This window comes from Talpa occidentalis, unplaced genomic scaffold, assembly GCF_014898055.3.
Source record: "Talpa occidentalis isolate TD23 unplaced genomic scaffold, MPIMG_talOcc4v2.1 talOcc4.9, whole genome shotgun sequence".
Taxonomy (NCBI): Eukaryota; Metazoa; Chordata; class Mammalia; order Eulipotyphla; family Talpidae; genus Talpa; species Talpa occidentalis.
In genome coordinates this window covers 74,657,038-74,729,126 of record NW_023605305.1, presented here as the reverse complement: position 1 = coordinate 74,729,126, position 72,089 = coordinate 74,657,038, and the positions used below count along the sequence as shown (strand labels likewise).

The following is a 72,089-nucleotide window of genomic DNA, read 5'->3' as shown; positions in this document are numbered from 1 at the left end:
TTTCATCGTGATTTTTTATTAAATCATCATTATTTTAAAACATCAACCAAAAAGATTTCCACCAAGAGCTTACGGTGTTTTCCCAAAAATAAAAAGTTAAAGAGAAAGAGAATACTCAATACCATCTGACCAAAATGTTTAATTTGACTAAATTCTATTTCATGCATGAACTTGACAGTCACCCATGGCAAAATAAAAACAAGCAGCCTTGTTCAGAGCAGTGAAGATGACTATGAACCCCAAGGGTGTTTTTTACTGTAGGATAAATGTGTATGTTTTTAAAAGATCTCTACCCCCTTTGGCCACATTGATTCACAGTCAGATCATTAAATACACATTTTCAAAACCATTTCTCATTTCTCCAAAATCACTGCTGCTATCACTATCTACCTCTGGCTGTTTTCCTGAATGACATCAATTATGGCGTCTGTGAAGTCTGCCTGAATGGTTATTTCATTCTCCCCTGTTACTGAGGCACCATAGGAGAAATCATGAGAAAAAAATGTTTGTTTCTTTATGATCAGTTTCAGAAATTGCAAAGTCTCATATTCTTTTTACGTAATTCTTAACTCTGGGAATACTGTTATGTAACTTTTTGTAGTACAGTCTCTCTTTTTGTTTGTTTTATTTGACTCCTTCCACCTCTCTTAACCTTTCCTCTTTGCCACCATTCTTCCTCTTTCCCTGCTGCTCCTTAACCCTGTTTATTTTTTTTTTTAAATAAAGGCATGTTTTATTTATTTATTTGTTTGTTTGTTTATACATGCACTGGGTACAGTCAGAAGCCGGGAGGGTGAGAGAATTCACCAGAGCCAGAGCAGGGAGCAGAGCAGGCAGAGGGACCGAGGTACACTGCTGAGGGGAGCAGCGGGCGGCAGGAGAGGTCTGCGCGCCATGTGGGACCCTCCTCCGGTGGCCGGGGAGCAGCCGGGGATCAAACCGGTGCCGCAGAGGCCGCAGGCAGCTTCGTAACCCAGCGCTCAACCGCTGCTCCACCGGGGAGGCCCCCTTAACCCTGTTTAATTCCTGTTTCCTGTTTGGGTGAATTTTCTGTTACACCAGGCAGCACCACACTGATACAGAAACAGGAGTTGTGGAGCAAACTGTTCTTGCAGGATGATGCCAAGAAGGCAGAACCTGGCCTTTTTATTGAGTGAGTGATTTTACAGAGTTGATTGCTCTGGGCAGGAGGCCCAAGAGAAGAAAGTCAGGAGGAAGGAAACTGTGTTTAGGTTACCTGGACTTTAGGGGAGAGGGGGTAGTCTGCAAATCCGAATTAAATTTATAGCCCAATTTTATGGCCCAAAATTTGAAGCCCTAAATCAGGCTTCTGCCCTTTGCTTCTGGTACCCATCTTATTAACAAGGCATTCCCCTTATGTCTCTCTGGATGCAAAGTTACATATCAGTCAACGACTCCCCATGCATTCCTGGTCATGCCTTGTGATGTATACCAATTGTGCCAGGGGACCAAGCATCCTGCTCTTGTTTAACTTAAGAGGCACCTCTGCTGGGTCAGTAGTTAATTGATTGGCTGGGCCAAATGGACTTTGTACTGATAAGACTGAACTGCATAGCCAAAATGGCAGCTTAAGCAGCTCTTTAATTCTAGCAGACCCATATCTACAGTCAATATGAAAACTCAATGGGAAAATTGTTCCCTAGCCATTGTCTGCACCAGGCATGCCCAGTGCTCAGTTGGTAATGAATAGGCTGGGTCTGATCCTCAGGGCTCTTTTGCAACTGTGTCAATAGGATTGGGACTCAGAAATGCCAGCAGCCATCTGAGCAACCCAGGGGTGGCATACCCCTTCATCCCCAACCTTGGAAGGGTTCAGCGGGATTCCAGGGTGCTTTACAGATGCCACACCCCCTAGATCCCACCTTCTGAGGACAGGGTCACTGGTTTGGACATTCAGGACTTTGTCTCCTACTTTTGGAAAATTTAGAACTCTTCTTGGAGGTGTGTGTAGCAATCTATGTTCATTGTCAGAGTCTTCTCTTGGTTTGGCTTTGGCTTTGAATTTCACTGTGGTTATAAGCTGTTCTTCATAGTTTGTAAGTTGGGGGTGTGCGTTTTCAAAAGCTTCATTGAAGATGTAGTTTCACTTTTTAATCTTGTCATTTGTGGTTAGTTTCAGAAAGTAAAATGTAGAAATGTAGATATGCTTTTATTCTGAACTAAAAAAGGTTCAGATACTAATAGCTACCACATATTGGTGCTTATTGTAATACAGCATCACACCAGAAGCTTTATAAATATTAACTTATTTAATCTTTGCTCCAGCACTAAAACTGTTCAACAGTAAAATAACACATGCAATGTCCTGTCAGGCTTATCAAAATATCCTGTTTTCATAGATGAAGTAAACTGAGCCCAAAGACTTACATATAATAGTACGTGGGGACAGGACAATGACCCAGATTTGATGATGAGCCGAAGAAATTCAATAAAGAGTTTCCGTGGTCTCATGCATTTAACAAGAATCTAGATCAACACCGCCCTATAACCAGCTGCAGCATCAGTGGTTTCCATGGTTAAATGATTATACTTTAAGAGTGATTATTAAGGGTCCCTGGTGGCAGGAAATGGAAACTCTGTGTGCTAAAGTTTATAAATAAATACTGTACTATTTATAATATGTACAGTTGAAAACCAAAAGCTTGGGAAGGACAAAAGCATATATAAATTAGGAAGTGGGGAATTTACTACATTACCCTCATGGTTCTAGACAGACTGTCCATCCTCCTGGGAGAGGCACTGACCACCAGCAGCAGAGGAGAAGCTGCACACATTGCAGTCAGGACAAGCGGCCAAACAGATGAAGAGGGAGTCTTGGCAGCATAAATAAATCTGCAGAAAAGGAGGATCTAATTTCTTCAATGTTACTTGAGGTCTTTTTCCTTGGGGGAAATCTCACAGGCCATGTTCTGTTGGGAAAGAGCACAGGCCCTGTCACCAGAGACACCAGCTGGGTATACTTGAGAAGTTATTAAATATTAGGTTGGTGTGAAAATCAGAGGAGAGAATGTGTGTTTATCATATTCTAAACCCAGATCTGTGTGACACGAAAACCTGTTGCTTTTTCAAAGTTCTATTTACTTTCTACATTCCAGCCTTTCTTCCAAATTGCCTTTACTTCTGGTAATGAATATTTATGGAAAATTATTGGGTAAATGCATATAATTTTAATATAGAAAGTAAATTGAAATACATTTTTCAGTGAAAAAAAATCACTTATTTTATTAACAGTTTGGAAATTTAAAAAATTTCCAAATAGAAATTTAGCACCCCTTTTCAGTCACTCTCCATTCCTATCTACAGCACCAGGCAAGAGATGATCATTTACTCTCGTTCTCATTTGACTTGCTCATGCTGAACACAGAATTGCATTTATACATTGTGTGGTCTTTTGTGTCTGGCTTCTTTCTCTTAGTATAATGTTCCTGAACCTCATCGACGTTCCAGCATCAGTAACTGCCATCATTTGCTGTTTTCAGCCTTTTTTTGTATGGGCCATTCTCACAGGGGTGAGGTGATATTTCATTATCGTTTTAATTTGCATTTTTCTTATACTAAGTGATGTTAAACATTTCTTTCATGTGCCTGTGGAGTGTCTGTATGTTTTCTTTGGAGAAGTGTCTATTAGGTATTATGACCTTTTTTTTTTTTTTAAATGGATTGTTTTGCTGTTGAGCTATAAGAATTCTTTATATATTTTGGAAATTAACCACTTTTTGGACATGTGATGTACAAATTATCTTCTCCCAGTGTGCAGATTGCCTTTTTGTTTTGTGATGCTTTCTTTCATGGTACAAAAGCTGTTTAGTTTAATGTACTTTTATTTGTTTATTTTTGCTTTTGTTTCCTTTGGTCATTGGAGTTGAATCCCCAAACACATCTCTGAGGCTGATGTCCAAGAGTTTATCTCCTATGCTTTCTTTTATGTATTTTATATTTTCAGGTATTACATCTAAGTCTTTAATCAATTTTGAGTTAATTTCTGTGTGTAGAGTTAAAAATGATGTAGTTTCCTTTTTTTTTTGCCTTTGGCCTAAAAAATTAAAAATGGAAATGCCATATAACCCAACAATACCACTCTTCAGTATTTACACAAAGAATATGAAAACACTAATACAAAAAGACCTAAGCACATGGTAGCATCATCCACAATTCCCAGACATGGAATCAATCTAAATGCCCATACATATAACTGGATAAAGAATTTGTGGTATGCATACTCAATGAAACAGTACTCAGCTATTAAAAAAGATGAAATAGTGATTTGGGGGCAAAACGGCTGGAACTTGAGATGATTATGCCAAGTGAAATATGTGAGAAAGTGAACGTTACTGAATGATTTAACTTATTTGTGAAATATAAATAACCAAAGAAAACAAACTGACAAAACACAACAAAAATAACTCTTAGAATGCAAAAAATACAGTGTTCACCAGTGGGGGAGGGAGGAGGAGACATTGTTTGTGCCGCTGCCTCTGCTGCTGGTGATGAGTTCCTGACCCTGGAACTTTGGTGGAGGGTTAACAAAATGTGAATGAGTCGAGAGATGATAAACTCCCCAAATTATATAGCTATGTAGGTGATTGACAAATAACTAATGCTTGATCAAAAATAATCAATGAACCCAAAAGGGACAAATTGGGAAGACATAAAGTTCGATCTTAGCCCTGCTAGCTTAAATCTGAGTAATTTTGGGCAAACTGTACAAGAATTTTAGCCCCAGTTTCTTCATTTATAACGCAGTTATTAATTATATTTACCTTTTAGTTGTCAGGGTTAGATATTTGCAAGGTAATGTCATATATCACATGGTAGAAGGTGCATAAACATAAGTTTATTAGTCTGCATGAGTTATATAAAGTTTACTAGCCTGAACTTTAATTTCAACTTGTCTTCCATTTACATGGCGACTATTTTACCAACAATCTTTAAGTCTGAGATTTTCAAGTTCAATTGACTATTAATCCCAGCACTAGCATAACTATAAATTCCAATGGTGAATTCAAATAGTTACTAATAACTTAGGAAAAATTAAATTTTGTTTGGAGCCTGTTTGATTCTTGAAGATCAGTTCTCTATTGGAGAAGGCCCTCTGCCAGCCTCTCACAACTTGATAAAAGCATCTACCTGCAGCTGGTTTCTTGGGCATATGATTTGTCCAGTCACAGCAAGCCCTACATAGGAAAGACCCTGGGAGGGGTTTAGTGCTCTGCTATTGCCATCTTGAAATTCTTTGTAATATTATCTTGAAGCAGGTGCTGTGTAAATGAAATCAAATGGGACAAGAACATCTGCACATGACCAGAGGAGATTCCTGCAATGCATGTGTCCATCTCCTTTGCTGCCCATTTGCAAATAGCATTTACCATACTCCATGAACACAGAATCCCAGTTGGATTCACAATGTGTGAGGATTCAGAATGAGTATAAAGTAAACATATTGATGACTAACAGTCCCAAGAACCAAAGCTCATTCTTTTTGAGTCAGAGCTTGCTTAAATCTGATAAGAAGACAATTCTGTGCTAAGAAATTTGAGCCACCAAGTCCCCCTATTGTGCCTTTTCTTATGTTACTTCCTTGTGGTAGTTAATCAAGTACACTGAATTGCATGGAAGGTAAGGGAAAGATAGGGCAAACTATGGTTCCTTTACATTTAAGGTTGGAAGTTTTGGTAGGATATGCATATATTAAAAAATGAAAGTAAAAAAAAAGTTTACATTTTTCCTGCATCTCCACTATTCTCATAAGGACAAAATGCACATGTATATATAAGCTATCAAACACAGATTGTCTGATTTCAGTGATTCCACATGAATGAAATCTTCCATATTTACAATTAAAGCTGGCATTGCAAAATATAAATACAAATAATAAAATTAATACAAATGATTTAAAGTTCTATATTTTCTAAGAAGAACATTAAATAGCAAATAAAAACCATCATAATAAGAGACGAAGATCATGGGAAAAAGGAAAAGCTTTCTATTTAGTACTTTACCAGCACTTGTTTTCGTGCTTTTTGAAGAAAGGGTCTTGCATTTTCACTTTTCACTGGGTCCCCAAAGTAATGTATCTATCCCTGCATCTAACTGTTCTCTGCTCTGTGGTCCTGAGCACCTCACTAGGGAGAAATTTAGTTTCTTGTGCTCTCAGGAAATGAGGGCCCTGTACAAATGAGTGGATTATCTTTTCATAATGAAAATGTTCATTTTTTTAAGTCAGAAAATAATAGTAGCCAACTGGTTTGAGGCTTTCTCCTTGCCCCTCTAGCTTATGTAAATTTTGTAGGTGTTATTTTTCCATGCTTCTGGGAAGTCCAAAAACCCAAAGCAGTTTTGCATTAAACATAAATGATATATTTGTCTTAGGGTTCCTCTTTCTAAGACTATTGGGTTGGGCTGCTTTTATTTATTTATTTTAAAGATTTATTTATTTAGCAGTGATAGTGAAGGCAAAGATCAACAGCTGGGACTACATCAAATTAAAGAGCTTCTGCACAGCAAAAGAGACAATAACAAAAACAAAGAGAAACCCCACCAACTGGGAGAAAATTTTTGCACACAACACTAATGATAAAGGACTGATCACAAAAATCTGCAAAGAGCTGATGAGACTCAACAACAACAAAGAAAATAATCCAGTCAAAAAATGGACAGAGGAGCTAAAAAGAAACTTCTCTGAAGAGGAAATGCGAATGGCCAACAGGCATATGAAAAAATGTTCAACATCACTTGCAATCAGGGAAATGCAAATCAAAACTACCATGAGATACCATCTTACACCAGTGAGAATGGCACATATTAAAAAAACTAGCAACAACAAATGTTGGCGAGGGTGTGGAGAAAAAGGAACTCTTCTGCACTGTTGGTGGGAGTGCAAACTGGTCCAACCACTATGGAGAGCTGTGTGGAGATTTCTGGACCTACTAAACATAGAGCTTCCATATGATCCAGCAATTCCACTCCTAGGTATTTACCCAAAGAACACAGAAACATCAATTCCAAAGAACACCTGCACCCCTATGTTTATAGCAGCACTATTTACAATAGCTAAGCTTTGGAAACAGCCCAAATGCCCAAAAATAGATGACTGGATCAAGAAGATGTGGTACATATATATCATGGAATATTACTCAGCATTCAAAAAAGATAAACACATGCAATTTGCAGCAACATGGATGGCGCTGGAAGGGATCATGCTCAGTGAAATAAGCCAAAAAGAAAAAGAAAAATACCAGATGGTCTCACTCATAGCAGGAATCTAGAAAACTTAAATAAGGGACCAGGAAAATGAATAACTATAAGAAAGTGAAAATCAAAATCAACAAAAACTATGAACCAGAGACACTTTTTGGGGGTGGGGGGGTGGGAGGGGAGGGATTGGGGTCAGAATGGGGGATTGCAAATGTATGAGGAATATAAAAATAAAATTTATTAATTTAAAAAAAAAAGATTTATTTATTTATTTGTTTGTTTATGTATTTATGCCACAGACCAGCACAGCGATGGACGATGAGGCCGTTTCAGGGTTGAGAGATTGCGCGGGGTGGTCAGGGATTTGGCTAATGACAAACAGACACACTTCAAGAGAGTGAAAGTCTGAGTGTAATATTATTTAAGTTAGTGGCCAGTATATATATGTTTTTCTAAAGGCATAGGATCAGTTATCAGTGAACTAAACCAATTGGCTCATAGGTTTACTTATCAATAACAAGGCAGTGATTTATGTCCAGAGTTACATTTGGCTCTAGGCACTTTCCTAAGCAGTCAGACCATTAGTTTTGTCTTTTGTTTTATATAATTACATTTTCTCTTAGCTAACCACTAAATTCATTAATTATTATTAATTATAACAGGTGCACTTATTTTTATGTAATAACACTTTTTCATTAAGGATCAAAGCTAAGGAATTTTAACATATAACAGAGCAATTATTGAACTAACAATTTTGTTGTTACACAAGGTTTAGTGGTGTTTCATTTGAGTCATCCTTGTTACTAGATTTCATATGTTTCTTTAATTTAGCAATCAATGACCTTTATAGAAGAGAAGGAAGAAGTTTTAGAAAGAGAGTGAAGGGATAAAGTTTGTAGGTTTGAGGAGACGAGATAAGGCTCCTTTTGGTCAGCATTCTTGTGGTGGCTCCTTGTGGTCGTTATCTTTCAACAGGCTTCCGTCTTATCTATGTCTTTGGGGGGTTTGCTGTTCTCCGCCTGCTTCAGGGAGTTTTGCTGTTCTCCCCCTGCATGCTGGTTCCTTGCCCAGCCGGACCTAGGGACGGTGGCGAAAGCCGTAAGCCCTAAAGGTCACTGCAGGGGGAGGTGCAGCATATTTATCTATTTATTTATTTATTTATTTATTTATTTATTTATTTATTTATTTATTTATTTATTTATACAAGAACCAGGGTACAAGTCAGATGTGCGGGAGGGTGAGAGGATTCACCAGAGACAGAACAGGGAACAGAACAGGTAGACGACGAAATACACTGCTGAGAGGAGCAGCGGGCAAGGCAGGAGAGGTCTGCCACGCCATGTGGGACCCGTGTTGGCTGGCGGGATTGAACCCGCGCTACAGAGGCTGCGGACAGCTTCACAGCGCAGCGCTCAACCGCCTGCATCACCAGGGGAAGCCCCTGGGTTGCTTTTATAATTTATTTCAAGTCCACACAGTTCCAGAGATTTTATTAACTATAATAAGGAAATAGAGATGAGCTGATGTGAGCTGGATGCACAGCAGGATCATCAAGTTTATGAGCTGAAGGACAGATGTTATCTAGGTAGCCCTTCAACCTGGCTCACAACTAGTGGCAAGGAAGGGCCAAAAACATGCAAAATTCTTAAAAGAGTTTAGGCCATAGGGCCTCCCCTGGTGGTGCAGCGGTTGAGCGTTGGGCTGCGAAGCTGTCCGCAGTCTCTGCAGCGCCAGTTAGATCACTGGCCTTCGGCGGGGGTCCCACATGGTGGGCAGACCTCTCCTGCCGTCCCCTGCTCCCCTCAGCAGTGTATTTCGTCAGTCTGCCTGTTCTGTTCCCCGCTCTGGCTCTGGTGAATTCTCTCACCCTCCCGCGCTTCTGACTGTACCCAGTGCTAGTCTAAATAAATAAATCTTAAAAAAAAAAAAAAAGAAAAGAGGTTGGGCCATAAAGTGTTAGGTCAGGGGAATCTCAAATTTTCTTTTTTTCTAATTTTATTTTTATATTCCCCATACAATTGCAAGCCCCTTATTTTGACCCCGACCCCCCATAGTGTGTCTCTGGTTCATAGTTTCATAGTTGTTTGTTGATTTTGATTTTTTCTTTCTTATAGTTATTCTTTTTCCTGGTCCCTTAGTTAGATTTTCTAGATTCCTGCTGTGAGTGAGACCATCCAGTATTTTTCTTTTTCTTTCTGGCTTATTCTGCTGAGCATGATCCCTTCCAGCTCCATCCATGTTGCTGCAAATTGCATGTGTTTATCTTTTTTGATTGCTGAGTAATATTCCATTGTGTATATGTACCACATCTTCTTGATCCAGTCATCTATTTTTGGGCATTTGGGAGCATAAAATGGAACATCAAGGATTCCACAAGATGGCAGCAGAGTGTAGACTGGGGGTTCATCTCCTCCAAACATGCACAAAAAAACTGATACCAAGCAAAGCCAAAACCCCTGAGGCAAAGTTGATTATCAGTATACATTATAGGAGTATCAGCCTGACTTAAAGGGGTAGGAAACACTTTAAGTGATGTTCCTTTAAAGTAATAGTGGTATAGTACTACCCATAAAAGGGAGGAGCGGCTGCAGTACAGAACCCCCTAAGTTATTAACATGGGCACACACCAATCAGAGCTCCTAACCTGACTCTGTACTGGATAAGGGGATACACAAGCAGGCACCCAGAATGGAAGGCACATTGCAGAACTACAGGACTGTGAAACAAAGTAAGGACTACGGGCCTGAACGGAGGTTCATGGCACAGAACAGCTGTAGCCTGAAATGAGTCAAAGCATTTGGACTTCATTATAGAAGGGAGTATTATTAAGTCCAGGCTGAGATATCTGAAACATCAGCAAAACCCACCCAAGGCTGGGATATCTACTCTGTCTTCAAGACCTCACAAAGAAATTTAAATTCCTGAGTCTGCTGCAGGTGATACTTTTTTTAAATTTTTTTTTATTTTATATATATATTTTACATCATTTTTCATTTTTGCACAATGTATGCATTTTCATCTTGGTTATAGTCCCCGTGCAATTCCCACCACACACCCTTATTTTGATCCTTTGATGTATATTGCCCTGGTCCTCTTTTATACCTAATACTCCTCACTGGTTTCAGAACCCTGACTACGCCAACAAATTTACTCTTACTAAAACACATATAAAATATCAATAAAAATGAGGAGATAGAACAACATTGTACAAATCTCAGAACAAAAAACTCTGACAGGAGCCCAACTCAGTGGAGTTGTAGAGCATGACAGAAGGGGGATTCAGGCAGCAGTAATTCTGATGAAACTTTAAAAAATAACATAGAACATCAAACAACAACAGAATGAGAATATGAAGCATCTACATTCAGGAATAATGGAGTTAAGATACTATAGCTGATTTAAAATATATAATTGAAGGCCTTAGTGGCCAACAAATAGAAGCAATGAAGAGAATTAATGAACTTATAAACACAAAACTAGAGAACACACGAATAGAACAAGGTTGAAAAAAAAAAGAATAAAAAATGAAAACAGTATAAGAGCTCTCTGAGATGACTTAAAAAGGAATAACATCTGTATCATGGGGATCCCGGAAGGAGAAGAAAAAGAGAAAGGCATAGATAATCAATGAAAACAATTTCACTCTGGCAAATAAACCAAGAGTTGTTATCCAAAAAGCCCAAAGATTTCCAAAGTAATACTGGATAGACAAACAAGACGCATAATAATAAAATTGTTGGGAACCAATGACAAGGGCTGAATACTAAAAATATCAAGAGAAAAAAGGGTAACTTTATCAGTAAAAAGATAGAGGTTGTTGCCTTTAAGAAATTTGCTTTTCAAGTTCTGCACAGTGAAAGAAACTGTAGCTGAAATGAAGAACCACCCTGCTGAAAGGGAGAAAACATTTGCACACCATACATATGATAAAGGACTCATATCAAGGATCTATAATGATCTCATACAACTCAACAAAAACAAACAACCCAATCAAAAAATGGGCAGAAGAACTATACAGGTGATTCTCCAAACAAACAAACAAACAAACAAAAAACATACAGATGGTCAATAGACACATGAAAAAATGTTCATCATCACTTATCAGGGAAATGCAAATCAAAATCACAGTTAGATACTACCTTAAAAGAGTGAGAATGGGCCATATCAAAACAACAACAACAACAACAACAACAATGAAATGAGTGTTAGTGAGAATGTGGAGAAAAGGTGACTCACACATTTTTGGTAGCAATGTAGACTGGTTCAGTCTTTATGGAAAGCTGTGTGGAGTTTTCTCAAAAGACTAAAAATGGATCTGCCATACAGCCTAACAATTACACTCAAAGAACACAAAGACAGTAATTCAAAAGGAAACCTACACTCCTGTGTTTACTGCAACACTATTTTCAATAGCCAAGTTATTGAAACAAGCTAAGTGCCCAAAAATAGATGAATGTATCAAGAACATAGAATACTACTCAGTGATCAAAAATGATAAACTCATGCCATAGGCAACAACATAGATGGAGTGAGAAGGGAGTATGTTAAGTGAAATAAGCCAGGAGAAAAGTAAATACCAGATGGTCTCACTTAGATGTATAACATAGAAAAAACAAAAAGGATTAAAACCAGTCCTTAAAAGCTGACCATACATCTGAGGCATTCAGAGGGGAAAGAGGAGGGAGAGGGCTGAGACTGGGGAGGGAGAAAGTGCAATGGACCATGATGGAAGACTATGGGTACTTCTTGGTGGGAGTGCTATGGTCACTACAACTGAGGGGGCAAATCCTATAATGTCAAAACATTAACAAGGTCAAAATAAATAAATAAATAAATAAAATTTACTTTTCTGAAAGGTAGTGTACAATAAGCCTAATAAATATGTAAACTTTGTAGCATGTTTACAGTGGTAAGTGCTATGGCAACAAAAGCAAAGCATGGAGACTGGAAGTGCTGAAGATAGGGAAAAATACTTTGAAATTTCTATGTGATGTGAGTTTGAGGTGGACCTGGAAGCCTTTTTGATGAAAGGTAAGCGTGCACAAAATGCTCAGACAGGCCTTTTTTAAGATGTCCAGAGGAGGCTTTTTCTGAAATGTGTCACCTTGGCATTTGGAGCTAAGGTCAATGGAGGGTGGGCTTCAAGAGAAATTGCAATCATGACCTAGATGAATGAAGATTCCCAGTTTTAGTAACATCTCCATAAATAACCCTTCTATTCAGAGAAACTGCCCTATGGCAGGACAAACATCTGATTTTGTCCCATAAGTCACTCTCTCTTCATCATGTGAGACCCTGTCTTATCTCGTCACACACCACTTTCCGTTCTGTAACTCAAGAATAAGAACGCTTGGTTTGTCCCATTTAATCTAGAATTTATGGTCATGTAAAATATTCATACATGTATAATTAAATTTGTTCTTTTTCCCCTCACTGATTTGTCTCATGCTAATTGTTTGCTTTATCAGATGGGGAAGAACCCCCAGAGGAGGTGGGAACAATTCCCCCTCCACCCCTTCCATCTGGAAGGAAGAATATTCTCAGCAGAGGAAGCAGCCTGTGCAAAGCCCTTACATGGGCCTGCAGCTGAGGGATGAGAGGAAAAGTAGCAGGAGACCCAGAGAGGTAGTGGAGAAAGACTGGGTTGTATATTATAGGCACTTGAAGACTCCAGCTTCTACTGTAAAGGGGATGAGAAGTCCTGGCAAAGTTTTGCATGCCATGCTTTAGTGCTAAGAATGGGTTGTGTGGAGGTAGTAATGGAAGGGAGAGGTGCCTCAGATGAAGGTGAAGGAGCAGAGGTGATGAAGTGAGATGGTGTTCTGGGTATAGATATTTTAACACTTTATTGTGGAAAATTAAAAACATCCAAAGGCAAAAATTAGCACCAACCCCTTTCTCTCCACAGTGAGCTCTTCACCCAGCTTCAGAAATGGTGCACCACAACCACACCTTGTCCCCACTCTACCCACCTCCCCTTATTGGATTATTTCAAACAAAATACATATTTTAATCTATAAATATTTAGCATGAGTTCCAAAAGATTATATTTCTTGTTCTTCATAAGAACATAGCTGCAATACTATTATTTATATCTAAAACACAATTTCTTACTATTATTTTATAAATTTCCCTTAGTATTTCATTAGTGATTTTTTCCCCTGGTTTGATTTGCTTCAGTCAGGATCCAAACAAGATCAGCCCATTCCTTTGGTTGATATATCTCACATCTTATCTAATTTATAGGCCTTTCTTCCCTCTTTCATTTTCTTGTTCTCTTCATCTCTCCCTTCCTCCCTCTCTCCTTCTGTTTCTGCCTTTTTCTCTTTCTTTCCTTTCCTTCCTCCCTTCCTCTTACTCTGTCTCCCTCGCTCCCTCTCTTCTTTTTTCACTTATTTTATAAAAAAATTTTTTTAAAGATTTATCTATTTATTTATACAAGCACTGGGTACAATCAGAAGTGCGGGAGGGTGAGAGAATTCACCAGAGCCAGAGCGGAGAGCAGAACAGGCAGACTGATGAAGTACACTGCAGAGGGGAGCAGCGGGCAGCAGGAGAGTTCTGCATGCCATGAGGGACCCTCATCAGAGGCCGGGGATCGAACCGGCGCTGTAGAGGCTGCGGACAGCTTCGCAACCGAGCGCTCAACCGCTGCGCCACCAGGGAGGGCCATTTTTTAAAAATATTTTTGTATTTATTTATGCATAAAAGAACCGGGGTCCAGGCCAGAGGGGTAAGAGGATTGACCAGAGACAGAGTGGGGAACAGAACATGCAGATTGACTGAAATACACTGCTGAGGGGAGCAGCAGGCGAGTCATGAGAGGTCTGCTGCACCATGTGGGCTGCCCCCTGGCCAGGGATTGAACTTGTGCTGTAGTGGCTGTGCCACCAGGGAGGCCCCCTTTTTCACTTATTTTTGAAGAACTCAGGTCATTTGACTTGCAGAATTTCCCCACAATTTGGATTTTGCTGATTGCAATCTCATGGTACTAATAAACATTTTCCTATATCCCACGCATTTCCTGTAAACTGGTAGTTAGATCTAGAAACTTGATTGATTCAGTTTTGATATTTTGGGGCATGGATTCTCTGTGAGTGCTGAATGCTTCCATCAGAGGCACATGATATTAAGCTGCCTGTTTTGTGATGTTAAATGAGGGTTGCAACATGAAGCATCCATTTAAAGGAGTAGTTTTCATTCTATTTCTGGCATTCCTTCTTCATTTTGGGGAAGAATTATTTTCACAACTATTTGGTAACTCAAAGATACAGTTTTGCCTAAAGAAAGGCAGCCCTATATCCTTTATGTAGGAACTAGTATTTAGAGACCACAACTTATGCTGAGATGTTCAGTGTGATTGGTTTGGTGATTATCTTCTAATAGGAAATAAGTATCTTTTCTAAAAAGGCAATTTTTCATCAATTATATTCATTTCCAATTCCAATTTAAGTTTGCAAGATCATTATTTAACTCTAAAATTTTACATTTTGTTTTACTTTTCTCTAATGTTAAAAATCTTTGTCCCAAATACCATCAACATAATTATGTTTTGCTTCTGGAAGTTCAGCTTACAGCCTGATTCTCCAGCTCTTCTGATGATTTCATAAAGTACTGACCCGATTTTAAATTCCTTTTTCTATAAACCATTTAGAGCAATAGATTTTTTTTTTTTTTTTTTTTTTTTGTCAGCAAGTGAATCCTGACAGCATACACAGAGTAAGTGGGAAGAAGACAGGGCATAGCATTGTGCGTGAAGTGTAGCCACTCATAGTTAAACCAGTTGATTCAGATGGCACCTGAGTGGGACAACCATTGTAGCTGTATTGAGAAGAAACCAGAGTCACCCAGGCTTTTCTGTCTGTGTGTAAATCCGAGTTCACCAACATTTGTGCTTCTGTTTTTCAACAGTCCTTCTCCCTCCTTGTTCCTTTGCCCAAATCAGACTCCAGGGAACACATTAGGTTAGGTTTAGAGCAGGTTCACAGGATCTTCTCTTAACCCTGGGTCCCTGTCATTTTAATGAAGCCTTTCTGTGGCCATTCTAGCTCCACTTGAGTGGATGAGTGAGCCGCCGTGAGAGTGAATGTATGTGGGCAAGAAGAACTGGAAATTTGGAACTAGTTGGTCACTCCAGGGACCTGGATGATTGCACTGTGGGGCTTTGGATCAAGGACAGTCACATCAGCAGTACATTCTCATAACTTTCCATGGCATCTTCATCCTTCGAGGTGACCTTTTCAGCTGAATCATCTGGGAGTTGTGTCTTTAACTCAGCGTAGACAACTGGAGCATTCTGGGGTAGAAAGAAGACAAAAGAAGAGCTGGGGAGAGAGGAGATTTGGGGACTATAGGTAGTAGTGGGGGACAAAACAGGAAATGAAACTCACCATATCTTCTAGTGTTGTTCTGGAGACACTAGCTGTGGAGGGAAAGAAACAACTGAGCCATGGACGTCAGGATACACCCATAACCTAGTCTTCTGGCTTATTTCCCAGAGACAGGAAAAACTGGACTCTACATTGATTGTCATGTTTTTCCCACCTTGACCCCCCCCACACATGTCCTATGAAACATGTGATTTTTTGTTTTACCGTTTCTTAACCCAACCCTCTGCAAATTCTTTTCAAGCCCCATTAGTTGTGAAGGCCTCCCTCAAAACCACAGGAACAAACCTCACTCCCTTCCTTTAACATATGTTGAGAGAGAATTTCTCTCTTAATTTTAGTTCTTGCTTTTCTTAACTTAGAGAACCTCCATCCAACTCCAGACTCAAACTTTCAGGCCCAGTTGTTTGGCAATTCCCATGGAGCTCTTCCTTATTATGCCCTGGGAGGAAGATTTCTCTTACATTACAGGCCCTGTTCTAGATTTTATCACCACAATTTCTTAAATAAGGAGTCACGATGAGAGAAAAAGTTAACAGGCATGATTTGTCAGATCCTACATATTAGAAGGAGGAGATAAAATCATCAGAGTCACATAGAAATTTTGTGGGGAGTTACAGTCTGAAAAAACAAGATACTTGAGGTTTCTCTCTTTTTCACCATATTCTAACCATAGAGCATTTGGCATTACAGATCTTTTAAATGCATAATAGAAGCTATGTACTATTTTTCCTGAACATAGTCTTATACTATGAAAATTTGCATACAACTTTAAGGGTTTAAAGCAAACCTCAAGGAATCTGAAAATAAATCTTGCAACAGATCATAATATATTAAGTATATGTCCGATAACTAGTCCACCAACAGAGTGTTCAACTTAAATGGAGTTTTTGACAAATATGTGAAGGACAGAGCATGAAGGACAACACACGGTTAAGGAAACTGTAAGATGCATTAACCCAGACAGATTGCAGCAATTCTAGTTCTCCCATTTAAAGGGTCAGGGGGATGGCTGGGAAAGGAAAGTGATAGACAAAGCTTATGATCAATGTTGGTCAAATATAGTAATATGCATGATAATAGAAAATATAATAGCAAGACAGAACACTTCAGCTTAGTGTCATCTTCTAATGGCTTTGTGACATAACGTAATTTGTAAAATGAGCTCAGAATCAGATTACAATTGCACAAACAGTATTGGGTATTTTAAATTCCCAAGTGAGGGAATTTGATCAACATGGTGGCAGGGAAACGCTGTGAGTAGGTCCTCCCATAAAAAAAAGTTAATAGGAGGAAAAGCGGCAGGTCCCTGCAAGGACTGGGACATGGAGGATAAAAGGGCAGCTCTGGCAAACTGCCCAAAGAGGAAAGTTGCCAGAAAAGAGGACAAAGAAGAGAGGAAAGCTCAGAACCCTGTAACCCTCCCCCACCCACAAAGTCAGCACTCTCCGACCAACAAAAAAAACCAAACAAAACAAGAACAAACTACAGATCAAATGGGACAGTGAGTAAAAAGTAACTATTTCAGGCTCTGGGTGCCATTAGAGGAAGATAAGGACTCCATGGAGACCTACAAATAGCCCAAGGCCAGCCAGTAAGCTTGTGTGGAAAAGCACACATGCACTCGAAAAGCATATGTGGATCGCAGCTTCCCAGGTCCCCATGCCCGCAACCTAGGTTTGTGGGGAGACGCATGGTAGCCACCGCTGAGGTGAATGTCCCTCACTGAGTAATTAGAAACCAGGCGCCCAGACAAGGGAGTGGAGTGAAAAAGGTGCCATTTCTGTGGACACTGAACTGGGCTACAACCCATGTCCTGGATCTGAGGGCTTCGGAACTGAGACCTGGGGCACGAAATTCGGGGCATGGGATACCAACAACAGCGGGGCACAGGGCAGACACGGCAACCTCACACCATTGAGGTGCTCCATGCCACGCCCACTCTGTTCCCCAGACCCAGAGGGCAAAAACAATTCTGGAAGGACACCAGGAAAGATCGCTAGCACCACCTAGCGACCAGAACAAAATCACCAACATCCTGATAGTTGGAAACCAGGGATCCCAAAAATACCCTCAGACTCTGAGAGAGGGTGGGCCACGCAAATGGGGGTAAGAGGGAAAATAAGGCGTGGAACAAGACCCCATTCTGGAACTGAGAGCCAGAGCAGGATCAGGGTGTGGGATGCGCCATAGCAGCGGGCACTGCCCAAGGTGACAGCCAGCGTTTTGGATCTGATAGCCCTGAAACTGAGACCTAGAGTGCAGAATTCAGGGTGTGGGATCCATACAGCTGTGGGCACAGCACTGGGTGAACACAGGACCGACACAGCACCCAGCTTGAGTAAGAGCTCCTGTGTTGAGATGCTCCCCTCCGCCCCCCCTCCCCGCCTTCGTTTCTCAGAGAACCACTGGGAAAAAGCACAGGTCAGCAAGTGCTGGTCTCTGGCACCACCTTGTGAGCAGAACAAAATCACCAACTAGCTGATTCCCTGTTGGAACTGAGTAAATACAGAGGGGAGGGAGGGAACTGCAAGGGACAGTGTCCAGCAAAACAGCATCAACACCCTGGTGGAGTTTTGGCATACAGTGCTGGTCTAAGTCTGGTAAACAGTTTCTGACATCCCTAAAGGAGAACTCCAAAGAGACACCAGCGATTGTGGTGGCACAATCGCTAGGTGGTGCTAGTGATCTTTCCTGGTGCCCTTCCAGAATTGTTTTTGCCCTCTGGGTCTGGGGAACAGAGTGGCACAATGTCCCAACACATGGAACTAATTAGAAAGTAAACAACATGGAGAAGAAAAAATATAAATAACCAAGCAAACCTGCAGGAGGAGGATACACCACAAAAAGAAATACAGTCACCAGAGCTCAACAATGACATGCAAGAACTTCTCGGCCTATCAGAGAATTAATGATCATCATGATTAAAAAGCAGAAAGAAAACAAAAAGGAAAAAAAAGTATTTTGAGACAAATAATCACTGAACTGAAGAATGAAATTGAGACCTTGAAAAAGGAAATAAAAGAAACACAGGGAATTAAAAGATTACTAGAGGAGATAAAGAACTCTGGGAAAAGCAATGAAAACAGAATTGATGAAATGGAAAAACGGATCAGTACTGTCAAAGATACAGAAATAAAAAGAGCCAAAAGGGAAAAGGAGAGAGAAGTGCAAATGAAGAAGTATGAAGATACTCTTAGACAATTATCAGACTCCATGAAGAGAGGAAATGTAAGAGTTATAGGCATTCCAGAAGGTGAGGAGAGAGACAAAGGAACTGAGAAATTGTTCAGATATCTATAGGATACTGCACGCAAAAAAAATCTGAGTACACATTTCTCTCAAGGGCGCATGTTTCATTCTCCAGAATCAATCACATACTGGGCCACAAGACAAACATCAACAGATACATGAAGATCAAAAATCCTTCCAACTTTCTTCTCCGATCACAAAGGCATCAGACCAGAAATTAATCATGAAAAGAAAACGAGGAACCCTCCCACTTTGTGGAGATTGAAATCCACATTACTGGAAGACCAATGGACTAATTAAGAGATCAAAGAAGAAATTAAAAAATACTTTGAGTTCAATGACAAGGAGGACACCACTTTTCAGAATGCATGGGATGCAGCAAAAGCAGAAACAAGAGGAAAATACATAGCAGTACAGGCTCACATCAACAAACAAGAAAGATCTCAAAGAAACAACCTAATCTTACATCTCAAAGAGCTAGAAAAAGAACAACAAAAAAACCCTAAAGCCAATAGAAGAAAGGAAATAATAAAAATCAAAGCAGAAATAAATGAACTGGAAATTTAAAAAAGCAATCCAAAAGATCAATGAAACCAAAAGAAGTTGGTTCTTTGAAAAAATAAACAAAATAGACAAACCTATAGCTAGGCTCACAAAGAAAAAATGGAAGAAAACACATATAAATAGGATTACAAATGCAAGAGGAGAAATCACAACAGATTCAGTAGAAATCAAAAGACTAATCAGAGATTACTATGAAAACATATATGCAAACAAATTCAACAACCTAGAGGAGATGGACAAATTCCTAGAACTATATAATCATCCAAAGCTGGAAAAAGAAGAAATAGAACAACTAAACAGACCAATTACAAGCAGTGAAATAGAGGCAGTAACCAAAGCACTCCTCAAAAACAAAAGCCCAGGCCCAGACAGCTTCACAGATGAATTCTACCAAACATTCAGCAAAAAATTGAAAAAGAAGGAATACTACCAAATACGTTCTACGAAGCCAATGTTACACTAATACCAAAACCAAAGACTGCACAAGAAAAAGAAAATTACAAGTCAATCTCCCTAATCAACAATAATGCATAAATCCTCAACAAAATCCTTGCCAACAGACTTCAACAATGCATCAAAGAGATAGTACACCACAATCAAGTGGGATTCATCCCAGGGACACAAGGATAGTTCAACATACAAAAATTGATAAGTGTAATCCAACACATCAACAAAAAGAAAAATAAAAACCAAATGATCATATCAACAGATGCCAAGAAAACATTCGACAAAGTCCAATATCCATTTATGATGAAGGCCCTTGAAATTCTCAGAATAGAAGGAACCTACCTTAACATGAAAAAAAACATATATGACAAACCCACTGCCAATATTATTCTCAATGGCGACACACTGAAGGCCTTTCCTTTAAGATCACGAACAAGACAAGGATGTCCTCTCTCACCAATGCTCTTCAATATAATACTGGAGGTCCTAACCAGGGCAATAAGACAAGAGAAAGACATACGAGGAATCCAAATAGGGAAAGAAGAAATGAAGCTATCATTATTTGTAGATGATATGATAATAAACATAGAGAACCCTAAAAACTCCACAGAAAAACTACTCAAAATAATCAACCAGTTAAGTAAAGTAGCAGGATACAAAATCAACACACAAAAATCAGTAGTCTTCCTATACACAAAAAAATCAAATTGAAACCATAAAAATCAAATACTTGAGAATAAACCTAACAAAAGTGGTGAAAGACCCATACAAAGAAAATTATAAAACACTGTTAAAAGAAATTGAAGAAGACACAAGGAAATGGAAAGACATCCCCTGCTCATGGATCGGAAGAATTAACATTATCAAAATGGCCACCTTCCCAAAAGCAATATACAGATTCAATGCTATTCCAATAAAAATCCCAATGACATTCTTCAAAGATCTAGAACAAATACTGATGAAATTCAAATGGAACCACAAAAATCCATGAATAATCAAAGCCCTACTGATGAAAACAAAGAAGAAAGGAGGTATCACACTTCCAAACTTCAAGCTATACTACAAAGCCATAAAAATAAAAACAGTTTGATATTGGAACCAAAACAGACACACAGACCAATGGAACCGAATAGAGACCCCAGAAATAAAGCCATACTTATATGAACAACTAATCTTTGACAAAGGAGCAAAGAATATGCAATGGAACATGGACAGTTTGTTCAATAAATGGTGCTGGGAAAACTGAACTTCCACATGCAAAAAAATGAAACTAGACCACTACCTCTCTCCGTGCACAAAAATCAACTCAAAATGGATAAAAGAACTGGACATAAGACCTGAAACCATAAAATATATAGAAGAAAATATAGGTAAAACACTACAAGACATACGTCTCAGAAACATCTTTAAATACTCATCATCCAAAGCAGTGATAGTGAAGGCAAAGATAAACACCTGGGATTACATCAAACTGAAAAGCTTCTGTACAGCAAAAGAGACATTAACCAAAACAGAGAGACACCCCACTGATTGGTAAAATATCTTTGCACTCCATTCAACTGATAAGGGACTGATTACAAATATTTACAGAAAACTCACACAGCTCAACAAAAACAAAATAAACAATCCAGTAAAGAAATGGGCAGAACTTAAAAGACATTTCTCCAAAGGGGAAATGCAAATGGCCAACAGGCATATGAAAAAATGTTCAACATCCCTTATAATCAGGGAAATGTAAATCAAAACAACACTGAGATACCACCTTACACAGGTAAGAATGGCACATATCAAAAAAACAAGCAACAACAAATTTTGGCGAGGATGTGGTGAAAAAGGAACTCTCCTACATTGCTGGTGGGAGTGCAAACTGGTCCAACCACTATGGAAAGCTGTCGGGAATTTCCTCAGTCTACTAAAAACAAAAATGGATAAAAAAATGGAGCTACCATATGACCTGGCAATTCCACTACTAGGCATCTACCCAAGGACACAAAAGCATTGATTCCAAAGAACACCTGTACCCCTGTTTGTTGTAGCACTATTTACAATAGGTAAAACCTGTAAACAACCCAATGCCCAAAAATAGATGACTGGATCAAGAAGATGTGGTACATATACACAATGGAATATTATTCAGCAATCAAAAAAGATAAAACTCATGCTATTCACAGCAACATGGATGGAGCTAGAAAGAATTATGCTCAGTGAAATAAGCCAGAAGGAAAAAGAAAAATATCAAATGTTTTCACTTATAACAGGAATATAGGGGAACCAAATAAGACATCAGTGTAAAAAAAATAATAACAGTACAAAACACAACAAAGCAAAAAAACAGACAATTATAAACCAGAGACATCCTGCAGGGGAGGAGGAGGGAGAGGGGTGAGAGGGAGGGAGGGAGGAGCAAAGAGGACTGTGGTGATCATGCACAGGTGCCTTGGGGAAGGAAATTCTATGGGGACTCAATCTGAGGGGTTGGGGGGAAGTAAATATTGTTTAAAAATAAAAAAAATATATATAAAAATGAATAAGTAAATAAATAAATAAATTCCCAAGTGAGGTGCCATGTGTAGAAATGACAAGCTATAGATTGGAGGACATAGTTGTCAACCTGAGAAGGGTTTAATATATTTGATAAGGGGTTAATATCCAAAATATGTAAGAAGCCCAATAGCCAAAATAATAACAGAAATAGCAACAAGCACCTAATTAAAAATGAGCAAAAGACCTGAATAAGTGTTTCTCTCAAGAACATACAAATGGCCAAAAGGTACTGAAAAGGTGTCTAACATCACTAATCATCAGGGAAATGCAAATAAAAACTACAATCAGATATAACCTTGCATCTGTCAGGATGGTAATCATGGAAAAGGTAAAAGATAACACTGGCTGGTGAGTAAATGGAGAAAAAACAACCCTTCTATACTTGGTGAGAAGGAACACTAATAAAACCCCCTAGGAAAAGACAGTATGGAGGTTCCTCAAAAGTTAAAAACAAAATTGCCTATGATCCAGCAGTATACAACCACACTTCTGGGTATACAACCACACTCTCTGTTCACTGCAGCACTATTTATAACAGACACAAGCGACAACACAAGTGATGAAAATATGTGATACAGATGTCCAGCACTATTATTCAGTTTTGTAAAAGAGGGGAATCCTGTCATTTGTGACAATATGGATAGATTGGGAAGATATTATGCCAAGTAGAATAACTTAAATGCAGACAAAAAATAGTGAGTGATCTCACTTACATGTGGAATCTAAAACAGTCAAAATCATAGAAGAATGGTGGTTACATGGGAGGACAGGTGGTTACAGGAACTTGGGGAGGACAGAATGGCAATAGTGGTCAAGAGTTTGAGTTACCCACGATGGATAAGTACTGGAGATGTACTAGAGAACAGTGCCTGTAGCTAATACTATTAGTAATACTGTACCATAGGCTTAAGATATGCTAAGAAAGCTATCTGTGTTGTGTTTTGACCATACAAATAGTAATACTAGTAATAATAATGAAGGGGGTGGAAGGAAATCCTGTATCTTGCCTTGATGGTAGGCTGATTTCATTGGTATATACTTTCTTTGGCTCTTGTCTCCTGAATTTTTTTTTTTTTTTTTTAAGATTTATTTATTTATTTATATAAGCACTGGGTACAGTCAGAAGCGCGGGAGGGTGAGAGAATTCACCAGAGCTGGAGTGGGGAACAGAACAGGCAGACTAACGAAACACACTGCTGAGGGGAGCAGCGGGCATGGCAGGAGAGGTCTGTGCGCCATCTCCTGAATTTAGTCCCCTTTGTCTCCAAAAGACTGGAGACACTAAAACTTCCAAATAATTGTGATTAAAAGGTATAAACAATTGGGATGAGACGGCAAGTCTGTGACAACCAGTCCTGGGAGGGGGGCCCCCATACCTCTTTGGCCTAAGTTTCTAGAGATATCCACTCAGGAAGGTTAGGGAGGGACAACGGACACACCCAACAGGAAATATTGAGTAGTTATAGGAGAAGAGACCTCCTCCCCTCAACTCTATGAATAAAGAGTGAAACTTGGGGTGTGGATGTGAAGGGGGACATCCAGGGGCATTGAGAGTGGAGTAAAGGGGCCCAGCCATAAATAACCACATCAGAGCAAAGGAGAATGGTAAATTACAGGAATTTACCATTGCAAGGCTTGCTCTGTTCATATTATCTCTTTCCTAAGATGTTTTACAGCTTCAAGAAAACCAGGGATGTTGAAGTCTAAAAAAGCCTGCACTAACTGGTGGCAGCTGGTTAGCCATGCGTGGTCAGATGAGCAAAACTCGACCTTAATTTACCAAGGTCTTCATCAACACCTAACGGACACACTACTAGGGGGAGCGTCAGAGTCAGAATGCTAAGGACACGTGCTCCTCTGAGAAAGCATGTCCTGCACCACCCCAGGACCCCCCACAGTGCCGCCCACTCCACCCCCCCAGCCTGCCTACCACCACTGCAAAGCAACTCCGGGGGGTGGGGCACTCCCTTAAAGAAGTCTGCTTGGAGCCTGTCACTCTTGCCTCAATAAAACTCTTTTACTTTTCCTTTACTTTATCTTGTCAGTATGAGGAGTCCTCATTTCATTGTTGAGTGAAGGTCTCAAGAAGTCCCTGATGGGCTGAGCTGGTGAAAGTGTCCCAGACAGCTGCTGGAATAATAAATGCATCACAGTGCTAAGGGATCTTCAGGAAGGAGGGACCTAACAGGAAAGGCCACACCTGCGCCTCATGGAGGAGAGTGACCACTTACACACTTGCCGGCCCAGAGGACCTGAAGCCAGCTTTAAAATACCAGCTGGGGGAAGTCTTTGCCCAGCATCCTCCAGGCTAGTTAAGGGAGGTCAAACAAAGGAACAGAGAAAAAGCTGTAGGATCAGCCTACACGATGTCCAGGCAGGCTTTTTTCACTCTGTGTCAGGCAAGTGGAGCAAAGGCCCAATCAAGCTATGGGCCTTGAGAGAATTGGCTACCATTGCCTTCAAGAGTGAAGACTACCCAGATATAGGGTCATCTCCACAATGTAAGTTTTTATCAGAGAAACCCATCTTATGGTCGGGCAAACATCTAGATAGGAAGTCATCTTCTCTCTCCCCCTTTCTCCTTGACTCCCCAGACCCTGTCTCATTCCTGAGCTCACAATGGAAAACTTCAGTTTATACCATTCACTACAGAATTTAAAGTCATGTAAATTTTCCACATATATGTAATTACATTTGTTCTTTTTCTCTACTACTCTGTCTAATGTTTGTTTGCTTGTCTAGACCCAGAAGAACCCAGGAACTGGGGGATTGTTCCAGACACCTTGACAAAGCCAACTCTGCCCTGTTTGCCCTCTCATCCCCATCACTGCCAGCTACCAGTCTGAAATCTGCCTGAAGAAAGGGGAGAGGAGGTGGGAGTTTTAATTAACATCTTGACCACGATGCTGTAGCTTGTGAACTGAGACTGTGACATGAAGTGTCTGCTTACTGTCTGTTACCTAAGGGAATGAAGAATGTGTTGCAAAAGCCTTGCAAATTTTCATCTTGAATTCCTGAGAAGACCCTCCCACAGAATAAAGTTTTTTTTTTTAAAAAAAAGATTTATTTATTTATACAAGCACTAGAGTGCAGGCCAGAGGCATGGGAGGGTGAGAAAATTCAGCAGAGGCGGAGCAGGGAGTAGAACAGGCAGAAGGACCGAAATACACTGCTGAGGGGAGCAGCAGGCGAGACAGGAGAGGTCTGCCGCGCCATGTGGGACCCTCACCCGCTGGCCGGGATCGAACCGGCTCTGCAAAGGCTGAGGACAGCTTCACAGCGCTGCACTCAACCCACTGCACCACCGGGGAGGCCCACACAGAATAAAGTTTTAAGAGACCATGGGAACATAAATAGATTTTCTCACCACAAAGTGTGGGTGCTTTGTAAACATTCATCATTACTTAAGGACGATTTTCATATACACATCTACATGATCAAACTATAAGAAGGATGTTTAATTTTTGTTCTGATCATCAGCAAGGAATGCATGGTATGTATTTTAGTGCCTATATTGTCTCTTTAGAATCCAAGCACAACACTAGGAATTTTTATCTGCTTTGTTCATGGATTGACGCTCTGTGCTTAGCACTTAGCACATACGAGGTGCTCAATAAGTGTGTTGAATGATGACTACAGTTTGCAGCCCGAAATCAGTTCCCAGTGGCTTACCTTCCCCTTCTTCTCCCAGCTTAATAATACGGATCTCAGAATATGCCATCTCTTCCTGTTGGGAGTGCACTGGAAAGAGAAGACAGCATTTCCTAGGCTGTTCCAGTCAGTGGCATGTGTTGAAGATTCTTCTTTCTAAGCATCCTCTCTACTCTTCTTGGACATATGATGAAGCAATTACTTATTGAGAATATCTGGGTCTGTGATACCTTATGAAGACCAGGGGTCTCTGCCAGGCCTCAAAGTACATTCTCTTTTCCTGGCTTAGGTTGGGAGCATCTTCCTACAGGGGATCCTCACCGTATAACAGCCGCAGTTCCACTGGGGCAGGGCACATGGGATGACGGGGCTCTCCTGCACATGGAGTGGGAGGGATCCTGTGAAACAGAAACACACGAGCATCGCTGGTACATCACGATATGCACCAGCATCAGGTGGCCAGAGAGAATGGGGGGAGGGGGACATCGTTTAGCAATGGTGATCTGGGAAGCCTGCACGGTTTCACTGGACATTCAATAATCTATGTAGAGTGAGACTGTGTTTTGAGTGAAACTCTGGGTCTGTGGTTTGAGCAGGCTTCCTGGGAACAAGGGTAGAGATCCTTCTTATCATAGAACAGCCATCTCTGGATGGAATGGTCATTCTCAATAGGTTAAAAAGCTGGCCTCATCAATAAAAAGTAGTGACTACATGTCTTCATGTCATCCTGCCTGGACAGTTCAAGAAAGAATTAGGCTGAATTCTCACTCCAAGCCTTTAGTTATAACCTAAAACACTGCCATAGAAGAAGATCATATTTTCCATACCAATGTTAAGGGCAAAAAGTCTGGTAAGTATACATGTACGTGAGGGCCAAAATGATTATTAGGAACTGAGAATTCCCTGGACAATCAAGAAGACTTAGCTATTGTGCACGTAGAGTGACAACCTTGAACAAGAGGTATATGCACCAGAGATATTATGTGCCAACCCAGAAAATCATGAACCTTTGGTGTTATCCATTTATATAAATGATATATTGCAAATAAAAACTGACCTTAATACATATAATATCTATAATGTAAATTGTTAAGAGGGTTTTAGGAAGTCCTGGTTTTGACCATTTCAAGGAATGATGAAATGGGAGCATTTAGCCACAGGGATAGAGAGAAATTACTTGACCCAGTTTTGTGGTCCCACAGTTATACATATTTTGTTGTTGGGAAACCAGAAGCCTGAGATTCACCTCACATTGTCTTCCGGAAAACCATCTCCTGCAAATGAAGCAAAAGCACCATTATGTCAGCAGAGGGAGCTCTTTCTCAAAATCTACACATGAGCTGCCCTAGAGGTCATGGGGAAGTCATTTTACAAGGGTCCAGTTCTACACTTTGGTGAAAATGATGTGAAATAGGCTTGAGCCAAGCATAATACTTGCTGGAGACAATGCTACACAATCCTAGCTGAATATGCAATTATTTGAGATGCCATTAAACCTCAAGATTGTGTTAAGCACCTTAGGAGATACTAAATACAACCAAGTTGCCTCTTGTGGAGTAGTGAGGGGCTCTGGGTGGACTTTGAGAAACATCTTGTAGTCTTGCCCAAAGAAACCCCAGGCTCCAGTTCAGGGGTGCTCAGGACCCTCATGGCCAGAGGCCCAAAGGTACATATATCCAGCCCAGGGCACACAGAAGGTGCTGCAGGGTTGAGGGGGGGAGTGCGGGGATCTGGTAAGTTGGAAGGAAGTAAATTCAATTAAGAAAATTATGGGTGATGGCTCACTGCCTGTCTTGTATACAACATGTCCTGGCATCTGAAACTAGCCTGACCTGACCTAAGATGAGAAGTCTTTGGAAACACAGGACAGGTGGTACCTGGGAGAGACCCTCTCCCTGCATAGGGGAAGAGCTGTGGGCTGGCTGCAGAGAGTAGGGCCAGTGGGACACTGGGTGGCAACTTTAGGCTCTGACTCTGGGAAGTTTCAGGGGAGGAATAGGAATAGAAACTAGCCAGCTCCCACTCTCAATTATTTATTCCAGAGCCCTTTATTGTCCATTGGATTGAAGCTAGGATGAGGTATCCATTTCCAATCTACAGGAAACAAAGAAACTGCCCAAAGAAACTATTTAGTTTTTGAAACTTGTTATTAAAAAATCTTACTTCCTTCTTATGTTTCACATAGGGCTTAGTAAACCAGACTAGATATAAACAGCCTGACCCACAGCATCTGTTAGGAAATCACCCCTCAAGTGTGTCTGGGTATTGGAGTGGCATGGTAGATACTGAGGTTGCAATAAGTTGTGTTGCCTGGGGTAGGGACAGGGCACTAACTCCAGTAAAGGCTAAAAGAGAACACAAACCTGATTTCCTGCAGGGCCAGCAATGAAACAACAGGGCTGTGGCCAGGAGAATGCTCAGTAGGGCCCCGGTGACTCCCGCAGCTATTGTGCCACTTCTATACCCAGGAGTTTCTGAGGGAAGAAAGAGTCTGCGTGAGCCTCAGCAGGAGAGAAGAGGGTCTGCACTGCAGAAGTTAATGGTGGCCTAGTCTTCCGGACTTGGCTTTGGGACTGATTCCTGGAAGAGGAGGAATCTAGGGGCCAGGACTCATGAGGACCCCTGAAGGCTGAGCCTGAGCTGGGACAGCACAGGGGGCAGTCTTCTATCTGCAGGCAGCCTACACATGACAGGACATGGTAGGAGGCTATAGTGAAGAGCCTAGGTGGAATGTGGCAAAAAGGGGAAAGCTAGTCAGCTCCCTCCACCAACCCTCTGACATCATCTCAGAAGTTAGCATTTTTAGGGGAGACTACATATATAATATATGTGTTTTATATACACACACATGCACACACACGCACACACACACATTCTTGGAATTCGACATCTTGGGAATTCACTCAACTTGAAAAAGATGTTATGTGATTGTGGTCTGATAGCAGGGGCAATGATTGCTTGAAAAACAAAGCAAATATCATCAGTGATTAGGGCACTACTTGGACCAGGAATAACTCTGAGACAGCTCTCTATTAAGAAAATACAATGGGAGCAGTTCCCAGGAAAGCAGGGGCCTGCACGGAAGGCTGTTGGAGGAGACCCTGTGTCCCACTTCCGGAACTGAGTGAAGGAAGAGGGAAGGCTCCAAAACAAAGGTAAAGATGCACATTTAGGGAAAGAGACCCACAGCATACAGAGCCTCGGTGATCTTCAGGGACAGCGCCCATCAACTCAACCATAGCATGACTGTCCTTGTGGAGTCTGGTGTGGCAGTACCAGACTCGGTCTGGCCACCAGTCCTCGATGCCCCAGTAGGAGCACCTTCAGAGATGCCTACCAAACCAGCAGCACAGTGGCCCAGTGCATAGAAAAAAAATCCAAAACAAACAAGAGGGAGAAGGAAAAATACAAATAACCAAGAAGCCCTCAGGGGAAAGACATACCACAAAAAGAAAATCAGCCCCCAGAACTCAACAATAATGACATGGAAGATCATCTCTGTCTGACAACTAGAGAATTTAGAATTTGCCGTCATTAAAAAAACACAAAGAAAACAAAAAGGAAAATAATGATATGAAAAATATAGTTAATGAACTAAAGAATGAAATTGAGTCTTTAAAGAAGGAAGTGCAGGACATTAAGAGATTAATGGAGGAGCTAAAGAACCCTGGGGAAAGTAATGAAAATAGAACAGAGGAAATGGAAGAACAAATCAGTACTCTCGAATACACAGATATAAAAAAAAAAAAAAGAGAAGTACAAAGGAAAAAAGTATGAAGAAACACTTCAAGAACTCTCTGACACCATGAGGAAAGGAAATGTAAGAATAGGAATCCCAAAAGGTAAGGAGAGAAACCAGGGAACTAAGAAACTATACAAGGAGATAATCAAAGAGAACTTCCTAAGCATGAAGAAGCAGATGAAAATAGACATACAGGAAGCTAGAAGAACACCAAATTATCACAACTATAGCAAGGCACATAATGGTAAAGATTCCAAGCATTCAAGACAGGGAAAAAATAATGAAGCTGATGAGGGGGAAGAAACAGATAACCTATAAAGGAAAACCAACTAGGCTGACATACTTCTCTGAAGAAACACTATGGGCAAGAAGAGAATGGTGGGACATATTCAACAAACTCCAAGTCAACAAATGCCAACCAAGAATACTTTACCCTGCAAAGTTCTCCTTCCTCTGTGAAGGAAAAATAAGGACCTTCTGAGACAAACAGAATCTCCAGAAATTCATTACCACTAAAACCCCACTCCCAAAAATATTACAAGAAGCCCTAAAACCAAAACCAACAGAGGAATGAATAGGAAGAACAGAATAAAACAAGAAATAGAATCACAAAAGGACAAACAAAATGGCAAATACAAACAAAATGTCAATGACAAACAAAATGTCAATGATCAATATTAGCCCTAAATATAAATGGACTAAATTCATCAATAATCAGACACAGAGAAGGAGGATGGATAAAAAAACAAAATCCAACCTTCTGCTGTCTCCAGAAAACACATTTAACTACAAAAGGTAAACATAGGCTGAAAGTAAAAGGTTGGAAAACAATCCTACAAGCAAATGGACAAAAAAGAAGGCAGGAACAGCTGTACTTATATCAGATAAAATAGAATTCAAACTAAAAATGGAAAAAGAGACATAGAGGGACACTACATTATGATTAAAGGGACAATGCATCAGGAAGATATAACACTCATCAACATATACTCACCAAATGAAGGAGCACCAAAATATGTCAGACAGTTATCAACTCTGAAAACAGATAGTAAAGAAAATACATGTGTAGTAGGAGATTTCAACACCCACTCTCACCAACAGACAGATCAATGAGACAAAAAAATAAACAAGGACATGTAGGAAAATAAAGTGTTAATGTCGTTTTGCCGGGGACATTGGAAGATGTGCGCCCACCTTCTGGCCTTCTGATCCGGGAGCCTGGCCAGCGCCGGGACCAGGAGCCAAAAGATAGGGCTTGTTATGTAACTGTTCACGATGTCCGGGACCACCAAGAAATATGGCTGGTTATGTGACTCCGGGGTGTCGTGCGCAGAAACTTGACCAGCCCACCATGAATCCCTGAACTTGGATACTGGCCATATCCAACCTTGGGAGATAAAGACATAGTGGTCGCCCAGCTGCTGCTGCTCGCAGCTGCTGGACTTGCATACGTCCCCCGTGCTGTTCTCCGGAGTGCTGATTCTTTGCCACCGTGATGCTGTTCTCCCGAGTGCTGACTTTTTGCCTCCGTGATGCTGATTTCTGAGGAAACTGTACAGTATGTATGCATGTTCATCAGGTTGGATTTGGGGCACTGTTTATAATTTTGCTCGCACATCGCCTCTGTTGCTCACAATAAATCCTTTTTCCTTTAATACGGTGTGATCATTGAATCCCACGGAATCGAGCCTCCCTCAAACACCTGTGCACGGGGCCAGCAATTATAACAGTGTTCTTTTTGTTTTAAAATATGCTCATTCTCAATGAAATAAAGCGTTGACAGCCTAAAACCAAAGGATCATTTCTTAAAAATATAAACTCAAAAAAAAATACTTTCTTATCTAAAAAGTTAGTAAAAACTGCCGTGACTGCTGTGGTCTCGAGCCCAAGGTCTTTGGTAATAATTAAGATTAGACATTTATTCTCTGTGCAGATTTTAGCTTTTAACTTATTAAAAACCTCAGTATCTTCACACATATTGGTAAAATAACTATGTTTTAAAATATATGCATATGACCAAAATTTTAAATGTGTATCGAGAGATCTCTGTGTCTGTTTGTGTCTGTCTTTGTGTTTTGTTTTGTTTTGTTTTGTTTTTTTTACCTCCAGAGGACTAATTATAAACGGCGCCTATATAAGTTCTCATGAAAACAAATTTTGAGATAATCCAAATTTTTTTTTCATTGCCATGATACATGCTTATTTTTATTTTTTTATTTTTTTCATATTTTATTTTATTTTTTTAATAATAAATTTTATTTTTATATTCCCCATACAATTTCAACCCCCCATTTTGACCCCAATCCCTCCCTCCCTCCACCCACCCCTCCAAAAGTGTCTCTGGTTCATAGATTTTTGTTGATTTTGATTTTCACTTTCTTATAGTTATTCATTTTCCTGGTCCCTTATTTAAGTTTTCTAGATTCCTGCTATGAGTGAGACCATCCCGTATTTTCCTTTTTCTTTCTGGCTTATTTCGCTGAGCATGATCCCTTCCAGCGCCATCCATGTTGCTGCAAATTGCATGTGTTTATCTTTTTTGAATGCTGAGTAATATTCCATGGTATATATGTACCACATCTTCTTGATCCAGTCATCTATTTTTGGGCATTTGGGTTGTTTCCAAAGCTTAGCTATTGTAAACAGTGCTGCTATAAACATAGGGGTGCAGGTGTTCTTTGGAATTGATGTTTCTGTGTCCTTTGGGTAAATACCTAGGAGTGGAATTGCTGGATCATATGGAAGCTCTATGTTTAGTAGGTCCAGAAATCTCCACACAGCTCTCCATAGTGGTTGGACCAGTTTGCACTCCCACCAACAGTGCAGAAGAGTTCCTTTTTCTCCACACCCTCGCCAACATTTGTTGTTGCTAGTTTTTTAATATGTGCCATTCTCACTGGTGTAAGATGGTATCTCATGGTAGTTTTGATTTGCATTTCCCTGATTACAAGTGATGTTGAACATTTTTTCATATGCCTGTTGGCCATTTGCATTTCCTCTTCAGAGAAGTTTCTTTTTAGCTCTTCTGCCCATTTTTTGACTGGATCATTTTCTTTGTTGTTGTTGAGTCTCATCAGCTCTTTGCAGATTTTTGTGATCAATCCTTTATCATTAGTGTTGTGTGCAAAAATGTTCTCCCAGTTGGTGGGGTTTCTCTTTGTTTTTGTTATTGTCTGTTTTGCTGTGCAGAAGCTCTTTAATTTGATGTAGTCCCAGCTGTTTATCTTTGCCTTCACTATCACTGCTTTGGGTGATGTGTCTGTAAAGATGTCTTTGATGTGCAAATCACGTAGTGTTTCCCCTATATTTCCTTCTATGTATTTTATGGTTTCAGGTTTTATGTCTAGTTCTTTAATCCATTTTGAGTTGGTTTTTGTGTATGGTGTGAGGTAGTAGTCAAGCTTCATTCTTTTGCATGTAGCGGCCCAGTTTTCCCAGCACCATTTATTGAACAGACTTTCTTTGCTCCAATGCATATTCTTTGCTCCTTTGACAAATATTAGTTGACCATAAATCTGTGGGTTTATTTCTGGATTTTCTATTCGATTCCATTGGTCTGTGGGTCTGTTCTTGGTCCAATACCATGCAGTTTTGATGATTATGGCTTTGTAGTATAGCCTGAAATCTGGGAGCGTGATGCCTCCATTCCCTTCTTTTTTTTTTCAGGAGAGCTTTGGCTATTCGGGGTTTTTGGTGATTCCATATGAATTTCATCAATAATTGTTCTATTTCTTTGAAGAATAACATTGAAATTTTTATTGGAATAGCATTGAATCGGTATATTGCTTTTGGTAGGATGGCCATTTTAATAATGTTTATTCTTCCAATCCATGAGCAGGGGATGTCTTTCCATTTCTTTGTGTCTTCTTCTATTTCTTTTAACAGTGTTTTATAGTTTTCTTTGTAAAGGTCCTTTACCTCTTTTGTTAGATTTATTCCCAAGTATTTGATTTTTTTTTGTTTCGATAATAAAGGGGATGGTTTTTTTCATTTCTTCTTCTTCAGATTTATTGTTAGTGTATAGGAAGGCTTCTGACTTTTGCATGTTGATTTTGTATCCTGCCACTTTGCTGAACTGATTGATGAGTTCAATTAGTTTTTCTATGGAGTTTTTGGGGTTCTCTATGTATATTATCATATCATCTGCAAATAGTGATAGTTTGACTTCTTCTTTTCCTATTTGGATTCCTTGTATGTCTTTCTCTTGTCTTATTGCTCTGGCTAGGACTTCCGGTATTATATTGAAAAGCAGTGGTGTGAGTGGACATCCTTGTCTTGTTCCAGATCTTAATGGAAATGCTTTCAGCTTTTCACCATTGAGAATGATACTGGCTGTTGGCTTGTCATAGATGGCCTTTATGATGTTGAGGTATGTTCCTTGTATCCCAAGAATTTCAAGGGCTTTTATCATGAATGGGTGTTGCACTTTGTCCAAAGCTTTCTCGGCATCTATTGATATTATCATATGGTTTTTATATTTCTTTTTGTTGATGTGTTGGATAACGTTGATTGATTTTCGGATGTTGAACCATCCTTGTGTCCCTGGAATGAATCCTACTTGGTCGTGGTGAATTACCTTATGGATACATTGTTGGATTCTGATAGCTAAAATTTTATTGAGGATTTTTGCATCAGTGTTCATTAGGGAGATTGGCCTATAGTTTTCTTTTTTTGTGTTGTCCTTGTTCGGTTTTGGTATTAGTGTAATGTTGGCTTCATAGAACGTGTTAGGTATTATACCTTCCTTCTCAATTTTTTGGAAGAGTTTGTGAAGGATAGGCACCAATTCGTCTCTGAATATTTGGCAGAATTCATTTGTAAATCCATCAGGTCCTGGGCTTTTGTTTTTGGGGAGGTTTTTGATTACCATTTCAATTTCGCTAATTGTAATTGTTCTGTTTAGGTGTTCTATTTCTTCTTTATCTAGCTTTGGGTGATTGTAGAGTTGTAGGAATTTGTCCATCTCCTCTAGATTGTTGAACTTGTTTCCATATAACTGTTCATAGTAGTTATTAATTATTCTTTTGATTTCTGCTGTGTCCGTTGTGATTTCTCCTCTTTCATTTATTATCCTATTTATTTGTGCTTTCTCCCTTTTTGCCCTTGTGAGCCTGGCTAGGGGTTTATCTATTTTATTTATTTTTTCGAAGAACCAGCTCTTGGTTTCATTGATCTTTTGGATTGTTTTTTTAGTTTCGATTTCATTTATTTCTGCTTTGGTTTTTATTATTTCTTTTCTTCTACTGGTTTTGGGGTTTTTTTGTTGTTCTTTTTCTAGATCTTTGAGCTTCGAGATTAGGTTGTTTCTTTGAGTTCTTTCTTGTTTCTTGATGTGAGCATCTATTGCTATATATTTTCCTCTTATTACTGCTTTTGCTGCATCCCATACATTTAGGATATTGGTGTCCTCCTTGTCATTCAATTCAAAGAATTTTTTAATTTCTTCTTTTATCTCCTCATTAGTCCAGTGGACTTCCAGTAGTGTGGGTTTCAATCTCCACTAGGTAGGAGAGTACCTTGCCTTCTTTTTATGGTTTATTTCTAGTTTGATGCCTTCATGGTCAGAAAAGATGGTTGGTATGATTTCAATCTTGGTGTATCTGTTGATGTTTGTCTTGTGCCCCAGGATATGATCGATCCTAGAGAATGATCCGTGTGCGCTTGAGAAAAATGTATACTCAGATTTTTTTGGGATTAGTGTTCTATATATGTCTGTTAAGCCCAAGCACTCTAGATCCTTATTTAGAGCTTTAGTATCTTTACTTATTTTTTGTCTTGTTGATCTATCCATTGTTGATAGTGGTGTGTTGAAGTCTCCCACTACGTATGTGTTTTCTCCGATGTCTGTTTTCAGAGATGCCAATAGTTGTCTGATATATTTTGGTGCTCCTTCGTTTGGTGAATATATGTTAAAGAGTGTTATTTCTTCTTGAAGTATTGTCCCCTTGATCATAATGTAATGACCACTGGGGTCTCTTTTTATCTTTTTAAGTTTGAAATCTGTTTTATCTGATATGAGTATAGCTGTTCCTGCCTTCTTTTTTGGTCCATTTGCTTGTAGAATTGTTTTTCATCCTTTAACTTTGAGTCTATTTTTATCTTTTGCAGCTAAATGTGTTTCCTGGAGACAGCAAAAGGTTGGGTTTTGTTTCTTAATCCAGCCTGCAACTCTGTGTCTTTTTATTGAAGAGTTTAGTCCATTTACATTTAGAATTAGTATTGATATGTTAGCATCTGTATTTGCCATTGTGTTTGTCTTTCCTTTGATTTTATTTATTTATTCTTTTAATAACTTTCTTTGGCCTTCTTTTGTTGTTATTCGTCCCTCTGAGGTTCTGGCTTTAGGACTCCTTGTAGTATTTTTTGGAGTGGGGTTTAGTCGTAATAAAATTCCAGAGTTTCTGTTTGTCTGGGAAGGTCCTTATTCTTTCTTCAAAGAGGAAGGAGAGCTTTGCGGGATAGAGTATTCTTGGTTGGCATCTGTTTTCTTGGAGTCTGTTGACTATGTCCCTCCACTCTCTCCTTGCCCGTAATGTTTCTTCAGAGAAGTCTGATGTCAGTCTGATTGGTTTCCCTTTGAATGTTATATGTTTCTTCCCTCTTGTTAGTTTCATTATTTTTTCCTTGTCTTGGATTCTTGGGAGCTTTACTATTATGTGTCTTGCTGTATTTTTCCTTTCGTCATGGAAGTTTGGTGTTCTTCTTGCTTCTTGTATATCAATTTTCAGATCCTTCTTCGCATTTGGGAAGTTCTCTTCAATTATATCCATGAATATTTTCTCTGTTCCTACATCTCTCTCCTCTCCTTCTGGGATTCCTATAACCCTTATATTTCCTTTCCTCATGGAGTCAGATTGTTCCCGAAGTCTTTCTTCGGTCTTTTTCCTTCGTACTTCTCCTTCCTTTTCTGTTTTAGTTCTTTTTATTTCTGTGTCTTCAAGAGTACTTATTCGTTCTTCCATTTCATCTATTCTGCTTTCATTGCTTTTCCCAGAGTTCTTTAGCGTCTCCATTAATTCTTTGATCTACTGCATTTCTTTTACTTCCCTCTTTAGGGACTCAATTTCATTCTTCTGGTCATTAATTATTTTCCCCTTATCATTGTTTTCCTTTATGACTTCTGTCAGTTTTTTAATCACAGCAATTTTAAATTCTCTATCTGGAAGGCTCAGAAGTTCTTCCAAGTTACTGTCGTTGCAATCTGGTAGATGGTTTTCTTTTTGCGGTGTGCTTTTTTGCTGAGGAGTTGCTGGGTTGCATGTGGTTTTTCTACTCCCTACTGCCTGTTTTCTAATTTGCCGTATTCCTTGTGACACTGTGTTGCTGGTACTGGCCGGCATCTTGGGCGACCTTCCCAGCTCACCACTGGCTCCTCTGGGGAACTTCTGCTGGGTTCACAAGTCTCCAGCAAAGAAAGGTCCCTGCTGCAAAATGGCGATGCGGGAACGTGCTCCCCTGCACGCCCGGATGCCCCAGTGGTGGGTGCTGCTCCCCTCTGGGCTGGAACTGCAGGCTTGAAGGCGCCCGGCATGGGCAAGCCTCCCAGCTTACCTCTGTCTCCTCGGTGAGCCTTCTGCTGGGTTCACACCTTAAGATGATTTTTTAAAAAGCTGTGTGGAGAGGCTTCTCCTTGACTCAGAGTCCTGATTGCTAGTACCTGTGAGAACTTGATCGATAATCCAAAATTTTTAATATACAAAAACTAGTTCAAATTTAATATTAATAATCTATTCTGTTTAAACATATCTTTGAAGTATTTTTCTTTCCTTGACTAAAAACATAAATATACTTATATATGTAATTTTGTTTGTCATATTAACTTTACCAAGTGCAACTAAGCTACACTGTTTTTAAGTCAATTTTAATAATCTGTAATGTTTAAAGTAACATTTTGGGGTGGCAAACACACAAAGCACCTCCTTGTGTTCTGGACTACTGAAAGGAAACCACCATCATGACTTGTTAAAAGTTTTAGTGGTGTCTGAAGGAAAGAAAAAGAGCAATTAATGACTGATGGTAAATAAAAAAAAAAAGGGAAAGAGAGAATAGTTTTGTCTTAAAATTAAAGTGTCTGGTTGTGCCAGAATGTGAAAGAATAGAGAAACAGCTAAAATTGAGGGTATGTAGTAAGTCATAGAAGGTTTGAGGGAAAGTGAATTTTATTTGCCTTGGTTTATAGAACCTGCAAATAATAGGTTAAAACAAACAATAATGTGTTGGAAATTTGACTGTATTGCATTATTTAATCAATTCATTCACATAATAAAAAAGATTAATTAATACTAAAGCTTGCTTTCATGTGGCCACACAGGCCATTTCAGTAAAATTATCAACATTGTAATACTGAACTAAGCCGGTACCTTCATAGAAATTTAATATTGTTGTTTCTGTTGTTTCGCTGGCAAAGATTCCCAGAAATCTAAATTCAAGTACAAGTTTGGTAACCTGTCATTTGGCTGATGCAAGGAAATTTTGTGAAACCTCAGTAGAGCTCCCGAGACACCACAAAGTTTCTCCCTTTCCTCCGGGGAAAGGCGTTAGATGAATTTGTTCTATTTGGCTTGCCCAGTGAAGTAAAACTGGAAGGGAAGCATTGTCACTTGGGAAATTGGTAGAACTTTGGCGTGTACAGAAATGTTAACACTGGTTTTCTAAAATGTGTATAAAACCTCTCAGTACCTAACATGTATGTAAAATGTCAACGGTGATTGTCACCTTGTAATATTGTATACTTCAATTGGTTATTAATTATTTATTATTTATTGTTCAACAATTGTTATTCCAAAAACTGTTTCCGGAAAAAAAAAAAAAAAACTCAACGGATTCTTATTGATTGAACTGTTGAGAGTACAAATGTCCTACACAGGACTGAATACACCTGATATTTTCTAAGTTGTTTTTTTTGACATAATACTGGTATTTTGTTTTGTTTTGTATTTTGTTCTGAATCCACAAAGTTTTCTTGTTTTGCAGGACTAGATGGCTTCACAAATTAATTCTACCAAATATTCAGAAATGAAGATTGAAGTAGTGCCTATCCTACACAAACTCTTTCAAAAAATTGAGAAGGAATACTACCAAATATGTTTTATGAAGCCAATATTATACTAATATAAAAACCAAAAACCAAAGATAACACACACACACACACACCCCTATGGCCAATCACCCAAGTGAACACAGATGCAAAAATTCTTGCCAACAGAATACAACAATGCAATTAAAGGTTAATACACAACAACCAAGTGGGATTTAGGTTTCTCTATTTGGTTTATTTTTTTCAAGGATAATACACGACGACACAAGGATGGTTCAAGATCCCAAAATCAATTAATGTAATCCAACACATCAGCAAAAAGAAAAATAAAAATCATATAATCATATCATTAGATGCTGAGAAAACATTTGACAAAGTTCAACATCCATTTATGATGAAAGTACTCGAAATCTCAGGGTAGAAGGGACATTCCTTAACATAATAACGGTCATATACAAAAATCCACAGCCAGTATTATTCTCAAAGATGAAAGCCTTTCCTTTAAGATCAGGAACAAGACAAGGATGTTCACTCTTGCCACTGCTTTTCAATAGAATACTGGAGGTCCTAGCCAGGGCAATAAGACAAGAGAAAGACATACAAGGAATCCAAATAGGGAAAGAAGAAGTAAAACCATCACTATTTGCAGATGATATGATAATATACATAGAGAACCCTAAAAACCCACAGAAAAACTAATCAAAATAATCAACCAGTTCAATTAAGTAGCAGGATACAAAATCAACACACAAAAATCAGTAGCCTTCCTATATGCAAACAACCAGTCTGAAGAAGAAGAAATTAAGAAAATGATCCCATTAACAACTGAAACAAACAAAAAAAAATCAAATACCTAACAATAAACCTAACCAAGGTGGTGAGTGACCTACACCAAGAAAATGATAAAACATTGTTAAAATAAATAGAAGACACCAAAAAATGGAAAGGCCATCCCTGCTCATGGATTGGAAAAATTAACATTATTAAAATGGCCATCCTACTAAAAGCAACTTACAGATTCAACAAAATCCTGATAAAAATCTCAATGACATACTTCAAAGAAATACAACAAAGGGTGATAAAATTCATATGGAGCCATTAAAAAAAACCCTCAAATAGTCAAATCTCTCCTGACTAAAAAGAAGGAGAATGGAGGTATTATACTCCCAGACTTCAAACTATATACCACAAAGCCGTAATAATTAAAATATTATGGTACTGGAAAAAAGCAATGAATCAAATAGAAAGGAATCCAATAGAAAACACAGAAATAAAGCCACACATACATGGACAACTAATCTTTGACAAAGGAACAAAGAATATGCAATGGAACATGGACAGTTTGTTCAATAAATGGTGCTGGGAAAACTGGACCACTGCATCAAAAGAATGAAATTAGACCACTACCTCTCACCATGCACAAAAACCAACTCAAAATAGATAAAAGAATTGAACATAAGACCTGAAAATATATATAAAATATATTTTCGTAAAATATGAAATATATAAATATATTCATATACCATGAATATACCATGGTATATTCATATACTATATAAATATATAAATATACCATAAAATATACATAATAAAATATAGGTAAAACACTACATGACATACATCTCAGTTACATCGTTAAAGACTCATCCCCCAAGGCAAAGAAAGTAAAGGAAAAGATAAACAGTTACATTCAACTGATAAGGGACTGATCACAAAGATATACAAAGAACTCACAGGACTCAACAAAAACAAAGTAAACAATCCAGTCAAAAAATGGGCAGAAGAGCTAAAAAGATACTTCTCCAAAGAGGAAATGCAAATGATCAACAGGCATATGAAAAAATGTTCAACATCACTTATAATCAGGGAAATGCAAATCAAAAACCACAAGGAGATGCCACCTTACACCTGTGAGAATGGCACATATTAAAAAAAAAAACTAGCAACAACAAACGTGGGTGAGGATGTAGAGGAAAAGGAACAATCCTACACTGATGGTGGGAGTGCAAACTTGTCCAATCACTATGGAAAGCTGTGTGGAGGAGGTTCCTCAGACTACTATAAATGGAGCTACCATAAGACCCAGCAATTCCACTTTGGGGAATCTACCCAAAGAATACAAAAACATTAATTCAAAAGTATACCTGCATCACTAGTTACAATAAGTAAGATATGGAAACAAATTTCATGCCCAAAAATAGATGACTGGAGCAAGAAGATGTGGCATATATACAAGTATACACAATGGAATACTATTCAGCCATCAAAAAAGATAAATTCATGCCATTCACAGCAACATGGATGGAGCTGGAAGGTATCATGCTCAGTGAAACAAGCCAGAAGGAAAAAGAAATATATTAGATGGTTTCACTTATAGGAGGGATACAGGGAAACCAAATAAGGGATCAGAGGAAAAATAATAACAATAAATTTTTAAAAATTAACAGGCAACTATAAATCAGAGACTTCTGCAGGGGAGGACAAGGAAGAGGGATTGAAACAGGGGAGGGAAGAGCACAAGGGACTAGAGTGATGGTGCACGGGTGAACTGGTTTTGTGAATTCTATGGGGACTACACCTGAGAAGAGAAAGCAAACATTGTACAAAAATGAACAATTATATATATATATGTGTATATATATATATAATTTCTAAAATAAAGAAAATATATTGGGACATCACAGTGAAATGTTACCAGTCTCCTTCCTTATAGAAATCTGAGTCTTATGTGTTCTGAAAGGGAGGTGAGAAATATATTGATGTAAGCAATAAAGTAAATTGTTAGTGTTTCCTAACAATATTTCCATTGGACCTGTTCCTCTATCTTATCATCCAAGAGATTTCATTTAATTGATTGGTTCATTCACTCACCCACTCAACAAACATTCTGAGTCCTGCCATGTGTCAGTCACTTATCTAAGTCTTGAGGATAGAGCCATGTACCTGAAGTAATGTCCTTCCCCTAGGGGAGCTTATAGTCCAGAGAGAGAGGACAGATAGTAAATAAATAAATACATTCACATGGTCTGGTAGTGATAAGAACTACCATGCAAAAATAGAATCAATGGACAAAGTGAGCACCAGAATTTTGGTGCTTAGGTAAACAAAATTCAAGCTTCAGACAGCAGTACCACAGAATTACACAGAGAACACTGATATCAGAGAAACAGTAATACTAATGACAATTCCCATTTATTGCATGGTGCTTTGTATCTATGATTCCTGGCATTCAATACACATAGCCATTGACCATTGGTGACATTTCTGTCACTGAGCCTTAGCTTGCAGACAAAATCAGCAAACTTGCTGTTTGGCCAATGTGGGGTTCCACCTATAAATAGTGTTCAATAGTCAGTCCAACTTTCCCACCATGACAGTTAAACTAGAGGAGTAAAGAGCTGGGGAGAAATCTGGGTTCTCTGTCCTGTAGTGAATCGTTCTCCACTGCCTCCCTGGGAATCCACCCATGCAAAATCATAATCAGCTACACTTAGAACATGTAGGATCTCAGATTCAATGAGTGAAAAGTATATTTTCCTCCCTGAGGGAACGCTATGTCCTAGAAGATATGACTACTCTAGTAGTTGAAATTTATATAAGTTCAAAAATCACAGAATTATTATATGCTAACAAAAAGCACAGAATAACCAGGAAGAAATGGATAATTCCTAGAAACATATAACTTACCAAGACTGAATCATAAAGAAATAGAAAAATCTGATAGACCAATAATGAGTAAGAAGATTCAATCAGTAATGAAACACTTTCTAACAAAGAAAATCTCAAAAACAGATGGTTTTACTGTGAATTCTAAAAAACATTTAAAAATGAATTCATGTTGGTTCTTCTTAAACTCCTCCCAAAAATTAAAGAGGAGGGAACACTCCCCAACTAGCTTGATGAGACCAGCATTACCCTGACACCAAAGCCAGATGACACTACAAGAAAGGAAAGTTACAGGACAATATTATTGAAGAACATAGATGCAAAATTCTCAACAAAGCATGAGCAAATGGAATTCAAACGCCCTTTAAAAGGATCAGACACCGTGATGAAGTGGGATTCAACCAGAGAATGCAAGGGTGATTTAATACAGGCAAAGAAATAAATGTGAAATATGTCAATAGAATAAAAGATGAAAATCACATGATTATCACAATAGCTGCAGAAAAATCATTTGACAAAATTCCACATCAATTCAGGATAAAAAACTCAACAAATTAGGTGTAGAAGCAACACAACTCCAATATGACAAGTCCACGGCTAACAGCATGCTCAATGTTAAAAAGCTGAAAGCTCTTCTTTTAATATTCAGAATAATACAAGGGTGCTCACTTTCACTCTGATTCCACATAATACTGGAAGTTCAAGCCAGAACAAGTGGACAAGAAAAAGAAATAAAAACCATCCAAGTTGAAAAGGACGGAATAAATTTATCAGTTTAAAGCAAACTAAAAAGCTTCTGCATAGCAAATAAATTAACAAAATAACAAGTCAGCTTTCAGAATCAGAGAAAATAGTCACAAATCACATATCTGATAAGGAACTCACAACTCATAACAAAAGCTAATAATCAATTAAAACGTGGGCAAAGAACCTGAATAGACATTTTTCCAAAGAAAACAAACAGATGGCTAACAGGTACATGAAAAGGTGCTCAACATACTACTTATCATGAACATGCAAATCAAAAATTCCAGTGAGTTATCACTTCACTCCTGTTAGGTGTTTTTTTTTTCCAAAAAGACAAGAAATCACAATTGCTGGTGACAATGTGGAGAAAAGGGATTATGTAAATGGGCACGGCCTTATGGAAAGCAATATAGAGGATTCTCAAAAGTTAAAACTAAAATACCATCAATGTCACTTCTGGTCCATATTTAAAGGAAATGTAATCATAAGTGTTGAGAAATAGTTGCATGTCCATTGTAGCATGCTTTACAATAACCAAGACAAGGATGCCTAAACGCCCAGCAATGAATGAATGGATTTAAAAAAATGTGTGTGTGTGTGCATGAGTGTGCGTGTGTGTGATATGAAAATGTGGTGCAAAAAAAAGAAAATGAGGTTCACACACACACACACCGAACACACAATCATATGAAGGGAATCCTGCCATTTATTGGTGGATTATGTGAAGTGTTTTGAAGAGATCCTGACACATAACAAACATTGTTTTGTAAGTATTAGCTATTATTTGAGGTGCTCAGGAACTTCATGCTACCCTCTGTTCTGCTTCAGAAATACCCCCACAAGATAGGACTACTCCCACCTGGTGTCCCCTATGGGGTAGTCTCAGCCAACTCCATCCATTTTATGGACTAAATCTTGCCCATTGTTCCCATTCACATGCTGAAGTATCCTTAACTCCCATTGTGATGATTTTGGCATGGGGCCTTGAGAGGTAATCAGGTTTAGAGGCAGGCATGACAATGGCCCCCTGCTGGGATTGATGCTCTCACCAGAGGAGACCAGGGATCTCTCTCCTTCCACTTTCTCTACCTTGTGAGAACACAGCAAGTCATGCAGAGAACCCTCAGCAGAACCTCACCTTCCTGGCACCCTGCTCTCACACACCCAACCTCCAGAACTAAATTTCTGTTGTTAAAGCCACCGTGTCTGGTGCTTTGAGTATGGCACAATCTAAAATATCCCAGTAGTTAGTGCCCCAGGTTACTTCAGAGTTTCTTTCTCTTGCTAGAAATTCTTCCATTTTTAAGAACAAAGATTTTGCATGTGGTCAACAAAAAAAAATCAAAGAAGTTCCTACCAGGCAAATATCAACTGAATGATTGACATCTGCTTAATCTCTGAGATCACCTGTTTCCTTAACAGATGATGACACCTGCCTGGCAGAGACTGTAAGAGTGAAATGACATTGAGTGTACAAGAGTGATGAGCTCGCTGCCCCGCCCAGCCGTTCTAACCACCTTCACCGCCCAAAGGAAAATGGGTGATTTCATACTTACACGTAAAGTACCAATAGATTCAGTTACCCTGTTTGGGCATTGTGGCCCTGGTGGGGGATGACCCCGAGGTAAACTTTTCATTTGAAGAGCCTTCCTGGAGAAGTATCGCTCTTACCTTCAGTGTTGCTCTGAAATTTATCTTAATTTTTAAATTCAATTTTTTCTGAAGTAACATTGTTTTATATTATGATGGAGGTTTCAGGTGTGCAGATTTATCATCATCTGTATAGACTACATTGTGCTCATGACTGAAAGTCCAGTTTCCTTTCATCACCAACCATCTTACCTCCTTTACCTTTTACCCACCTGGCTTTCCTGTCTCTCCTGATAACCACTGTTTGTTCTCAGAGTCCACAGTGTGTTTTTGTTTTGTTTTGTTTCATTTGTTTTGTTTCTTTTACTACTACATAAAAGTGAAATCATTTAGTGATTGTCTTTCTCGAGCATTCAAGAGTCTTCAGGGAGTGTCTGTGGGAGGCTTTCACTTCTGCTAACCCCTTCATCAGCCACCCACCTGATTCTTGAAATGCCCTTAAAATGGCGTCAGGTGCAGTCTATTCCCTGCTCTGATCGGAACTGTACTCAACGTTGCTGTTCACTGAGAAATTTCCAGGGTGAGATGCAGAACACATCAGTCCCCTGATCGGGGAGCGCCCCACTTGATCACAGGACTCGCCTCAAGGGAGTTGATGGGAAAACTGCACAGCAGCTGGGCCGTGAGCAGAGCAGCCCCTTGCCAGAGCCGTGACTGAACCGTTCCGGCTCACGGCTTTCCCTGTCAGGGCTCACTGCTCAGATAAGTAGCAGAGCTCTGGGCGTTTAGCATGGTTTATGGGAGGTAGTTGTTTGTATTTCTTTGGAGTACTTTGACAACTCTTGCTGTGTCCCTGAGTTAAAGGATTGTGTTGAATCTGAGGGGCTAGATAAAAGCTTTTGCAGATTTCCAAATTCCTCTGAGCTTCACGTTCCTTTTGTGTAGAATGGAAATAACTTTATCTTCTAGGATTGTCCTTGTGATCAGCAAAAATGATGCATGCAAAATCCATTCATTCAACAAATAATTATTGAGAGGCTGCTATTAGCTAGGCCCTGATTCAGGAATGGGGGATACAATTGTGATCAAAGTAAAGAACTATTCTCACAAGGCTAATCTGGAAGGAGTGAGAGGAGACAGCAAGCAAAAAGAAGACCACATGACATGTAGTTAGTGGTAAGTGCACGGGGAACAATCAAGCAGTTACTTGGAGGGGGGTGTCAGAGGAAGGGCTGCTATGCTTTGTGGGGTGGTTGAGTTGTCAAGGCTCACTGAAAAGATAAGTAGAGTTCTGGAAGAAGTAAAGGGTGAGAATGAAGCTATGGGGAAGAACAGTGCAAAGGTCATGAGGTATGAAGTATCTAGAAGTCATAATACATTTGAAGCCAGAGACTGGAGGAGGTGATTCAGAGGGTAGGCACAGTGGAGACTTTAGATATAAAATGAGGGTCCTGTAAAGTAGACTCGAAGCAGTGTCTGATGATGAGATGGAAACAAAAAGAGAATTGTGTCCAAGAAGTAAAGGAAGGCAGCATTTCAAGAAGGGAAAAGGAAATGGTGTTAAAAGTTGGTGGTAGGTCAAGTAAAATGAAAACAAAGAATTCTCAACAGGATGGCCATTAGTAATCTTTGCAAAAATAATTTTAATGGAGTGAAAAAAACTTGATGGTAATGAGTTTGAGAGAAAGTACAAGTAAAGGGAGTGAGTAGAGATAACTCTTTGGAGGGGTTTTACTATAAAGGAAAGCAGGGAAACCCAGATTTCAAATAGTTCCGCAATAAAAAGAAACTTTTTTGATAACCAGGGGTGTGACTGCACCGGAGACAGAGGAGGAATGAAGGCACTAGTAACCCGTTTCTTACTGTGAAGGGTGCCGGGGGCAGAAGAGACAGAGATAGAATCTAGAACTGTGGGATCCCAAGAGAAGGCTTGTCTTTCGGTGAACGACCTGGTCTCTCCCTCTGCTCTCTGCCCTTGTCTGGTTCCTGAGGCCCTCAGTTCCACAATAAGGGAGTAAAGGAGTGCCTGGGGCCCTTGTCCTCTGGCTCTGGCATGCAGTGGGTTATTTACTGAAAAGCGAGACAGTTGACACTGGGATGATAAAGCTGCACTCACCCTAAAACGCTGTCCACAAGTTAAGGCTGCTTTTTGAGATCAGTACACAGTGGATGAGCACACAGACATGAACTCATCTTCCAGAGGCCAAATGGCTCCTGGCCAGCACTGCCTCACCGTGACCTAAATTATTGATGTTTGAATGGAAGACATTCTCACAGTAGGAAATGACAACTTAGAAATTGGAAAAGGAGAGTCACAAAGATTTGAGAACATTTAACCTCTCTGTTGAATTGGAAAAGATGAGAATAAAAAAGGTCAATGGAAACTAAACTCACCTCTCACAGTGATGTTCACGGGCTTGCTCTGGAGGAGGCCGTAACCATTGTCAGCTGTACAGAAGTAGTCCCCTGCATGATTCTTCCCAATAACCCGAGTCTCCAGCTCTGCTCTCTGGGAACTCTGACTCATCCTGCCCAGACTCTCATCTCTGTCCGTTCTGTACCAGGAAAACGTAGTGTTCCCTGTGCCTTCAGCCACAGAGCAGACGAGGACCAGCTTCTGCCCTTCCACTGCCTGCCCCCCCGGGGGCTGCATCTCCAGGAGCACACCAGACACGGGGACCCCTGGAGGAGCAGAGATGACAGGTGTGACTTTAAGACTGTGGCTCGCAGACTGCGCATTTTGGACCTAGAGCACCACTAATGTGATGAGCTTTCATCTTGATTCAGGCTCCAGGAGAGAAGAACTGGTTATCCCTGGAGAAGGCAGTGGGTTTCATTTCTGGTGGTCTGAACTGTTTCAAAGGGCAGGCAACAGCGATAGAGGCCACTATGGCACTGGGCTGCACTGCACCCATTTCCAGAAATCCTGCTTTGGCATCTAAGACAAGATCTATTTTGTATTTATTATCATCTGTATGTCCTTCTCGTCTGCTTCACAAATCACAGGCACTGACATTGCTTGCTGCTACTGACTAGGGAGGGGAGGGTGCTTGTTCTCTAAATAGTTTGCCTTTGCCCCAACGTATGGCTTCCTAGAGGAATCAATTCAGTGACAGGGTGACCTTGTTTTGTTGTTTTTGTTTTCCCCGACTTTTGTTTCCAACTCCCCGAATCAGCTACATCACTTCTAGGTGACAGAGTTTCATTTTAGGGAAATGGAGGTAAAAACGACTTCCTGTATTTCTTTTGTGTTAGCATCTCACTAAGACTGTCTCTGTCGGGAAGACACAATTCATGTGTTTGGGGCAGTCCCCACCCCCACAGGCCACAGCACACCTGCCCGCCTGACACCCCCCACACTCACTCTGCATGTGGACCTGGAGTGGGCGGCTGTATTTGGAGATATTGCTGGTCGGCATTTTAGCACCACACTGATATGCTCCTGAGTCTTCGCTCCAGACAGTTGTGATCTGGAGTTTTGGGGACCTGCTCCATCCTGACAGGGTGACCCCACCATCTCTAAAGAAACTGAAGTGAAGGAGAGTGTCCTGCCGCTCTGGAGAAAGCTGTGTTTTACAGCTCAAATTTACAGAACTCCCTTCTGTTGGCTGGGAGGGTGTGACTTTCAATGTTGGGATTGAGAATAGTTCTGGAGAGAAGAGAGGAACCAAATTCTCAGCATGAGAGTATTTAGAGCTGTAAGAGAAGCAGGCTTACATGCTCAGTGCTAGGAAACTTCAGACATGCAACAAAACAAGCTTATCTACTGCTCTAGCACATTTTCCTTCCACAGTTTATTTAAATCCAATCACTCCCCTTTCTCTGCCTCCAAAAGACTTAGGACTCTCCTTTATTCAGTATTTTGATACCAACATATAGATTCCTTCTTGACATGCACAGTTTCCCCATCTTGATGTTACTAAGCAAATCTATATAAATGAAGAATTTACCTTGAATTCGAATATTTTTTGTATTTGATCTAAATATAGAGTTTCCGTGCAGAGTTCCAATGCATTGGTAAAAGCCACTGTTACGTAAACTTGCTTGTGGTATCAAAAGCTCCCAGCTCTTATTTGATTTATAAATAACTTTTCCATTGAAGGTGTATTGAACAGCAATCATCTTCACATCCTTCCTTCCCTGGCATCTTAGAATCAGTGTGTCACCTTCAAACACAGAATGTGGGGCTTGAAGGATGAGGGACTCTGGAAAATTCACAGAGATAAAAACATGTCATCCAGGGAAGCCTTCCTTCCTTGGTGTAGCACAAATTATAAAGGCTCTGTTGTTCTCTTGTTTCTTCTACAGGATTTAGCCTCCTGACCCAAACCCACTAATTTCCTTCCAAGTTAATCAGCCACAGGTACCGTCCTAAATAAATCCCAAGTACCACTACTTAACAATTTTAGGCAGACTTGAAATATGACTGTAAGGTGGAGAGAAACCTCTGAGAGGAGGCATGGTCATAGTCTTTGCTCTTAAGGAGCATCACCAACGTGCTCTCCATGCGTCAGAGCAGGAGCCATCCCAGAAGGAGCTTTTGAAGAAATGCACTGGGAAGGATGGCAGCACACTGGCTGCTCCCTACAGCGGATGGCAGTGGGGAAAGTTGGAGGTGCTCTGCTGTGGAAACTTGATGCTTTTCAGATTCTGATAAGAGCTTCAGATTCTGAAAAGAGCCTCCCTGGTGGTGCAAGTGGTTAAAGTCTCAGAGCTATTGAGCTATCACCAGCCACTGTAGCATGAGTTCGATCCCTGGCCAGGGAGCTACTCACATGGAGCAGCAGACCTCTCCTGTCTTGCCCACTGCTCCCCTTAGCACTATATTTCAATCAGTCTGCCTGTTCTGTTCCCTGCTCTGTCTCTGGTGAGTCCTCTTACCCCCCACACCTCTGGCCTACACCCTGGCTCTTGTATGCATAAATAAATAAATATTTTTTTAAAAAAAATGTTTCGATTTGTCTTTTGTCAAGTGCCTGCTCTGTAGAGCACTGCCCATGGGTGCTTCCAAACCATCATCTCTAAAGTAGGCATCACTGGACAGGAGAGTTAGGCTGTCATGCATGCAAGAGGGAAAAGTGAACATAGAGGAGGGACAGTTGCTGGGACAGGGGGGGACATAAGGAAAGAGGTTGGAACCTACCATCTCTGAAATCTTGTTTTGTTTTTTTAATATTTTATTTTATATAATTCTTACATCATTTTCATCTTTGCACAATGTATGCATTTTCATTAAGGTTATATTCCCCATACAATTGCACCCCCACACTCTTTACTTCCTACTTTGTGCATAGGACGTTCCTTGGAAAGGCTACAAAGTCCTGGAGCACCAGATCTAATTCCCTATGTTAGTGTGCAAAAATGTTTGTTGGTTAATATTAGACTTTAAATCCTGATGTCAATAGCAGTCTGAAAAACACAGACAACGAGGGAGATGTGAAGCTGAAAGTAGTTGAGGCCAAGAGTTAGAGCAGTATGAGACCCTCTATTCTTGGGAGCTCCAGGAGCTCAGATGTTAACTAACTCAGCTTTCTCACCTGAAGAAAAGATCAAGCGCACAGGATTGCTTTTGAGTGAGCCCGGGGCCCGGCATCTGTACTCTCCAGATTTACTAACAACAATGTTGTTTCCTGTGGTTTCACGTAGTATTTCTTGTCTTTTGTACCAACAATACCCTGTCGTTGTCTCTGTCACATTGACGTGAAATCCCCTGCAAGTCAGATTCACCCTCTCTCCTTGGAAGACAGAGGTCCAGGGGGGATGGAGGGAAATCACTGATTTGTGTGCAACTGTTAAGGAGAAGAGAAATGAATCTGAGATGGCGTTGCCTGTATACAGAAGCAGACTCACCTTTTGGAGGACAACCCCAGCTGGTCAGCCCCCCGAAGATGAGGGCTGGGTCCCTCACAAATCCCTTGCTCTTCTGGTGGGCCAGATGATTGAGTAGATTCCTGGACCCCTGCGCTCTCCAGCTCCTGTGACAGACCCTTCTCTTAGATAAGCATATACATGGCATGGCGTGTGATGGAGAGTTAGGGGTGGGTGTAGATGAAGATGGGGTCAATTATAGACATGTCAATTATAATTATGGAAAAGAATCCAAGTTGTACTTTTACCAAGAAGCAGAAAGTGGGGAGGTGAGCAGGTTGTCTGAAGTAAGGATCATATTCAAACAGCTACAAAGATTGAGTGCTGGGAGCCTTCCCAACTCCCCAAACTAGAGCTCCTCTTTCTTCACCATAAAATAGGCCCTGCATGAAATCTGGCGCTGTGATCTTTAACACATTGATGCACAGAAGTTGGAGAATGTATGGGTATGTGCAAATTAAAATAAGAGATTTAAATTCTCAATGATGCAAATAAAGGGAAAAAAATGTCTCCCTCGCTTCTTTTTCTTTCAGAATTTCTTCCTGTGTGGTTGTCAAATGTATGCACATCTTTATAAGTGCTTTCCCAGTCTCATAACTTAGGAAGGTCTTTCTCAGAAAGTAAACATCTTCTTGAAATTCAGACTTTCAGTAGGCTATCTCCCAGTTCCTCTGGGAGGACAAGAGCTCAGTGGGCACCTTGCTGTGTATGCAACACCACCTCCAGCCCTGAGCTATCAGAATTTATTTCTCTGAATAAAAGCCAATTAGCTAACACAGATCAGCCTGTCTCCCTAGTCACCACAGTAAAGTTAGAATGAGCCGCGTGTGTCACATAAGCTTCTTTCCAGCCAGTCCTCTGACTTGAGGATGAGCCGTACTTTAATCTGGGAATGTACCTGTAGTGGGCTGCATCTGCCTGGCTATGTATGAGTGAGATTCTTTTCTGTCTGTAATCTCTTATCAAATTGCTTGTGATAAGCACCACAGTCTCAGTCAATATTTATTCAGTAATAAGACTCTTACCTTTCTCTTCATCCTTTTTGGAGAGGAATTTGGGGTTGGGAGATGATTTTTAAATTGTTTCCCAACTAGAAGTTGGGGCTTTTTCTTGTCTGACATTTATTTTCTGAGTTTTGTAGCTTTGGGGGCTCCTAACTGAATCAGTTCGGAATACAATAGTGACATAAAAATTATTTTGAGCTGAAGACACTTGAGACTAGGTTATATAGTTTATATATCTGCTTTACTTTGACCTTCCTTATCTGATTAAAAGCAGAGCCTCCCAAAAGAATTCAAAGGTCATAAATGGCCTTCCCAGGAGCAACCCGGAAAAATTGCCTCATCACTCAGACGTCAGCACCATGACTAAACAGACATTGTCACTAAACTACCATACCTCTCTTCTATTCTCTTTCTAAGTCATTTGTTTTCCTGTAAGTGCCCTTCTCTACCCCTCCCCCTATTCAAACGGTATATACACCCCCAATTCCCACTGCCTCCTTGAATCACAATTTATGCGTGTACTTTTCTAAGTAATGAATAAAAATCTATATTTTCTCTTGCTAATATGTCTTTTATCCATTTCATTTTCAGACCCCCCATTACAACTTCAGAGCACAGAGGAAAAGTCTTTCTTTTCTGACATAGCAAAAGTAATTACAGTCCAAATTATTCTCTGCTGGAAAAATGCACTCAAAAGGCCTTTCTCCTCTAATGCTATTGTCTAACCTGCTCAAAGATAGTGCTTTCATAGGCTGACCTTTCACTGGAGTGCAGTGAAAACTGATTACAAAGTGACATTTGCCATTCCGTTGACGATGCAGGCATTCCTACAATCAGAGCCAGTTATGTGGGACCACCTCTCTGAGGGCCCGCATGGTCCCCGTCCACAACTGAAGGGGGACAACGCTTGGCTTCTGAGAATTAGTCCCAAATACTCTTCTCCGTAGCCCCTTGCTCCCTCACTCCCCCCCAGCCCTCCCCACCCCTACATACTAGTTTTGAAAGAGTGAAACTCTATTTCCCTCAGCCACATGATTCTATTTGCACAAATTGATGTCAAAGGTCCAAAGCCAGGAGTGGGCTGGGGTCTCAGGATGATGGGCAAGTTTTTTCCTGTAGGGTGAAGGAAGCAGTGCGGACCTGGGGTTCCTGCACAGTCCTGGCTCCCTCCTCCCCTCCCCCACTTCCCATTGGAACAGAGTCCCCACCTGAAGCTGTGGCAGCCTCCACATCCAAAAAAAAAAGAAAGAAAGAAAATCAATATTAGATCCCTGCTTTGTTCTATACATCTCCTGTGGCAATCAAAATTCTGTGAAGTGAAACATGAAACAAGTAATTTCCGTTGTATTACTTTGTTCTGCAAAAATAAAATCTTAATTTTAGGAGTATGCGGTTTACAAAAAAAAATTTAAGTGGAATCACTTTTTAAGTGTACTTTTTCCTTAGTAAAGTCAAAGAAGGAGGGCTCTACATTCAAGAATTTAAAATAATTGCCTTTTTGAAGCTGAAAACTGTAAATATTCTTACCATCTCAGAAAGAACTGGCCAAATAGGTGTTTTAGTCATACCCAGATATAAAGGCAATACACTCCCTTTGTTTGGGATAACAGCAGTGGAGTAACCTGAATATTTGTTTTATATGAAGATGCTAAATGTCCCTTATCTTTTTGATGGGTGCTGTGGGGAGTGCTGGTGGTTAACACATTGTAACATAATTCTGGCTACTGTGTATAATTAAAGCTAAGTAAAATCATATTTCTTTCCAAAATTCTATAACTGAAGAGTCTTTTGGGTATCATGTGGGTATACTTTTGGCTTATCATTCCTGTAAATATTCTTTTTGGTAATGGGAAACACTGAGGTGTCTCCGCAGTCTCTCTGTCTTTCTGTCTCTGTCTCTCTGGTTTCTACAGAATACCCTGTCGCCAGTGAGCTGTGAATAGAAAATCCCCACTGGCAGGTCCCAGCAAGCGCCTGGAGATAGAGAAATGGGGACTGGGCAGCTGGTCTTGTTCAGGAGGGAATGGATTTCTTGCTTTGGTGTCTGCAGGGGGCTCCTGGCTGTTCTGAGTAAGCTGCCCCTGGTAAGAGCAGGTGGCCCTCTGGCCAGGAGGAGACATACCCTGTCCGGTTTTCCTGAGTCAGTGGGTTCTCAGAGTAACTATATTGATGAACAAAAGTTGGAGAACATAAGGGAAAGTACAAATTAAAGTAAGAGGTTTAATTTTCACTATTGAAAATAAGGGGAAAATATCTCCCTCACCTCTTTCTTTCAGAATGTCTCTGTTGTCAATATTACATATTGTAAATAAGATGTAAGACGCTCTCTCTATTTCAGCTGATGTCAGGCACTCTCTATTTTATTTCTCTCTCATAGAACCATTATCAAACACTTGCTCAGTTACAATCTCGCTTCAGTCAGGCAGGGATTTGTGGGAAATGGCCTGTGCCCACAGCACCGAGGGGGAGACCCACAGTCCCAGGGACTGCAGGACCAGTTCTTGCTAGTGGCCATGGCTCCACCGCCTGGAGCTGGGACTATATGTGGCCCCCGGGATGGATCCTGGGCTGGAAGGAATTGCAGGGATCGCCAAACATCTGGGTACAGTGCCCATAGAATGTCATCTTGATATGAGTTCTGAAGAGAAAAATGTTTACGTTGAATGTTGGCATTTAGGAAAAATAGGGTAGGGGCCATGCTTTGAGGGGCAGGGGTAATGAATTTAGAGTTATGAACAAGTTGTTTACACCCAGCCTCCCTGGTGAGGCAATGGCATGTCTCTACTTTCTGCTCTCAAGATTCAATGCATATGTTGAAGAAGGGGAGCACCCCTTCTCCCTGACTTCTGTGATGAGTGCCCCAAGTTCCTCCAGCACAACAGCAGGTTGGGTTCAGAGTGTGACTCAGAGTCCTAAGACAGGGGTGTTTTCAGGTGTGTAGCCCTCAGGTCAAGCGCAGACAGCAGCCTCTCCTTAGAAGAGAAGGGCACTTGCACGTGTAGAAATAACAGGGCAAAGAAAGGGGAGACTTACCAAGTTGTCCACTGACTGGAGCTGCAAGAGAGGCAAGAACCAGGTCTTAGCAGAAGGAAAACTGCCTCAAACCTTTCCACCCCGAGAGCCTACCAGCCCTCTTCAACTTTCACCCACCCGGAGAAGCCAAAAGCTCAGGCTGTGGATTCAGACAGACACAGGTTAGAATTTCAGCAATGAGACCCTAGGCAAACTGCATAGTACCTGTCATCTGTAAAATGGGAGGCATAAAAGTGGCCTTGGAATTATTTATCATTCACTTAATGAGTTAAATTTATAAGCCTTCAAGTAATAGTTGCTGTATTTTTCTTTTTTTAACATGACAGTGGCTGCTGCTGACACTTGGCCTCACTATCCTCTTGTCCGAAATGTTTTACTTCCTCAGTACCAAAAAAAGGCAGGTATCTCCAGGTATTAGGGTCCAGATAAAAATCCCACCTCTTCCTAGAGGCCATCTGGGATGACTCTGGGCTGGAGTGCCCTTCTCTTCCCTGATTCAGATTGCTGACATCCAGCTCACTGGGACTCTCAGCTGGGCATGCAGTGCAGGGTAGTATGTAGCACCAATGTCAGGTATGGGTTTGAATCCCGACATTGTCCATTGTGTATAAAACTTAGGGCACCTTAGATTCTCCATTTGAAAATGGGATTTAAAGCAATTCTAGCTCATCAACTGCTAGAGGATTAGATAAAGCAATACATGGAGTATTATTAGAAGAGTGTCTGACATCATCGAGGCTCATCAATATTTAATTGTTATCAGCACACATAATCCTTTGACCCATTGTGGGAAAGTTTCCTTGTACTGCCAAGTCAAATCTGCTAGTGTGCTTTGATGTCCTAATCAGTGGGTCAGTTTTTGAGGGCAAATTCATGTCCTCCATGTCCCTGAGTCCTCCGTAGCACCCAGTACCATGCCCTGTTCTGCTCATTTACTATTCACTGTTTTCATGATGTGCCAGTCACACTAGTAACTCTTACCTTAGTTAAAGTCTGGAGACAAGGTGGGAATGAGGTAAACATGGTTATTTGGTGTACAAATGAATGAGTGATCTCTGTTTTCTGACTTGAGCTTCTAGGAAACTGTGCCTCATTTGGACAAATATTGGCAAGCAGTATAGAACAAGGTGGGGGGGGCGTCAAAAGAAAGCTACCTTATTACTTCTCTTCTTAGTCTCTTTACAGGCATCAAAATAGATTTTACCTTAAAATACAGAAAAGGAAGTAACTCTTCTCAGTAAATCATTTCTCTAGCTCACAGTTAGGATATGGTCCTTTCATAAGGAACTCAGGTCATCTGTTACTCTGTATTTCATGATCTAAAATTAGGGAGGTAACTGAAGCTCACTGTAGTTTTTTTTTTTTTGGTTTTTTTTTTTTTTTTTTACATTTTCCCTATGGAAACATAAGCCCTCTTTTGGATTAAGAGGAATTTTCCACAGGCGATTAAAAGCAAATAAAGAATATACTTCTGGAAATCAAATTTTCCCCTCTCAAATGTAAAACTGATATCTCCCCCCCTTAGCTCATTTTCTGCTGTTCTAAAGTGGCAGTAAAATCCATTTGTTCAGCAGCCCAGATGAGAGGCTTTTGCCACTGAAGCTCGGGTTTCTCACAGGCAGAGCTCCCCACCACTTACCCAGGCCCAGCAGGGATGCCCACAGCAGCAAGTAAGTCCCCTCTGGGAGTTTTCTGAGGAGCATCTCTAGAAGACAGGCCAGCTCCCAGCTGGGGAGTGAGTCCGGTAAGGTGCTTCTCTGAGTATAGCAGGTCGCATTAATGAAGTGAAAGAGGGAAGCAGAAGAATCTCTCTTCCAATGCTAAGTAGCAGTTTACCCAGTAGGAATCTCAGTGATGAAAGTCAATATTTAATAGAATTAATGAAGAGCTGCTCTGACATCTTGGTGTGAATAGCTTCTTCAAGGTTTTATTCATCATATATTCACATGATGAAATCTCTGTCTTTCTAGGAAGCCACAACTTATCCTTTCTGCTACCAGATTCCAGGCAAGACTGCAAGACTGTTGAGATCACGTAATCCAAAGAGAGATCTGCCCCAGACTTGGAGAACTTCATATCAAAATGCCAAAATGCCCTCCTCCCTCCTCTGAGCCCTGACAGCCTCTGCTGGACCACCTCCAGTTGACCACAATGAAAATGAATCATAAGACCACTCATGCCCTGTCTGGCATATATGAAAATATCTTGACTCATCTGTCTCAGAGGAAGTTATGAGCTTTGATCTGAGTAGGAGGCAATGGGTAAGTTAGGACCCCCATCATGCTCTTCCTGGGAAATGGACCATAAATTTTTTACTAAACCTAAAATTTGCTACAGGAATGTCTCACCAAATACATACTGTTCTATAGCTATGTGTCAGGCATGGTGCCAGGTGCTGAGAGTATGGAGGTAAGCAAGACTCAATAAACTTTCATTCAGTGGGACAAGCAAAAGAGTCACCAGGCAGCTGAGTGCAGAGTGACCATCTGGTGGTCCAAAGGAAGGAGCCCCGACCCTGTCCTTGGGAATAAGGAGCGGTCTCCCAGTGGGAGTAGCATCTGAATGGAAAGGATACATCCCAGGACTGAGATGAGCTTGGACGAAGTTGCAAGGCAGTTGGGTCAACCAACCCTCATGTTATCTCTGAATAAATCACCTTTCACCTTCTAGGAGGGGAAGATAATAGATATAGGATGAGTTATGAGTGGTCTGTATTTTTCTAATATAACGACACTTTTCTATATCTGTGCAATAGTTTGTCTTCTTTGTATTGAACACCAATTAAATTCCAGGCAATATTGATGAAATTAGAAGTTTAATAAGATGAATAAAATACATTTTCCTCAAAGACTTTTGAAAATTGTGATGAAGGCCACAGTAGACAGAGGGCCACGACACTGCAGGGACCCACACAGTGTCAGGGGGACGCGCCAGTCCTTTGTCTCCTATGGCCGTGAGCTCCTTCAGAGTTCAGCCGCTCTCTCAGGAAAGAGAAGATATGACGAATCTAGATTCAAATCTTGGTCCAGCTCTTAGTTGTGTGACTATGGTTTAGTACTAGCCTCACTGGATCTCAGTTTCAACACTAGTAAAAAGGAGATAAAATATCTCCACTTTAAGGAGATGTTGATATTGATGTGTGAATACGGGAATGACATAGAGCTCATGACCCAGTATACGTACTCACGATACAATGTAAACACTCAACAGAATGTCACTTTTATTTTAGGACCACAAAATGGAAAATATTTCATGATGGACACCAGACAAGAGTGTCTTACATAAGAACTCAAACTTTTTTTGATTGACTAAGCTTGGGAGAAAATTGAAATCACATCTTATTTCTGACATCAATTTTGTTGAATGATTAAATTTCAGTTAGCAAATAAAACTTTACCTTTATGATATTATAGAACATGTTGGAACACAAACTCATGTTTAGAGCTGCCATGTAAATTGAAAATAGTTTAAGTAAGTCAAGTGCTATTTTTGTTGCAGTATTTAAGTCATTGATATGAATGCTTCAGATATTGGTGCCAAAATTGGGTCAGTGGGTTTGTTTTAAACATCAGACTTGAGGGGCATATATCATGATTTATAAGGCAATTATTTGACTAATCATGCATAATTTCTAGATCTTATATAAATGAGGGATTGTAATACTTATATTTTATGGTGATGTAAGAAACTGAAAATTCTATACATTTTCATATATAAAACTCTAAATTTTAAAAATAAACTTTAAAATTTGAAATAATTGTAGATTTACAGAAAAGTTGCAAAGGTGACACAGAGTTCCCAAATGTCCCTCACCTAATTTCAGATTCCCCGAAGTTTGTCATCTCACATATAGGGGTACATTTATCAAAACTAAGAAACGAAGGATTGTTACTTTACCATTAACTTCACACAGGTTTCTCCTTTTCCACTATTTTTTTCCTCTTGCAATATGGGAATATACAAATCACATGTATTTGCTATTCACTTTATTTATTATTAACATTTATTTGTTTACAAATACAACCATCCAAAATGCCACATGACATTTACTTGCCCCTCGTCTTAGTTCCTCCGCTGGTCTGCGACAGTTTCTCAGTCTTTCCTTGTTTTTGATCCCCTTGATGTCTTTGAGGAGCACTGGCCAGATATTTTGTGATGTCCACCAGTGTGAGGTTGTCTGATGTATTTCTCATGATTGGACTGGGGTTATGTGTTTTCAGAAAGAACACTAGAGTCGTACTCCTCATCACATCAGAGGACACCCAAGAGCTGCTGATCTTGATCACTTAGTTAATGCAGTGATTGCCCAAAGGTCCTATTTGTCCCTTTCCACACTTTATAGCTTGGAAGTAAGTCACTAGTCCAGCCCATACACAGGGGCTGGGCTTGGGTGGGAATTAAGTCCTTCTCTGTAAGGAAGATTTGTCACTCCTCCATTTATTTATTTGTCTCTGTGTGGTTTCCTCCCTCACTCCTGCTCTCCTTCCTGTCCTTCCTTCCACCATTTATTTCTATCACAATGGACTTATGAATATTTCTTCTATACTTAGGCTACTAATTCAAAACTACTTTGTCTATTCTATTGCTCATATTGCTCCAGCTTTGTCACTGGGAGCTCTTCTGGGTAGCTCCCGTGTGCCCCTGACAGGCCCTCCTCTTTTTGCTTTCGTGAGCCCTCCCTGACCTTGGCACTACCACATGTTCCACACTCATCTTGAACCTTCCAGCCTCAGCTCTAGAATCAGCCACTTCTCCAAAGAGGCCTGGTTCCTTTCAATGGAGAATAGTAGTTTGAAGCCAAGATCTTAATACACAGCACGCTCTTCACTGTTCATAAAAGCATACTCTTCTAAGCAAGTGGCAGGGAGTCTGGTCTTGAGAGTGGAAAAATACTGGAAATATAAATCTGCCATTCTTATTGTTAATAGTTTCTGCTTCCAAACCAGCAGCTATTATGTCTGTAACCATTGTGAGGAATATGATTTGCTAGTGATGGAGGAATAATTCCTTGGACTAATCAACTTTGAACTTTTATAGAAAATACATTGAGTCAGCTAAAAAGATTTTTCTGTGATGGTTGCTTGCTCTGAGTAAAGACTACTCCATATACAGATTTTTTTTTTTGCTCAAACACTAGGCCAAGTTAGTGCAGAACCATAGCTCCAGGGTGTCCTGTACCCCAGATGCACAGACCTGTGTCAGTGTGGCACAGGGTATGGAATAGATTTATAGCCTAAGTCCAGACTATGGATTTGTTTCACCATTTACAAACTATATAGGTCAAGATGGGTCTACTTTGTTACTCTGAGACATTTTAAATATTAAAATATTAAAACCATTATTTTTCCCTCCATTTTTATTTTGAAAAAATATAAACCCTTAGAAAATTTGCTAGAATAATACAAAGAACAGGTGTTTGCTCTTCACCCAGATTCATCAACTGTTCACACTTTGCCACATTTGCTCATCTTTTCTAAGCAGGGCCGAGGTACCACTGTTTGCAGATGTGTGTGAGGCTTGGTGTGCAGGTTGGTGGCCCACGTGTATTGTTCTGTGGGATAGGGCTAGGGGAGGAGAGGAGGGAGCTTCAGGTTTGGGGCCAGTGCTAACTTTCTTTACCGTGCCATGTTTCAATATGGGATTCCAGGGATATAAGAATCTTAATTTTGAATTTTGACTGCCAGGTCATTAGAAAGGTATATTTGTCAAGGTAGAAGGATAAGACATATTTTATTAATTTACGAGATTGATTTTATAACTTTCAAACCTAATATATTCTATTACTCTTATACTGGTGTCTCAAATATAGGGGGTGAGGTGCTAATATGTATTTGGAAAGTTGGGGGTGAGGAGGGAGAGAGTGTCTTTCCACTGATTTTGTTCCAATAAAATAAATTTATTTTCTTACTACTTTAATTCCATTGGTCAAAATATTTTGAAAAAGAATCAGTAAAATTAAAACATTTGAATCCATAACTTTTAATAGATTTTGTGAGTTTCCAAAGTAGACAATTCACTAAGAGATTGCATTTTAAAGATTTTAAAATTTGAATACCAAAGCAAAATCATCCTTAAACAGGTAAACACTGCATCTGGATTTCAAATTTTGTCTGTGATTCCTCATTCTGTACATCACAGAAACCTCTAGAGACATTGTTTAGGGAATCATAGTTTCAAAAAAAACTACACTGGAGAGTGTTCCCTACTTTAAGAGAGCAGGGCAAATTTACATTTTAGGGATTTATTCTGGTTTAATTGCTTTTCATAGACTGGCGCCCCTGGCGTGTGTTTTCCTCTGACTCAGTCCATTTCAAGGGATGTGAATCCAAGGCCTGGGGAAGTCAGACAGGCAGTGTAGAGTGAAGAAAGGAGGTATGAGAAAAAAACCAACTGCCAGGATGCAATAAAATTTAATTATTTTTACCAAACTATTGGATATATGTGTAACATAATAAAGGGGGTGTGAAATTGGAGATTGCATTTTAAATTCAAAATTGAAAAATACAAATTGAATGCAGGGCCTCCCTGGTGGCACAAGGGGTTAAGCACAGCACTGTGAAGCTATCAGCAGCCTCTGCAGCAAGAGTTGGATCCCCGGCCAGTCAGAGAGCTACCCCCATGGTGCAGCAGACCTCTCCTGTCTGGTCCGCTGCTCCCCTCAGCAGTGTATTTCAGTCTGTCCACCTGTTCTGCTCCCCACTCTGTCTCTGGTGAATCCACTCACCCCCTGCACCTCTGGCTTGTACCCCAGTTCTTGTATGCATAAATAAATCTTTTTAAAAAATGTATGCAGATGCTATTAATTTTTAATTCTTCTTTTATTATTCATTATTTCTTAACTGGACACCTGACATCTTTTCTTCTGAACCAGGAAACGGATCAGAATTTATATTTCACATTGCATGTGCAACATAGGGTTCAGTTTTATAACTTCTCAATGGTCACAATACTTAATTTTATTGCTTTCTAAGGGCAAACAGCTATTTGCAAGTGTAAGCAGTTCTGATCATGGGTAGAAACTTTGCATGATAGTTTTATATTTATGATAATTTCTGAGATATGTAGCATTCTGGCATTTTACATTGTCATGTTTGTTTTTTGGTGTTCCATCACCTCATCCTTCAAATATTTGTATTTGGGACTCATGAACCCCACTATCATATTAACTGAAAAATGACAATTTAACTGTGCTCGTCTATTTTTATTTTTTAATTTTCCAAAAAGTAAAATTGTGTAATTTTGTTCAATTCCATCATCTTGAAATTGTGGAGTTATGTTCAATTTTACAATTTGAAATATGTTATTTAATCCATCCATTTTATTTTCAAAAAATGATTCTAATTGATAGAATCAATTTTGGATAATTACTATTGAATGCTTCGCTGAGAAATAGTGTTTAAATAGTGTTTATTGCCTACTTAAAAATTTATATTGGATTTAATCGAATTGGTTGTGGAGCCTGGGTTGAGATTGTTCAGTGATTAGCATGAACAAGTTATTTTCTTTCAATTCTGTCTGTTGCCATATCAAAGTAAGTCACCTAAAATCTATGTGTAGATGACCAACAACTCTGTATCTTACCCACAAGTAAACTGCTAATGTCTTTGTGCCTTCAATTGCAGGAACTTATCACGTTCATGGTTTTAATTGGTATTTCTAGGCAATGATGTAATAATGGACTGAAGTTCCCTTTCTTCACAAAACATTGCTCTCCAGATTTTAAGTGTTAGCACTGGCCACTGCAGGAGCATGTCTATATTCTGTTTATTAATTTGTCCACTTTTCATTCAGCCTTTCCAAGTTTGTGGTAGATTGCAAACATGGCCACAAATTCTTCCCCAAACAGTGTCCATGACCTTATAATGAGATTCTGTAACTCCTCCCACAAGGAGGTATAATCTTTTTCTCTAGTCGTTGAATACAGTCTAACCTTGAGACTTGTTTTAAGCAATAAAAGCAGCACAAGAAATGCTCTTCATGTTCTGCAGGCCGCAGGGGGTTTTGTGTGTTTTTGCCCTTTCTGTTTGGAAGACAGTAACTGCCATGTGGATAAGCCTGGACCAATTTCTTGAGGGATAAAGGACAATGAGAGGACCCAGACATCCCCCCATCCTAAATAAGACCTCTGTAAACCAGATAGCCCAGAACTCTCAACTGACAGCATAGAAAAGAAACAAGCGATTCCAGTTAATCGTCAACACCGCTCAGGCCAAAAGAGCTGCATCAAGTTGCCCAGGTCGAGTTGCCAAGCTCCAGAATCATGAAAAAAATAAATGGTTGTTGATTATAGTGATTATATTTTGGGGTGGTTTGTTACACAGAATAGCTATCTGATGTGACTTATCTCATCATCTGATTTGTGTCATGACCAAAGTTGTTACCTCTGTGAAAGGTTTTGTGTTTGGTAAACTTTTGGTTTTTACTGAACACATAGTTGCATTGTAAAGTGGCAATATTTAATTTGCAAACACTAGAGCAAAGACTGGGTTATAGTTCAGTTGTTCTTTTTTCAGTTCATTAAATTCTTCAATGTGCATCTTTTCTCCAGACTGTCATAATTGTTTCTATAATTTTTTTGATAGTGGCACCTTTACCTGTATTTCATCAACAAAGACACACTGTATTCACATATATTTTTAGGAAAATGTTTTATTTTTGAAAGAAATGATCTTGTCCTTTTCTTGAAACTATAAGTTCTTCTCATTCTGCCTTTTCTTTTCTCACTTTTGGTAGAGACAAGTATAGTCACTCTTCTCTTGATTATGCTATATAAGCAAACAATTGGATGTTTGAGAGAATATATGGTGGCTGTTACTTGGCTTCTGACTCAGGGAGACATTAGGGAGTAGAGAAGAGGCCCGCTGGAGAGCACATGTTCCAGTGGGAAGCAGCAGCCAATACTCAGCTCTCAGGCATTGTTGTTGAGTCTGAAAATCTACTATTATCTGATTTTCCAGCTTTTTATAAGAGACCCCAAAATACAGATTTTTTAATACAAAAATCTTCTGATTTTTATGCTGCAACTAATTTAAATAATAATTTTAGGCACTGTGTGAGTCAACAATGTGTTCCAAATGAACTTGTGTGTGTTTGTATATATACAGAAATCCAAGATTTCTATATTTCCTCTAAGGCCAATACATAATATTAAGCAAAGTGACCTACAGAAGACAAGATTAATGAATACATGCATGAGTGATAAAATAGTATTCTTAGTAGGGTCACAAAATAGGAAAGGACTAAACTTCTTAGAATTTTGTTCAGGATTTGGTAGAGCAAGTCAGGGAAGAAAAAGACAAGACAAAAGTGCCTCGCCGTGAGAGAAGCATTTTGAGGAGAAAGAAGAGCTTCTCCCAGAGCTTCCTTATAGTTATCATAATGAAACACTTTCCCTCTTTCACAGGGATGTGTTCTTCTCCCGTAGAACCCTAAGGAGGTTTTTTTTTTTTTTAAAGATTTATTTATTTATGCATACAATAACTGGGGTACAGGCCAGAGGCGTGGGGGTTGAGAGGATTCGCCAGAGACAGAGTGAGGAGTAGAACAGGCAGACAGACCAAAAACACTACTGAAGGGAGCAGCAGGTGAGACAGGAGAGGTCTGCTGTGCCATGTGGGTCACCTCCCTGGCAGGCTGTGGATAGAACCAGGATCAAACTCGTAGTATAGTAGCTGGCCGTAGCTTGATAGCACTGTTTTTAACCCCGGCACAACCAGGGAGGCCACCCTAAAGTGTTTTTTAATCTCTTTTTGCAGTAATTATGTTATTGAAGAAATAAAAGCTCGGGTACACCAGGACATGCAATAACCATTTTCCTTGTGGCAGTAGGACAGCATCCAAGGATTCGTCTCTCTATTCATCATCCATTCACATTACTTCTGAATCTAGTACTCTCTCAAGCCCAAGAAGACATTTCCTAGCTTGAGATAGTTGGACAATTTCCTGAGTATGTCTTCTAGTCCAGTTCTTGAAAAGTGGGTTAAGTTCCTACCTTGAAGAACTCCAGAATTAAAAAAAAAAAAAAAGACCTCAACATATATGTGGGCTTGGGATTATTGTTGGTTTGTGGGAACTAATTGTGGTATAAATTAGGAGAGACTCAAGTAGGGACTGATTCTACTAGCAAGTATATCGTGTTTATAAGGATTGCAAAACACATCTAATCAAAAAATCTCCCATTTCAGAGTAGAATGTAGAGAATCAAGAAAATATTTAACTGGTTAATCAAATAAATCTGTGATTGGAACACACAGAGTTCAGCACTTCTGATTTTTAAGTTCTCTCAATGTCCAAGTTTTCTAGGCAAAGAATGAACTGAGTGTGTGTGTGTGTGTGTGTGTGTGTGTGTATGTGTGTGTGTGTGTGTGTGTGTGTGTGTGCATGGTTAAAGGGTGTGAGGTATGGGGTTCTGGGTGGTCATATATAAACAATTGCAGTTGTCTGTGGGGCTGAAAGTAGCCAATCCTTGACACTCTCATGAAGATGCCCAGGGGCATAGACTGGAATATAAATACTAACACTGACTTGGATAATCAACCCTGAAACTGGGGTCAAAATTATAATTGAGGTTCCCATGAGATTAGAATGAAGAAAGTTATAGAAAGTAGCAGTACAAATGCTCATATCCTCAATGTAAGAAGGAATGTAGGGGTATAGGTCCAATTAGTTAGAGTCTAAGATGTCCAAGTGACTGTCTATAGTAGATTTTTATTACTTGCTTACTTGATATCTTGAGTCCAACACACCCTTCTTATCAGCATTTTAATTCCCTTTTAGGTGGACTCAGATGATATATGGGTTTGGTGGGAAGTGGTGCAGCCTCTAAATTTTAAAAGCCCAAATAACAAGATTCTTTCATTTCCCATTCCTGTGCTGTCAAGGGCAGGCCCATGAGCAAGGCTTGGCCGGTCAGCTGTCTGTCCCAGAGCTGTGCACCCTGAGTTGGTGGCACCAGGATCTGTGGCTGCTGCAGTGGGCAGGTCAGTGTGTGGATCACAGCATTTCATGACTTTTGCTGTGTTTCCTAATGTTGGACCTTCAGCTCTCATTTGTACAACTCCCATCTGTCCCTGCTCATTTCCTAAGCTTAGTTCTCTCATTTTCTGAGTCCCGGGTAAACCTCTAGTAAAGTATTTCCTTTTTGGAAAAAAAAGAAGAAGCTAGAATTGGTTTCTGTTGTTAGAAGCAAGAAAACTGACTAAAATATTCTCTGTAGACTTGAGGCGACTTTCTGCATGTCTACTCCCATGACTAGGATATTTGCCTGCATTTAGGGGCCAATGTATATGTGTGAGCTTGGACTCCACATAAATAGCAGCAACATGGGTAAAATTCACTAAAGACTTACTGATTAGTTGATTTTGGAATGTCTATCAGGGACAATGATGACAAAGATCCAAATATTAAAGTTGTCATCTATTATATGCCTTCTTTGCAAGAGGCATTTCTTAGAGTCTCCTCCCATCTTTCAACAGTCTTATTAGATAAGAGCAATCACTCTCGTTTTATAGATAACTGAGATTCAGAAAGGATTATAATCTGGAACATCAGACAAGCAGTACCTGGCAGCCAGCATGCCTATTTTGTTGTCATGCCACTTCTATTCCAGACACAGAGGAGGGAAGAGCTTGTTCCAAAATATGCCTTGGGAAACTTATGTTGTTATTCCTAATTTCTGCAGTTATCTTTCCTAACTATTGTGTCAGCCAGATCATCTCCAATCTTCATCTTGTTTTGAGATAGTACATGTTTTACTCCCTGATGAGAGCATGCCAGAACTGCTGGCTGCAAAGCAGAGGCCAGTGCTGCAGCCCAAGTCTGGACACTCTTATTCCAAATGAGAATATGGTAGTCCCTTGTGCCTTATATTAGTAAAGATTCTACAGAGAAACAGAATCAATAGGATGTATTCAGATCTATGAAAAGAGATTTATTATGAGGGATTGGCTTTCATGATTCAGGAGAGTGCAAAGTCCCACAATCTGCAGCCTGTAAGCGGGAGGCCCAGGAGAGTTAGTGATGTCATTCCAGTCCAAACCAAAGTACTGAGAACAAGGAGACTCGAGGTATAAGTACCATTTCAAGTATGAGGACCCAGGAGCCAGAAATGCTGGAGTCTGAGTGCAGGAACCGAAGGATGTCTCCCCTCAGGCCCCTTCTTTGCCATCGTGCTCTGTTGTCCCCTCAACAGATAGGATGGTGCCATCCTGCATGGGTGAGATCAGGTTTTCCTAACTCAGACTACAGATTCAAATCTAATCTCTTCCAGACCCACCTTCCAGATCCACAGCTACACCTGGATTGTTTTACTGACTGTCCTGGCATCCTTTAGCCCTGTCAGGTAGAGTCATAACCTCACCCATCACCTGCCTCTGCTTCACTGGAGGTGCATTGTCAGGGGCTCCCACCTCATCTTCCCACCCTGCCTGTGTCTCTGACATGTTCATTATCCCTGCAGCAGTATGGGGTTCTTCTCACCCATGGCTCCTCTGTTTTAGGATTTATGAACCCTCCCCAGCCCAGTTTTATTACAGAAATTCATGTGCAGTCTACTTTGTTTAAACAAGTTTCTGGAAATATTTATGGGATTCAAAATTTCCCTGCCACCCGGAAGAAAGAGACTGATTTCAAGGTAGGAAAGTCAGGGTGGGGACACAGAGGACAAGAGAGATGATCTCTGGCATTTGTGGGGCTGAAAACTGCAAACTTGTATGAAAGAAGGAGAGAGGCAGGTCTCTGCTTTTGGGGACTATGTTGTAGTGAAGTAACCTGTAAAGACAGATTCGTATTTGTCTCAAATATTTCATATTTCTTGATGTTAAAATCTTATTTCAAAATTACTTGAAGTTTCTAGGACTAGGGATTGAGTGGATATGGAATTTAGGTGATAGTACATGTAAGTAGAATCAATTCTAGAAAGAGTATTCACGCTAAATTGCCTAAACAGTTCACATGCTAATTTTTTCTTTTAAATTGATGTCAAGTTGAAAGCTAATGTAGAAACTGAATTAAGAATTAATTTGTTATTTTAGGGATGGGAAATAGTGCAGAGTGAGGAAGGAACCCTTTAGCTAGGTACTTAATGGCTTTGAGGTAGTTTTCACATAATTGCATGCTAATGAAGTATAATGTAGTCTGCCTGTTTCACTATAATAAAAGCAGATGGATATAAAAATACACCACTGATGCAGAGTAAGTGCAGGAATTGTTTTTCACACTGATCTTCTTATTCCAATTAGAACTACTTACACTACATTATTATGCTTAATTTACTTATTTATACTGGCCTCAAGAGGACGATGATAAAAATATATATGATGATCAAGATTTAAATGTATGTGGAAAGACTAAATGTGAAAACTTGGGGTGGCCAGTAAAACAAAATCCAAGGTTGCATTAGAACAGAGCTGTGCACCAGAAGGCCCTGCCCTCTTGAAACGGTGATAAGTCCAGGCCTCTGTCTTCTGTGCTGGAAGCCAGGAGGACAAGACAAGTAGCTCACACTGGTCAGGGATGTCAGGGGGAGTTGGCTCATTGTGGCGAGGACTCACTGAGTGCCGGGATCACATCTCCCACAGGACCCTACACTGAGATGAGTGCCAGGGTGGGCCTCCATCTCCTGATGGCACCTAGCAACTGAGCCCTCCTGTCACACAACCCCCAGGGGTTCTGCCAGGTGCTCAGGCGACCTGGCCCGGCACTTGCTTTCTGTGCATGCGCTGGCCCTGCGGACATAGGTAACTCCTGCTCACACAAGTGGCCTGGCCTGTGTGCCCTCTCACCAATGGAGGTCTCAGGACAGTGTTGGCTTCACCTCAGAGGAGTAGGCAGGTGATAGGTAGGGGCTGAATTAGAAGAAGCACTGTGATTATTTTATGGGATAAAGGACCTAACCAATATAACTTTTGGGACAAGTGATTTTTGGACTCAATATAATGATATCCAAATGCCTGTCACCAACTCACCAGCTGACTTAAGTGGCCAATGACTTTTTGTAAATTCCTCTTTGTACTGGTTAAGTTTTGTGCTGGGTTCATGAGGTGTGGGTAGAGTTGACTCCTCCTTGTACACCCACTGAGAAGTGTGGGGCATGCGACTCAGTTGGTAGAAGTCTTGTCTTGAGAGATAGGAAGGATAATAGGAAATATTAGCCTTCCTTCAAAGTTCTATCACAGAGAGTGATACATTGCTTTCTCACCCATATTTTTGGACCTAGCTCAAGTTGTTTGCTTCAGTTCCTCCAGTCCACATGGCCTCCAGTGCTCTTAATCCCTCTTGTGTTACATTTTGAAGCAGATTGTTCTCCAGCTGACTGCCAGCTCCCTTCCCATAGTGATTATTCCTCACATGCCATTTATACCCTCCACAGCATATCTGATTATTTTGCAGTAAGGAAGAGTCCCTTAAGAGGTATGTGGTATGTAGTCACATGTTTGTGATTTTTGAAGTCTCTGGATAACCATTCCAGTCCTAGTGCATGAGTGGAAAGGCAAGACTTCACCACAGCATCAGGAGCTCTCAGAAGTAGATCCATTTCCACCTTACGGGTAAAGAAGGAACCAAGATCCTGATAATGCCCCTGTTCTACTCTCCTCTTTCAGTCTCGGTGTCCCTTTGCACAAAAACTCACTCTACACTTGAATATTTGGATCTGGAACTTCTGGTCCTGTTTCGGGACATGTGCAGTCACAGTGCCTCCAACAAGAAAGACCTTGAGACTTCTCTCTCCATGGAGGTGATCTGGAATTCTGGGGAGATGCTCCTCCAGACCCCAGGGCCTGGCTATCTCTGAAGAAGTGTACTGGAATTTGAGACCTGACCTCTGTAGAGGGACCTGGTTCTCAAATGTCAGGGTCACTGGACTCCCCTCAGGGGGTCAAAGGGTGCTAGCTCAGAGTAGTAGTGCTTGCAACTCTAGAGAAGAGAACACACATAATCCCAGGGCAATGACACTCAGCCTCCTGGAGAGAGGCACCGATGTTCTCGGCATCAGCAAACAGGTCTTATTGCATAAAGTCAATGGAATGACTTACCCATCATTCTGACACAGGTGAATCATTTAAGTTTCTTTCCATGGTTTCTAAGGAACCTAAATAAACACATGTCTGTCTTGCTTGAATCTACCTTAATATACCTGGAATTTAGCCACTGTCATGAACTTTGATTCCGACAAGGTTTGAATTTCTTTTCCATAGGAACACACACTCTTCCCTGGAAGCAGAGTAGTTATGCAGCCATTGTTGCTGGAGTCTGTATTTGGTATGATGTATCTTGAGTTCTTTGTAAGAGCAACAAATCATGTCTTTCAATTCCTTTTCCTCCCTCCCCTCAGAATCTCTCTGTCTCCTTCAGAGATAGTGTGTGGGGACTGCAGAACTAGCAAGTCAGCAGATGGGGGACATTCACTTAACCTCTCAATTTTCCCTCCTCCACACACCTCTTGTTATTACATACCGACATTCCCATAAAACCAACCTGCTTCTCAGTTCGCCAGTGACAATGAGACTTCTCCTCCCTATGTTTCATCTTTACTCAGGAGCAAGTGATTTCTGAAGCTTCACCCTCCTTCTGCTCACCTGAGGAGATGCCAGGCACACAGGGTCACTGGGACTTGAGGGCAGGGTTTGACATTGGTGTTTTCTAGTGCTTGGCTCTTGAATAGATTTTGAGAGGAAATTTTTAGTCCATCTTCTCTCATAGACCTGCCTTGTTTTCTCTGCTCTAGAGTAAAAGAGTCCTTAGCCTGGCATTGTAATAACTACTTCACTTGGAAGATGGTGGTCCATGGGGGATGCAAGAGCAGCATAGCTTTTGGTGGGCAGTTACTTGAATGAAACTGACATGAATCCAGCCTCCACTGGGCACCTGGCATCAGCAATGTCCTTTACACAGGTCACTGAATCCTCACAAATATCAAGGGAGGTCATTACTATCATCCCTACACTTTGAACAGTCAACTAAGGTTCAGACCATTTACCTCATAGTCACAAAACTAGAATGTAGCAAGATTAGGAGGCAAATCTCATTATAACTGAATTTTAAGGCCACTCTTTACTAAACTATTATCTATTGAATAAGAAAGAAAAAGAGGCCTCAAGATGGACAAGCTGCCCAAACCTCATCCTCTGCTTGAGGATTACCAAGGAACTGGGGACAACACATGGCCCTGGGGTGATTATGGGTCTTTCTTGTACAATTCTCTATGAGTGTCCAAGCCTGAAATGGATGAGAGCAAATGAGTAACTATCCAAGGACAGAATGATCCTCCTTCCATACCCAAGATAGCTCCAACTCTTGTTCCGACTAGGAGTTAAGAATTTGAAATACTGTGAATATCAAATATTGAGTTTTTAAAAAGGTATGAAATGACAGGAGATTTTGTTGAGCTTGGGTCAAAGATTTGCATGTAAGACAGTTCTTTGAATATCTTTTATTTCAGAGCTGCTTCTCTCTTCCTAATACAGACTTCCTACTAGGGAGTCCCCAGTGCACTTGTGACCAGGTGAGCAGATTGTCTCTGTGCCTGTCCTTCCTGTGTCAGGTGTGCCCTCCACCCCTTGTAGAAAGGTCAGAAATCATATCCTTGACAGAGCAGAGCAAGGGAGTGTCAGGACAGATATAAATAGAGCTGAGGGCCTGGGTGTAAGGGTAAAGGACATTTCCCTGGGAAAGGAATTGGTATTGGCTTCCCCAGACCCTGTGCTAGGTACTGTGAAGTTGCAGTCATGAAGCAGCAGCAGAGAGGAACTTACAGAACACTCCTCTGCCAACACCTGCCAGAGAGAGAGGCACAGAAACTGGATCAGCACAGAAATCCTTCTTCAGCACCACTATCACACTTTCTCCTCCTTCCCAGGTCTTCTCTATCTCTACCCAAACATCTTCTGGACTTTTGACTACTCAGTTCCCTTTCTTGACCCCAGATATTGACAGGGAATAGCATAGTGGCAGGAAAGGCAGTGGAGGAAGACATCTATCCCTGTCATTTCAATAGTGCTGGCCCCCCCTACCTACTCTCTGGTTTGGCTTTGGTGACCAAAGGAGGGCTTAGCAGAAGTTTGATCTCACCAAGTCTTTATTTGGGGGACTGTCCCTTACAAGAGCAGTAAATGGAGCCAATTTATTTGTTTATGCATTTATTTACTCAACAAATATTTAGTGAATGTGTTACTGAACCAAGAGTGGGTCTAAAAATTGGAGTTACCAAAAATAAACACAGCTTCTACTCTCACGTACTTACAGTCTCATGGAGGTGATACTATGTTACTGAGCAATTACTACACAGGGTGGTAGAAAGAGAGGATTATAAGAGCACACAGTGGGGTGTTGAATTTTTCCCTTTT

At 40.2% G+C, this 72,089-nt stretch overlaps 1 protein-coding gene across 1 annotated transcript; it reads right to left on the bottom strand.

Annotated features, from left to right (window-relative positions):
- Nucleotides 1-14,902: 14,902 nt before the first annotated feature.
- Nucleotides 14,903-55,342, bottom strand: FCRL4 (Fc receptor like 4). Its single transcript, XM_037500787.2, has 13 exons — nt 55,268-55,342; nt 54,748-54,768; nt 51,736-51,748; nt 50,380-50,631; nt 48,793-49,047; nt 48,207-48,491; nt 47,237-47,524; nt 28,424-28,534; nt 27,307-27,334; nt 26,382-26,458; nt 26,082-26,150; nt 15,606-15,637; nt 14,903-15,511 (listed from the first exon to the last, which is right to left on the bottom strand). The coding sequence occupies exons 1-13, from the start codon at nt 55,340-55,342 to the stop codon at nt 15,395-15,397; spliced, it is 1,623 nt and encodes a 540-aa protein (XP_037356684.1). The 3' UTR covers nt 14,903-15,394.
- Nucleotides 55,343-72,089: the final 16,747 nt, after the last annotated feature.

Excerpts from the sequence above, each read along its gene's own strand:
- FCRL4 (XM_037500787.2), bottom strand. The coding sequence starts at position 55,342 with ATGTCGGGATTCAAACCCATACCTGACATTGGTGCTACATACTACCCT. Across the intron at positions 54,769-55,267 it reads ATGCCCAGCTGAGAGTCCCA|CTCCAGTCAGTGGACAACTT; the intron begins GTGAGCTGGATG and ends CCTCTCTTGCAG. Across the intron at positions 47,525-48,206 it reads ACTCCAGGTCCACATGCAGA|GGGTCCCCGTGTCTGGTGTG; the intron begins GTGAGTGTGGGG and ends CTGCTCCTCCAG.